General features: G+C 56.1%; 3 protein-coding genes across 11 annotated transcripts in view; 2 read left to right on the top strand and 1 right to left on the bottom strand.

Annotated features, from left to right (window-relative positions):
* Positions 1–33,959: 33,959 nt before the first annotated feature.
* On the bottom strand, positions 33,960–45,736 carry TPRA1 (transmembrane protein adipocyte associated 1). Of its 7 annotated transcripts, none has more exons than XM_081275929.1 (12): positions 45,603–45,736; positions 42,874–43,175; positions 39,664–39,787; positions 39,301–39,433; positions 37,650–37,721; positions 37,498–37,570; positions 37,301–37,380; positions 36,656–36,766; positions 36,507–36,567; positions 36,254–36,356; positions 35,281–35,361; positions 33,960–34,586 (listed from the first exon to the last, which is right to left on the bottom strand). In XM_081275929.1, the coding sequence occupies exons 3-12, from the start codon at positions 39,771–39,773 to the stop codon at positions 34,322–34,324; spliced, it is 1,089 nt and encodes a 362-aa protein (XP_081132055.1). In that variant the 5' UTR covers positions 39,774–39,787; positions 42,874–43,175; positions 45,603–45,736; the 3' UTR covers positions 33,960–34,321. The 7 variants fall into 7 exon arrangements, with proteins under 7 accessions (XP_081132055.1, XP_081132054.1, XP_081132056.1 ...); XM_081275928.1 differs by lacking the exon at positions 45,603–45,736 and adding an exon at positions 43,260–43,589; XM_081275930.1 differs by lacking the exon at positions 42,874–43,175 and having other exon boundaries at positions 45,603–45,731.
* An 87-nt stretch (positions 45,737–45,823) lies between these two features.
* MCM2 (minichromosome maintenance complex component 2) lies at positions 45,824–56,690 on the top strand. The gene is made up of 16 exons (XM_081276143.1): positions 45,824–45,926; positions 46,685–46,914; positions 47,313–47,488; positions 47,570–47,830; positions 48,201–48,420; positions 48,589–48,796; positions 50,017–50,151; positions 50,620–50,811; positions 51,970–52,063; positions 52,445–52,695; positions 52,937–53,063; positions 53,397–53,509; positions 54,503–54,754; positions 55,075–55,257; positions 55,579–55,734; positions 55,945–56,690. The coding sequence occupies exons 1-16, from the start codon at positions 45,921–45,923 to the stop codon at positions 56,053–56,055; spliced, it is 2,715 nt and encodes a 904-aa protein (XP_081132269.1). The 5' UTR covers positions 45,824–45,920; the 3' UTR covers positions 56,056–56,690.
* Positions 56,691–59,372: 2,682 nt separating this feature from the next.
* PODXL2 (podocalyxin like 2) overlaps positions 59,373–68,850 on the top strand; it is a 19,674-nt gene continuing 10,196 nt past the window's right edge. For all 3 annotated transcript variants that reach the window (XR_014019896.1, XR_014019897.1, XM_081276283.1), the window contains exons 1-2: positions 59,373–59,501; positions 67,340–67,615. Coding sequence is in view for 1 of the 3 variants with exons in the window: in XM_081276283.1 (XP_081132409.1) it covers positions 59,429–59,501; positions 67,340–67,615 (349 nt within the window). In the remaining 2 variants the exon portion in view is untranslated. The remainder of the gene's footprint in view (positions 59,502–67,339; positions 67,616–68,850) is intronic.

Genomic DNA, 68,850 nt, shown 5'->3' with positions numbered 1-68,850 from the left:
CTTTGGCTCCAACGACTGAACCCAGGGGTTCCTTAACCCCCGAGCCCCATCCTCAGCCCTTTTTATATTTTTATTTAGAGACAAGGCCTCACTAAGTGGCTGAGGCTGGCCTCCACCTTGCGATCCTCCTGCCTCAGCCTCCCGAGCCGCTGGGATGACAGGCGTGAGACCTCCCAGCAGGCCCCAGGTTGGGAGTCCGAACCCCTCACCCATGTTCCTTTATCTGGTCCTCAGATGAGGCCAAGGGGTTGGGACAGGGGTTCCCAGAGGTGGCTGGACCCACAGAACCACTCCTTAGAAGCTGTCCCCTCCCCTGGTCCCTGGGTTCTGAGCATCCTCCCTCATCTTTCCTGAGGACCTTCCTTGGCCAATTTTTCCTGTCTTGAGGGCTGAGGAGGGATCACAGAGCCACCTGCTCACTCCCTCCTTAGGGACTGCCACCCCGAGCCCCCTAGCCCACTCTGGCTTCCAGCCTGTCCCTGTCCCTGTCCCCTCCTGCTTCAGGCAGATGTAGGGGTCGCTTCCCTCCGGGGGACCCCTGCGGCTGCCACATCCAACCGGTGCTCATTAAGAAGCGCTGCGTGTGCCAGGGTGACATCTTCATTCCTCCGCCCCGAGACTTCAAAGCCTCCAGGAGGTTCTCCGCAGCGGATTAGACATGAAACATGTCGCACACAAGTCGGAAGCGTGGACAGACGGGCCCGCTCCCAGCTTTAATGAGGCAGGGGGTGGGGGACCCAGTCTGTGGGACCAAAAATCAGGGTGGCTCCGTCTCCACTCCTGGGTACCAGTCAGTGTCCAGGGGCCTCCCCAGTCCCAGGTTGCTGGAGGCTAGAAGCTGCCACCCTGCAGGCTTTGCAAGTGGGTGAGGCCAGGATGGATGGACCGGAGAATTTTTATTTATTTATTTGTATTTTGGGGTACCAGGGATGGAACCCAGGGGTGCGCTTAACCACGGAGCCCCGTCGTCCCCAGCCCTTATTTTTACATTTTACTTAAAGACAGGGACTCACGGATGCTTACGGCCTCGCTAAGTGGCTGAGGCTGGCCTCCAACTTGCGATCCTCCTGCCTCAGCCTCCCGAGACACTGGGATTCCAGGCAAGTACTACCATGCCCAGCTGGGCAGGAGAATTTGACATGGCAGAGGGACCCCGGCATCCCTGGTAGAGAGAGACAGACCCCAACTCCACTGCTTCTCACAAACACACATCAAGTCCCAAGTGTGTGGTTCCATGCAGTTCCTGCAGGGACGTGTCCAGGAAGGGAACCTGGGTGACACCCACGAGCTGGAGAGACAGGAGAACCAGAAACCAGCCCAGAGGACACATGGGTGGCTTTCAGTGGGGGCAGGATGGCCCCAATGAGGGTGTGAGTTTGTCTTGGGGGGTCCAGGTAGGAGCCAGGAGTGGCCGCAGGAGATATGGAGGGAAATCAAAGAGTGAGCCATCAGGAGGGGGACCCAGGACTGGTCCAGCTAGAAGATGGGGACTTGAAACAAAGGCACAGCCTGACCGGCTGTCATCCCAGTAGCTCAGGAGGCTGAGGCAGGAGGATCGAAAGTTGGAGGCCAGCCTCAGCCACTTAGCAAGACCCTAAGAAACTCAGTGAGACCCTGTCTCTAAATAAAATTTTTTTTAAAAAAGGAGGGGTTGGGGATGTGACTCAGTAGTTGAGCCTCCTGGTACCAAATAATAAAAAAGAAAAGAGAAAAAATGTCTGCGTAAAACGCTCATGCCCTTACCCCACCTACACACGGGCATGCGCACATTGAAAAGGGGCCTCCCCTTTTCTTCCTGGAGACCATGAAAAAGCATTTCCCTCTAATTCTGAAGACCCCAAGCTCTAGGTCGACCAGCTGTCTGAATCCCAGCCAATAAGAGCCTGGTACATTTTCCTCCACTGTGATTGGTTATCAGCGTGGTGACGTAACCTAAGCAGAGCCAATCAAAGACCAGGAGTATCAGCCCCGCGATGGGGGGGGGGCGCTTTTGAGAAAGAGGCAGGTCTTTCTTTTCTCTGGGGACAAGGAGGTAGCGGGACATGGACAAGGGACGCATCACTGTTGGCAGCAGATTGGGTTCCAGGGGCTTTGAGACAGGTTTTTAACAAGAAAAATGTTCATTAAAAGAACCTTGGGATCCACCACCCTGAAAGCCAAAAGAATGGAGGGAGTGGAGGGAGAAGGGACAGCCCCAGCTTCCCCATGAGGACTCTGGCGCTGGAGGTGCCCCAAAGTGTAATAGAGTGACCAAGCCTTTGAATCTCCCATCCACTGTCCCTGGGTCTGGGCCACCTGAAGTTTGCACCCTTAGGATTGTCTTCCCCCAGCCCCAGCAGCAGGGGCTGGGAACCGTCTGCGCACGGCCCTTCCAGCAGGGGGCGCAACACAGCCTTCATTTAATGGAGTCTGCGCACTGCATGCTCAGCTCGCCACAGCAGCTGTGTTGGTTGCCACTGCGGGGGAAGGTATGGGTGGGTGGGTGGATGGATGGATAGAGGGATAGCTGGATGGATGGATGGATGGATGGACGGATGGATGGATGGATGGACAGATAGATGGATGGATGGATGGATGGATGGATGGATGGGTGGATGGATGGATAGATGGATGGATGGGTGGATGGATGGATAGATGGATGGATGGGTAGATGGATGGATGGATGGATGGACAGATAGATGGATGGATAGATGGATGGATGAGTGGATGGATGGGTAGATGGATGGATGGATGGATGAATATGGATGAATGGATTGATAGATGGATGGACAGATAGATGGCTTGATGGATGGATAGATGGATGGATGGACAGATGGATGTTTGGATGGGTGAATGGACAGATGGATGGATGAGTGGATGGATAGATGGATGGATGCATGGATGGATGGACGAACTGATGGATGGATGGATGGATGGACGGATAGATGAATGGATGGATGGACAGATGGATGGATGGGTAGATGGATGGATGGATGGATGGACAGATAGATGGATGGGTAGATGGATGGATGAGTGGATGGATGGATAGATGGATGGATGGATTGATAGATGGATGGACAGATAGATGGCTTGATGGATGGATAGATGGATGGATGGACAGATGGATGTTTGGATGGGTGAATGGACAGATGGATGGATGAGTGGATGGATAGATGGATGGATGCATGGATGGATGGACGAACTGATGGATGGATGGATGGATGGATGGACGGATAGATGAATGGATGGATGGACAGATGGATGGATGGATGGATGGACGGATAGATGAATGGATGGATGGACAGATGGATGGATGGATGGATGGATGGACAGATGGATGGATGGATGGATGGGTGGATGGATAGATGGGTGGATGCATGGATACATGGATGAATGGACAGACAGTCTGATGGAGGGAGGGAGGGAGGGAGGAGGGATGGAGTGATGGATGGATGGACAGATAGATGCATGGGTGGATGGATGGAGGGATGGATAGTGAATGGAAGCCCCAGCAAAGCAGAACTGAGAACTGGAGCCCCGTGGAGACTCCTTGTTCGAGCCCTGCACCCTGTGGCGCTCACTCGTCCCTAATTTCTTTCTTCAGCCAGTGCCAGGTGAGCTTTAGTCGCCAGCCACCCAGAGGGCTGACGTGGAGCCCTCCCTAGGGAGGTCACTCAGTTCAAGTTCAGCCCCGTAAGCCATTGGGGGGCTCTTTAGGAAGGCGTTGTAATGACAGGGGCTGGGGAACAGGGGTCCTGGGGGCCAGAAAGGACAATAGAAGGGCCACACAGAACACCGCGGGGACATCCGAAGGGAGCCACCCTGGAGGCGTGAGGAGCAAGGCCGACTGAGGAGGTGCGCACCGTCCACAGAGCCAGAGCACCACGGCTCCACCCCCCAGCCTCCCAGGACCCAATGGAGAGGCTGAGTGTCTGAGTGACGCTGATATAAACCAATGAGAGCCCCGCATTCCTCAAGCCTCCGTGATTGGTTCAGGGGTGGGCACGTGACTCAAGTAGGACCAATCAGAGCCAAGGCACATCAGATTCAAAGGCTCTGTCAGCGTCTGAGGTCTCGGACCATGTCCCCTGTCCACCTTCCCCCAACACCATCACCCCATCGCTTCCCCTGCATGTCCCCCCTCAAACTCAATTGAAATCACAGCCCAGCTTTGTGCCCTCTGGGTCTGACCTTCCTAGCTAGGAAAATCTCCTTGAGGACAGATGACCATGTCCTCCAGGGTCTCAGTAGCATTCCCACCCATGTGACTTCCAGCCCAGAGATGGACAGGGAGGAAAAGTGACCAGTAGCTACCCTTTCTTGACTGGCCCCCTCCATGCACCAGGACCCAAACCAGGGATGGATGGATGAGTGGATGGATAGATGGATGCATGGATGGATGGACGAACTGATGGATGGATGGATGGTTGGATGGATGGATGGATGGACGGATGGATGACTGGATGGATGGACAGATGGATGGATGGATGGATGGACGAACTGATGGATGGATGGATGGATGGATGGATGGATGGATGGATGGATAGACGGATAGATGACTGGATGGATGGATGGATGGATGGACAAGCGTTATCTTGAATGGACACTCAGCAACCCTCATGGCTGGACAGATGAAGAGACTGACGTCCCAGGAGGACCCCGTGACAAGCAAATAACAGAGCTGTCTGACCTTGGATGCTTGGTGCTATTTCGACTCCCACTAAGAACGGCAAGGAAACAGCTCCAAGCACGACCCAGTCTTCAAATAAAATGACCTGCCCACCCCCAGCCTGGGTCGCCCAGTGTCCCCTCAGCTCGTCCTCTCCTTCCAGAGGCCTCCTCCCCTCCCCCCATCCCTGGCTCAGCTAGGGGACAGAAGGGTCCTCAAAGGTCCCTGCTGACTGAGCTAGGAGAGCCTTCCTTTGTTCAAACTCATCGTTTTTCGTAATTAGAAAATAAATTACTTTTTCCTTCAAGAAACCAGCCTGGTTCACGCGACGACGTGGAGAAGGATAAGACGCAGGGACTAGTCGGTGGTGTGACAGGTGGGACAAGCCAGTGTCCTATCAGGCCGTCCAGGCGGCTGAGGCCCCACAGACAAGAAAGAGCCCGGGGAATGGGAAGGGGGGATCCGGGGAGGGAGAAGCTGATGGGGAGGGGACAGACGGGCAGACGGGGACAGGAGCTTGGTAGAGGCTCCTTTGTGTCAGCCAGCAAGAAGACAATCCATGCATCTCTGAAAGACGGTCCCTCGGGGTGTCACTCCAAAGGGACAAGGAGTTTGAAGTCTGTCCTCTTTACTCCCCGACACACGGGGTATGTGTGTGTGTGTGTGTGTGTGTGTGTGTGTGTGTGTGTGTTGCCATCGGCCATTCTATGTGGCCACACGGAAGCAAGCTGCCCTCATCTTGGATCCTTGCAAATTCTTTTTCTTTCTTTCTTTTTTTGCTTTACTTTGGTCCCAGGGATTGAACTCAGAGGCACTTAAGCCACCAAACCCCACCCCCAGCCCCTTTTTTTCTATTTTATCTAGAGACAGGGTCTCGCTGAGTTGCTTAGGACCTTGCTAAGTGGCTGAGGCTGGCCTCCAACCAGCGATCCTCCTGCCTCAGCCTCCCAAGCCGCTGGGATTCCAACAGGCATGGGCCCTGCAAGTTCTATGCTCTTTTTTAATCACTCCCGGACCCAGAATCCGTGCTTTCTAGAGACATCCTCAACCCCAGACCCTCACTCCCTGAAGATATTGGCTCACTAAGTCCTTGGTGACCACGCCCCAATTTTTTATTTTAAAGGTGCATGTTGAGATATGGAAGACATTGGGAAGATGGCCCTTAGAAGCAAGAATCCTGGAATTGCGTCCCAGTCCCTACCTGGAAATTCTCTCCATGCCACCTGCAAAGAACCCCGAGTCCTGTGTGGTTTAAGGAAAGCAAACTGGACACCCCCTCCCCCCCAAGCTTCTCTCTAGATTGCAATTGGGATCTGCCTTGAATTTAGCTTGCTGATGAGCGCCCCCTGGTGGAGATGCCTAAGAGGTGGCACTCACAGCGCCCTGGGTCCCAAGGGTGGCGGTGGGGGGCAGCTGGAGGCTCCTCAGGGGGGATCTCAAGAGCCAGACAACTCAATGAGAGTCGTTCTCCCACCCTCCTGCGACCCCAATGGAGGGCCACATGGGGAGACAGAGCTGCACAGAGACGACACGCACCATGACCCCAACACACAGCCCTGGGAAAATCAGTCTAGGATTCCAGCAATTTCCGTCCAGCCAGACCTTTGCCCAAGGGTCACCTCCCATGGTGTGGCTAGAATTCAGCTTCACAGTTTCTCACTGGCAAAGGCTCTGGCTTACGCTACGAATTCAAGTTACCAGTGACATCTTTCTCAGAGACGATTAGTGATTCACACCCTAAGGGTCGCCCTGCCAAGGGTCGCCTCCTAAGTCTGTGATACTTAGAAAGGGCCTCAGGTGCCCCCTTGGCATCTGTTTTTTGGAATTGTATGAGGCTATAATGGCTGTGTGAGGCTGAAACAGCTTGCCTGAATCGGGAATGATAAGAAATGAGATATGAACGTCTAAGAACTGATTTCCTTAATATATAAAGAGTTCCTAGAAATCACTAAGAAACAATGGAAGCCTCAATAGGGGGAAAAATTGGACAAATAAGAGCAGGAAATAAGTTTTCTACTAGATTAGGTTTCGTTATTGCTTATAATTATCACATCGCAAATGCAACCAGATGCAACATCCATCTGCTTACAAATCCATGTCTGAGATGCTCCCTGGCAGGTGTATATACTCTGATCTGAACACTGAACCGAGTGGACGGGGAGGCGGGGCAGCTGAGGACAGAGAAATAGTCTCAATTTCCATTCAAAGGGATCGTCCACACAGGTGTCTTACAATGCAGGCTTTGGGGGATGGGCAGGGAGGTACCAGGGATTGAACTCAGGGGCCCTCAATCCCTGAGTCCCATCCTCAGCCCTATTTTCTGTTTTATTGAGAGACAGGGCCTTGCTGAGTTGCTCAGGGCCTCGCTTTGGCTGAGGCTGGCCTCCAACTTGCGATCCTCCTGCCTCAGCCTCCAGAGCTGCTGGGATGACAGGCGTGCACCACCGAGCCCAGCTTTTTGCTTTCCATGTTGGGGATGGAACCCAGTGTTTCAAACATAGTAGGCAAACACTCTTCCCTGGAGCCATACCCACAGCCCCCTTTATGCATTTGGAATAGAAGCAAGAAGAGGGCTGGGGATGGGGCTCAGTTGGTAGAGGGCTTGCCTCTCATGCACAAGGCCCTGGGTTCAAAAAGAGCTCTACAGGTTGAGATGGAATAACCTGGCAATAGACTAAGATGTAAAATCTAGGACCAGATGCATAGTGTGAAAGACTACTAGAAGGATGCTCATGAGCTGGGCACATGCCTATAATCCCAGTGGCTCTGGAGGCTGAGGCAGGAGGATTGCAAGGTGGAGGCCAGCCTCGAGCAACTGAGCAAGACCCTGTCTCTAAATAAAATTTTTAAAAGGATGGGGATTGGGCTCTGTGGTTAAGTGCTCCTGGATTCAATCCCTGGAGAGAGAGAGAGAGAGAGAGAGAGAGAGAGAGAGAGAGAGAGACTGTCCATATTGTGACTCTGAATTTCTAAGACCTTTTCCAGAAAGTTTCAAAGTGTAAAAGAGTGACAGATGTTTGCCTGAGATCCCGGGGGCCGGGGGATTACTGAAATGACATGCACCGCCAAGCAGGGAGAGTCCTGAGCCTAACCAGAGGGAGGAGGGGACAGCAGGGACCACAGAAAGGGGGGGACCCTCACCCCAGAACTGATACGGGTTAAGGTTGGCAGCATGGTGCCCACGTAGGCCCGGGTCCCCAAGGGAGGGAAGCAGATTCACGTGCTAAGGAGGGGACACAGCTCGCAGCAGCACCCACAGCAAGAAATGGAGCCCACCCACGTGCCAGCATCTCCTCCCACCAACCCCTCGCCCCCAGGAGAAACCACTCCCCTGATGTCCAGCAGCCTCTCTGGACTGTGTCCCCCCTCTCTCTGGATCAGAACCATCTTGGAGACACTCAGCTGTCATTGCGGGTGGCTGCTTGACTCTCTTTGCCGTCACTGCTGAAGATCCCACGCGTGGAGATGTCTCGTTTCTCTCTCTCCAGCCATGTCTGGTGGAGGCTGGGGTTATCAGAAGCACCGCTGTGGGCTTCTTGCACCCGACTTTTGGTCAGTAAATGCAGATATTTCTGCCTTGAGGCGTTGCTGGGTCAAAGGATAAAGGGTTTCTTTGGTTTTAGAAAACAGGGCTCATGCTGGGTGCGGTGATGCACGCCTGTCCTCCCAGGGGCTCGGGAGGCTGAGGCAGGAGGATCGCAAGGTGGAGGCCAGCCTCAGCCATTTAGCCAGGCCCTAATCTGACATCTTAGAATAGATTCTTTTCTTTTCCTGATCCCAAGGATTGAACCCAGGGATGCCTCACCCCGGAGCCCCATCCCCAGCCCTTTTTCTATTTTATTTAGAGACAAGGTCTTGCCGAGTGGCTGAGGCTGGCCTCCACCTTGCGATCCTCCTGCCTCAGCCTCCGGAGCCGCTGGGATGACAGATGTGAGCCACGGAGCCCCCCGCATAGCTAATAGGACTTTGTCAACGAAAGGAAGGGGGACGTGAGGGAAGGAGAGACTCAAGAGAAGAGGGAGAAGGGACAGGAGAGAAGGAGGGAGGGGAGAGGGGAGGGGGAGGGGAGGAGGTTGGGGCCAGCAGCCAGCCCCTGGTCACAGGCTCCCGGGGAGGGGAGGGGAGGGGACACGCAACCTCTGGTAAGAAGGGGAAGAGGGCTCCTGCAGCCAGGGTCGCCCCAGGTCCCCTCCCCGCCCAGATCAGAGGTGCAGAACAACTCAGGGACTTTGATCAGACTCCACTGAAGAAGGGGTTGGGAGGAGGTGGCCTCGGGACCCCCACCTGGGTCCCCGGGAGAAAGAGAAACGCCTCCGAGATGAAGAGGACGAGCCAGCACCTCTCAGAGAGAGCATCAAAGGGACCTGGGGACAGCGCTGGGGAGCTGCAGCCAAACGGGAGGGGAGGGGCCGGGCCGAGGAGTGCGCATGCGTGCGCCTGGGTGTCACTGCAACCCAAGCGAGAGAAAGTGTCAAAGCCAACCTCTGAAGGGTTGCCCCGCGGCTCACGGCGACAGATAATGATGACAATTTCAATATTCACAATATTCACTGAGCGCCTCTGCACGAGGTCCACTGAACCCCAGGGCTGCCTCCATCCGAAGTCACAAGCCCAAGGTCATGGGTAGGATTCCCCAGAGTGGGGATCAGAACCCTGAGGCCCAGAGAGATTCTGCAAATCGGACCCAGCCTGGTGGCCGCACGCCTGCCATCCCAGCGGCTGGCTCTGGAGGCTGAGGCAGGAGGATCGCAAGGTGGAGGCCAGCCTCAGCCACTGAGCAAGGCCCTGAGCCACTCAGCGAGACCCTGTCTCTCAATAAAATAGAAAAAGGGCTGGGGATGGGGCTCCCTGGCCAAGTACCCCTGGGCTCAATCCCTGGTCCCTCAAAAAACAAGCAAACAAAAACCCTGATGTTCCTTTTCTTCATGTGTCTCTGTGCTGAATCACATAACAACACACACATTTTTTTTTTTAAATGTCAGAGATAAAAGGGGATTTAGAGACGTGATTATGGAGGGGCCTTTTAATTCACTGATACTCTTTTGTGAAATATCAAGCAAACAGAAACTAAGCAAGGAGGAAATGAACTATAGAAACGAACAGACGGAATTAATATATTAGCAATTATCATTTTACCAAAGAAACGAGAATATGTAGCATTTGGGCCCGGGGTCCGGGAAACGTCTTTTTTCTTTCTTTCTTTTTCTTTTTCTTTTTTTTAATTTCCTTTTTTAGACTGGGGATTGAACTCAGGGGCCTGCGACCACTGAGCCACTGAGTTGCTTAGATCCTCACTTTTGCTGAGGCTGGCCTCCAACTCTCAATCCTCCTGCCTCAGCCTCCCAAGCCACGAGGATCCCAGGCGTGCACCAGGGCACACGGCTTTGAGAGCTGATCACATCATCAGTTGCCCTAAAGATGTCCAGATTTTAAAAAAAAAGAGTCCCAACAGTCTTAACCACAATTTAATAAAGCTGGAAATAAATACTTTCTAAAAAATAGAAAGAAAATTGGGGATTTAAAAATGACCCTTCAAAATAACATCTAGGTCAAGGAGTCTCGCTGAGTTGCTTAGGGCCTTGTTAAGGCCTCCACCTTGGGATCCTCCTGCCTCGGCCTCCCAAGCTGCTGAGATGACAGGCATGGGCCACACCGCATCTGGCTCAAAAAGGAACAATTTTACTGGAAGAAAAAAAGTTTTTTTTTTTTTTTTGGGGGGGTGGCTCATGGTTTCCAAGGTCTCCGTTCATAAATAGCTGGCTCTGTTCCTTGGGGTGTCAGGTGAGGCAGGAGATCATGCGGGAGCCCGTGAGGGTGGGGCACATCTGTAATCCCACCAGTTTGGGAGGCTGAGGCAGGAGGACTGCGAGGTTGAGGCCAGTTGAGGAGGATCTCAGGTTCCAGGGCCAGCCTCAGGAATTTATGGAGGACCTCAGCAACTTAGCAAGATCCTGTCTCAAACTTTAAAAAAATCAAAAGGGCTGAGGATGGGGCTCAGTGGTTAAGCGCCCCTGGGTGCCATCCTGGTACTTAAAAAAAAAAAAAAGAGTGGATAAAAAAGGGAAAAAAAATTCACTAAGACAAGGAACAGAAAGAAGAAAAGAGACCAAGAGAGAGGTGAATGAAGAGCCATTAGCCTGCTTTGGAGATGATAAACCCCACCCAGGAGCCGGAATTGAAGGAAAATGACCCCCAAGGAGTCCCATCTTGGGGGGCTGATAATTTGGCGTCCCACTTGGTCTCATCTCTCCACATGGAAATGGCCGGAAGCCTCATCTCCTAATTAGCTCAGCCACCAGGGAGGGTTTGGTTCCGCAGGAGTGGCAACCAGAGAGCTCTGGTGGGTTTTGCATGTGGAGTGACAGGATCGCAAGCCACATGGAGTGACTGTGTGTGTGTGTCTAAGTAACAAACGAGACGCTGGAGTCAGGGAAAGCTGATGTCAAGGAACCCATGGGCGGCTGCAGAGGAGATGGAGTCCCTGAGTTCCCTTAACCTCCCCTCCCCAAAGTTCTCATAGCCGGGCGCACCTTAGGGCTCAGGAGGCCGAGGCAGGAGGATCGCAAGGTGGAGGCCAGCCTCAGCAACAGTGAGGCCCTAAGCAACTCAGCGAGACCCTGTCTCTAAATAAAATCTAAAAAGGGCTGGGGATGGGGCTCAGGAGTGAAGCAGCCCTGGGTTCCATCCCTGGGGCAGAAGAAGAGGAAGAAGAAGAAAAAAATGTAATAAAAATTGGGCCTTTGGGGAATAAAACAGCAAACATTCAATTAAATGGCCTGATGGATGGATTTTCATCCTGTGAGTTATTGACCTGTGGTGGCCATAACTGCAGGCTTAGCTGTCCACGCCATGTTCAAGACAGACAGCAAGCGGGACTGGGGAGCAGATCACTGGAAGAACCCTGGCTACAGGTAAAGTCCTGAGTTCCAGGTTCAGCGTCACCAAAAAGAGAGGGGAGCGAGGGAGAGAGAGAGGGAGGTAGAGAAGCGGACCTTGGCGTGGAGGTGACTGTCACACAGGTGACTGGTTGGAAAGGAGGACTTCGGGAACTTCCTGACCAGCTATAAAGATGGAGGGATTTGGGGACCTTGAGACCCTGGAACCCTTTAGAGACCTCATTTTTATTGATTTTTTTTTTTTTTTGATCCCAGGGATTGAACCAAGAGGCACTTAACCCCTGAGCCCCGTCCCCAGACCTTTTTCTATTTTATTTAGAGACAGGGTCTCGCTGAGTTGCTCAGGGCCTCACTAAGTGGCTGAGGCTGGCCTCCACCTTGCGATCCTCCTGCCTCAGCCTCCCCAGCCGCTAGGATGACAGGCGTGGGCCACCGCGCCTGGCCAGTGACCTCATCTTTGAAAAACGAATTTCCTTCCTCTCCTCGGGGACCTCCAGGGCTTGATTCTAGGATTTAGAAGCCACCTTTATCGCCTTAGTCCTCTCCTTCTTGGTTTCTTGGGGACCCTGTTCTTTGTCAGTTCATGTGATATGTGGTCACTGGAGAGAGAGCACTGCAGGAGGTCCCAGAAGACCTGGGTTCCAATCCTGCCTCTGACACGTTCTCTCATCAGGTCCTTGGACAGGGACGTAGGGTTTGGCTATTGAAGTCCACCACCCCTCGGAGTCCTCCTTCCAGCCAGGCTGTGAGCTGGCAGCTGGGGTGAGACCCAGTCAGACTCTTCCAACAAGGGGACACAGAAAAAGATCAGGGGGCTGGGCACAGGGTCACATGCCTGTAATCCTAGAGGTTTGGGAGGCTGAGGTAGGAGGATCGCAAGATGGAGGCCAGCCTCAGAAATTTAGTGAGGCCCTAAGCCACTCAGGGAGACCCTGTCTCTAAATAAAATATTAAAAAGGACTGGGGACGGGGCTCAGGGGTGAAGCACCCCTGGGTTCCATCCCTGGCACCAAAAGAAAAAAAAAAAAAAACTCAAGGTCCTTGTCCAGACCTTGGGCAGGCAGGAGGTTAGAACTCGGGCCCCTTTTTTCTGGACCTCGCTTTGCCTCTTGGTGCAAGCTCAGGTCATGAGAGTCCATGGGAAGTGCACTTCTCTTAGCTTTGAGGACCCTCCACACCTGGGCTGGCTGGAAGCTAATCTGGAGGTGCCATACTGGGCTGCAGGGAATGCTGGGAAATGTAGTCTTCTGAGGTGAGAGTCCTGGGCCCTGCAGACTCTCTGGGGTTCGATCATTAAGCAAGAAGGTGAAAACAGATACTGGGGGACAAATTTGTGTCCACCATCAAAACAGCATTTAAGACGTCATAAGTCACGGGCACCGTGATGTCCTGGTGTTTGATCATATCTCCCAAGGAGACCCGAGTGGGGTTCAAGCCCCCCCATAGAGGCTGAGCAAAGATAGGGCTTCCACAGCTGATTGACACATGGAAGACAGTGTTCCTCCACCCTGGCTGTACACAAGGACCCCCCCCCCCCAACAAGCCTTTGAAGAAACCTGGGCTGGTTCTACATGCAGACCCATTAAGCCAGAATTTCTGAGCATGGCATCAAGACTTTGGTATTCTATGCCTGGGAAGGCGAGTAGATGTCCCCAAGCCACCAGGGTCAGCCACTGACACTTGTTGGACTTCCATTTAGCTTCCTCTCCATCACCTCAGGCCACACGTCTCTGTTTAACCCCTGGACCTTTCTATTCTGTGGTGGGGCATGCCTGTCATCCCAGCAGCTTGGGAGGCTGAGGCAGGAGGTTCGCAAGTGGGAGGCCAGCCTCAGTAACTCAGCAGGCCCTAAGCAACTCAGTAAGACCCTCACCCACCACACATTCCCCACCATGATGTATAGTTTCGCAACGGGCCCAAGTAATGGGGGCAAGTGAATCGGACCTGATATCTCTGACCATCATGAGCCAAACCAAACCTTTCTTCTTTTTAAGTTTGATTTCCTCGGGCATTTTGTCACAATGACCTCAGGAAACTAAATAACGCATGATGATATTGGGGCCAAAGAAATATTTCCTAAAAGTTTGAGGGAAGGAAGAACAAAGGTAACTACAGCCTAGGACAGAAAACCACCTCATATTGAGCATCCTCAGTTTTGCTACCATGAAATGGCTAATCCCAACCACAGGGGTATTTCTCACCCGACATGTCTCTTCTCCATCTGGGCCTTTCACCATGGGAGAATTGCTTCCACATCCTTTGATACGGGGGCCCTCTTCTATTATTCACACCGACACAGTAAAACAGCAACAAAAAAAAATCCTTTTATCCTGATATGAAAAGATTTTGTCTCCCCCGCCCAGCCCCACTGACTCCAACATCACCCCCCATTCGAGACCACCCAGGACGATCCCTGTTGTGACAAAAGAAATTTTAACTCCTCAAGTGATGTATGTTCCTAGAGAAAAGAGATGTTCTGTCTCCCCCACCCCCATCACCCCCTCAACCACCCCAGAAATCCTGCAGCGCTGCAGGTTGAAAGGCATCTCCCCAGATGGGCCCCTGGCGGTGAGGGGTGGGGGGCTGGACAAGATCAAACGGATTCTTCTGCAGGAGGACCAACCGGAAAACATGAGCAACCCGGTTTTTGTGTTCAAATATTCTTAAAGGCATAATAGAGACCTAACAAGCTAGTGAAGACTCACCAGGACAAAAGGCGCACAAAGGAGGAAACAGAGAGAAAAGAGACTCACTCGCTCGGGCTGCTGCTCCCTGGTGGCATTTGTGATTCCGTCAGAAGTGGGGAAGGGACGATACAGGGAGGTTCAGAGGTGAAACGTTCAATTGTTAGAGCTTTCATCCAGTTAGCAGATTAGATGTGGATTAATTAACTGATGTGGATTAATCCAGTAATGTGGATTAATCCAGTAATGTGGATTAATCCACTAATGTGAGTTGATCCACTAATGTGGATTAATCCACTAATGTGAGTTAATCCACTAAAGTGGATTAATCCATTAATGTGAATTAATCCACTAATGTGGGTTAATCCAATCCACTAATGTGGATTAACCCACATTAGTAGATTAACTGGATGGTAACCAGAGGCAGGTAGGGTGTGGCTGGAGGATGTAGGTCACCAGTTACATGACTCCCTGATGAGCAGACTCCCCTCCTGGGCCGCTTCCCTCCACCACACTCTCCCACCATGATGTTCTGCTTCACCTTAGACCCAGGGCTGTGGATTTGGCCGACTGTGGCCTGACCCTCTGAAATCATGAGCCAAAATAAGTTGTCCCTGTCTAGTCTTTTTGTCACCGTGATTTTTTTAAAAAGCCAGGGACTAAAGATGCCCCCCTCTCTGAGGCATGGAGTGTACTAGCCAGTGTCCACCAGGAGAGGTCTTCTCTATAGGAGGACAAAGCCATCCCAAGACCTCAAGTCGTTCCACGGGTATTTTTTTTTTGAATATACGATGTCCAAAATGTCACCGTTATCGTCATCTTCATCTTCATAACCAGGCACATAACAAGAGAGGATAATGGTGGCAGAAATCATTGGAAATAAAGACAGACCCACAGAGGAGCAGATATTGCAGTCATCAGTCACAGACTTTAAAATACTCTGGTCATTATTTTGCTCAAGGACAACGTGGAGAATTTTGGTCGGAAAATTATAATGATCTCTACATAAGAAATAGCAGAATCCGAAAAAAAAAACCCCACACAAATGTTTTACAACTAAACACACAATACTGAAAAAAAATAAGAACTTAATAGATGGATTTAACAAAAATGCAGATGTATAGTTTTCAAACTGTACATCAAGTTTCTCCAGGGCATCTCAGAAAGTGCATGAAGGATATTTTATTTTATTTATTTTTTGTACCAGGGATGGAAACTAGGGGTGCCTAACCGCTGAGCCACACCCTCAGCCCTTTCTATATGTTAGAGTCAGGGTCTCACGGAGTTGCTTTACAGTCTTGCCAAAAATTGCTGAGGCTGGCCTCCAACTTGCGATCCTCCTGCCTCAGCCTCCTGAGCTGCTGGGATTCCAGGCATGCACCACTGTATCTGGGTGAAGGATGTTTTATACTTTGAAAGAAAACACAGTGACCTCTCTCGGACACAGCGCACACTCTTAGCTGGCAGTAAGTTCATAGTTTCAACATTAAATGGCTGCCGTCCTTTGGATGATTTATCTTTTCCAAGCTCTGATTCATATCGAGAGATTAACAGCTCAATGACCCAACATCGTACTCAGTGGTGAAAGGGAAGTTGGAAACTATGAAGTTTGAATCTTTCTACTGGGTTCTTCTCAGACGAGTGACAAGACGGCCCTCTCTCGGTACTTCTCTTCAGCATTATACTGAAGACTGTAGCCAGTGTAATAAGACATGAAGAAGAAATAAGAAGTGTCCAAACTTCACTACACATGACCTAGTCTTACGTATTAAAAAAAAATCTTGAGGAATCCACTAAAAAGCCATTAAAACCAGTAAATGAGGGCTGGGGATGTGGCTCAAGCGGTAGCGCGCTCGCCTGGCATGCGTGCGGCCCGGGTTCGATCCTCAGCACCACATACCAACAAAGATGTTGTGTCCGCCGAGAACTAAAAAATAAATATTAAAAATTCTCTCTCTCTCTCTCTCTCTCTCTCTCTCTCTCTCTCTCTCTCCTCTCTCTTTAAAAAAAACAGTAAATGAATTAAGCAAAGTTGCAGGATACAAGACTAATATACAAAAAGTAATTGCATTTTTAAATACCTGTTAAGAACGACACAGAAATGAGATGAAGACGGCAATTCTGTTCCCAACAGCATCAAATAGAACAAAATGCTTGGAAGCGTACCCTGGTTTTCATTTCCAGGAAGGAATGCAAAAAATATTAACGATCTTAGAGCGTATAAGAAAGTCATGCAGAGACTGAAAGCCGATTTTTCAGTTTTGTTCACAAAAGAAACTCAGAGAGCTTCGCCAGCAAATTGGACTTGAAGTTTGAAACCAGAGCAAAGAAAAAGAGGGGGCTCCTTCCTAAGTGGCCTTCAGAGGCTGGGATAGGCTTAATATCAAAAACCCAATAGGGACATTCGGATAAAGGGAATTTTCCTCTGGATGCAGCTGGTGCACACTTCCAACGGGTGTGCAATCACACAGGTACGTAGGGTAATAATGGCCATCTCCTTCCACCATCCTTCCCACCCCTATGCCCTCTCCCCTCTCCTCCCTGCCCTCTGCCTGATCCAAAGGACCTCCATTCTTCCCACGCCTCCCCCCATTATGGATCAGCATCCACGCATCAGAGAGAACATTCTGCCTTTGGTTTTTGGGGGGACTGGCTTATTTCACTTAGCACGATTGCCTCTGGCTCCATCCATTTACCTGCAAGTGCCATCATCTCATTCTTCTTGATGGCCGAGTAATATTCCACAGTGTATAGGGACCACCACGTCTTCTTTATCCATTCATCTGTTGAAGGGCACCTGGGTTGGTTCCATAGTTTAGCTATTGGGAGTTGAGAGGCTATGAACAAAAAATAACCCATAAATACTCATGTTTTAGAAATGCATGCTTAGACTAGTCATAAATCTATAGAGAGGAGGTGATTGGCGGAATAAATATCAAGAATGTGTGGATTTTGACAAAGAAGATGGATTAGGAGGGATACAAGGGGTATTAGTGAGGGTTTGGGGGTCTTTTTGTTTGTTTATTTGTTTGTTTGGGGATTGAACCCAGGGGTGCTTCACCCCTGAGCCCAGTCCCCAGCCCTTTGTATTTTTTTGTTTAGAGACAGGGTCTCGCTGAGTTGCTTAGGGCCTCGCTGAGTGGCTGAGGCCGGCCTCCACCTTGTGATCCTCCTGCCTCAGCCTCCAGAGCCCATGGGCCAATGTCGACTCAAACCCTCTTTCTCTCTGGCAGCAGCCTCTACACTTTCTCAAAGTTTGGCACCAACATTAAACTACTATTTCTATTCCCCTTCTCAGCTAAGGAGAACTGAGTCCGGGAGCAAGATATATTCAGAGTGCCCAGGGCCTACTCAGTGGCAGACCAAGGGGAATCTCTCTTGGCATCTGATCTACTTGACACAATGGCCGCGTTGGGTTGAGGGCCGGCGGGGGGGAAAGAGGCACAAATTAGTGTTGCAAATTGATTTCCTCTCAAATGCACTGAGGATTCTGCCAGGGGAAGAAACCCCAGAGAAAACTCGCGTATTAATTGATTCAGCGAATGTTTATCAAGTGCCTATTTTGTTCACAGAACTGTGAACCCCTTGGAAACCTGAGGTTCTCGTTCACCAAGTGAATAAATGGCTCCCTGTAACTGGTGGTGAGGGTCTGGTTCTCCATTTTCAGAAATGGACACTTTGGGATGGACAGAAATCATTTTTTTTCTTCTTATTCCAAAGAGGGGGAGGGTAGCAGGAGGGGGAGGGGGAAGGCAGGGAGAGGGGAGGGGAGAGAAGAGAAAAGTTCCCTATATTCCCACCACCAAGAGATAACAAATATTAACAGGTTGGTCTACATCCTTCTAATAACTTCTTTCTGTGCCTGCTAACACTTTTTTTTTTTAAGCCAAATAGACTCAAACCACACATCCTGACATTTTTTTTCCTATTATTTTTATTTGATTTTAAAAATCCAATTGAGCCGGGTGTAGTGGCCCCCACTGGTAAGGCCAGCCATTCTGGAGGCTGAGGCAGGAGGATCACCAGTTGGAGGCCAGCCTCAACCACCTAGCAAGATCCTGAGCCACTTAGCATAAGTTCTGTATCCAAATGAAAAATGGAAAGGGCTGGGGATGTGGATTAGTGGTAGAGTGGCCCTGGGTTCAATTTCCAGGATCACAAAAAAACAAAAACAACAACAACAACAACAAATCCTATTTTTTTAGGAATCAATCCAGCAAAACAAAGAGAAATGTCCCTGATACAGGGGTCACCTCAACTTTTCATTGATCAAGAAACACACAAATTTCGATGTCAGCCCTGTGTGGAGGATGCACCACGTGGGGATGCTGGGGCACCCCTCTGTCACTTTCCTCGGGGGACAACCTTGGACGTGGCATTGCTCAAAGATCCAGATGGCCCTCCTGGTCACCACCGTGATCAGAGCCTGACACCAGGTCAATGCCAAGAAATTCAACACCTGCTTCCAGAGGGACTCAGAGTACACAAGCCCTGAACTGGGTGTCCAAGGGGCCACTTTTATACCCAACCCAAGTGTCCACCAACCGATAAGTGGATAAACAAAGTGTGTTCTATCTGCACCGTAAACTAGCGTTCAGCCTTAGACAGGAAAGAAATTCTAAACCCATTCTACCACCCGGGTATTATACTCACAGTCACCAAAAGAGAAATGCTGTCTGGTGACACCTATATGGGTTCCAGGGTTGTCAAATTCACACACAAAGGCCAAAAGGTGGGTGCCAAGATCTGGGGCAGGAGGCATGGAGATTTAGTGTTTTGTTTTGTTTGTTTGTTTGTTTGTTTGTTTGTTTTGGTACCAAGGATTGAACCCAGGGGCCCTCAACTACTGAGCCCTGTCCCCGGCCCTTTTTCTATTTTATTTAGAGACAGGGTCTCTCTGAGTTGCTCAGGGCCTCACTAAGTGGCTGAGGCTGGCCTCTAACTTGCGATCCTCCTGCCTCAGCCTCCTGAGCCTCTGGGAGGACAGGCCTACGCCACAGCGCTCAGCTTCAAGAATTAGTGTTTAATGGGGACAGAGTTTCAGTTTGGCAAGATGGAAGAGCTCTCAAGATGGCTGGGGGGTGACGGCTGCCCAGCTATGTGAACACAGTTAATGCTTCTGAGCCATACACTGAAGATCGTTAACAAATAGAAACTTTTGTTCTGTGTGTCTTACTACCACTTGAAAGTTTTTAAATTTTCTGTTAACTTTTTTTCCACGGTGGTGCACCTTTCATCCCAGCGGCTCAGGAGGCTGAGGCAGGAGGATCGCAAGTTGGAGGCCAGCCTCAGAAACTTAGCAAGGCTCTCAGCCACTCAGGGTGACCCTGTCTCTAAATAAAATACAAAATAGGGCTGGGGATGGGACTCTGTGGTCAAGTGCCCTGAGTTCAATCCCAAGTACCCCCCCCCCATAAAAAAAAAGACTGGGTTCCAGCACTCTGCACCCCACTGCACTTTGATATAAATGTATTTCATATCCCACCTCCCAGGATGCAATTCAGATGGGCTCTTGTGGGCACAGAAACTTCTAGAAACCCCCTTCCAGAAACCTATAGGTAATATTTTCCTTAAACTTGAACATCTCTCCTCTTTGGTGTATGTGTGCAGGGTGCAGAGAAGGCCCAGGACCGGAGTTGGACGAGGAGGATCCTCCAAAGCTCTCTTCCAACCCCTAAGGGCTGTCCAACCTATCTGCTTTGGCCTGTTTCCATGATGAATATTTTTCTAGGCTGTTTAATATTCTTCTCGAACCTTTCTTAAGGGTAGCCCAGGATTTTTGCATGAATGCAAAAGAGATGATCTCCAAATGTCCCCCTCAGTCCTGCAGGGAGGGTCCCGAGACCCCCTTTCTGCACACACACACACACACACACCCAACCTGGGATCTGAGGTCTCCTCTTGCTAATTGCACTGTGGATATATTTGTTTTTAAATAAATCAGAGAATTTATTTTTAAATAAAACAAATTGGGCATTTGCATTTCTGCGATCGCTGGTCGTGCGGAGGAGCATGGTCAAGTGGATTTCTTAGCCACTTGCCATCCTCAAAGCTTGGGTCCCCCCGGGGGGTCCTTGGTCCCTTATCCCAGGGAGAGGATCCCTGTTCTCCTTCTGGATTTTTATGAAACCGGCTCAGGGACCTGGTTTCCCTGAAGCGAGGCCCCAGCTGTGCCTTTGGCGGGTTGCTATGCAGATGTGCCCATGGCTGGGACCAGTCGCCATGGCCACACATGCCCGGGTCTCAGCGAGGAGAGAGGGGGGGGGAGCGGTTGCCATGGAGACGCTACCCAAGCGGGGCCCGGCTTCCCGCCCACTCAGCAGAGCCGCTGCTGCAGCCGAGGATGTCACCCAAGTCCCCCCCTCTGCATGCATGCAGCGCCCAGAAGCCCAGGGGCTGGGACGGGTTCCTCCCTCCACGTGCAGATGCATGAGAAAGATTTGCAAAATGGAAAAGAAGTTACATCCCCGGGGCCACACCTTGGCCCATCCGTAAGGGGCATGGGAAAGAATATTGCAACGATCTTCTCAGGAGCCCGGTCGTGATGCATTAGAGGGGTACAGTAGGTTGAGAGGAATAAGGTCTCAAGGAGCCCTCTTTAGAAAAAAAAAAAAAATAGAGGCTGAGTTGCTAAACCATCGAGGCCGCGACCTCCATTTTTGGAAATATGTCCTCCAAAATAAATAAGCAAACTGGAAATATCAGGACTTCTTGTACCTAGTAGCCTTGGAGAAAGCCTGTCCCCATGTCTTAGGGGCTGAATCATGTCCCGCCCCCTTCTGCAAAAAAAAAAAATCAAATGCCCAAATCCTAAGCCCCAATATTTCATAATATGACTATTTTGGAGACAGTGGTTTTTTTTTTTAGGGGTGGAATTCAGGGCACTCGACCCCTGAGCCCCATCCCCAGCCCTATTTTGTGTTTTATTTAGAGACAGGGTCTCACTGAGTGACTTAGGGCCTCACTTTTGCAGAGGCTGGCCTCCAACTTGTGATCCTCCTGCCTCAGCCTCCCAGTATGCTGGGATTACAGGCATACACCATGGAGCCCAGCCAGAGACAGTCTTTAAAAAGGTAATTGGGATAGAAGAAAGTTATCAGGGTGGATCCTAATCCAACAACTGGTGTCATTATAAGAAGAACAAATTCGGCCAGAAAAATAATTTGGTGCACACCTGTCATCCCAGCGGCCAGGATAGGTCTGGTCTTACAGTGACCACCAAGTGATAACCAGATGCTGGAGCAAGTTCCCTGCAACCTGGAGCAAAAAGGGTTTGTTGAACAAAGAGAAAGGCTGTGCAAAGGCCCTGGGGAAGCATAAGTTAGGTTCATTAGCATGGAGCCTGGCGCCCCCAGAATGGGGGGATCTGGAGGATGCAAGCTCCACCCAGTTACCTCCCCACATGGCCCCCAGAGACATAAGGAGGGAGATCTGGCCCCAGAAGCAGACAGGCTCAGAGGAAGACAGACAACCCAGACTCACTCCCCGGCCTCTGCAAAAACCCACCCACCCCAGCCCAGCCAGACCCAAGCAATCCCAGGGCGGCCAACCAACCCACACGTCCCAAAACAACAGGGGATCGAACCCAGGGCCTCCCACATGCTAGCCGAGCGCTCTACCACTGAGCCACCGCCCCAGCTCCAACCTTTGGGTTTTTTTTACAGAGACTTGGCGGCTTGGGAGGCTGAGGCAGGAGGATCCCAAGTTGGAGGCCAGCCTCATCAACTTAGCAAAGCCCTGAGCAACTTGGTCACAGAAGAAGTGGGGAGCCTCCCAAATATGGGCAAAGGCCCCTGAGAACAGGGCACGGGGGCCTGGTGCAGTGGGTGCACGCCTATCATCCCAGCAGGTTGGGAGGCTGAGGCAGGAGGATCACAAGTTGGAGGCCAGCCTCAGCCACTTAGCAAGGGTCTGAGCCACTCAGGGAGACCCTGTCTCTAAATAAAATATAAAAAAGGGGCTGGGGACGGGGCTCCGTGGTTAAGCATCCCTGGGTTCAATCTCTCTGACACCAAAAAAAATTTTTTTAATTAATAAAAGAAACTTCTAGAACATCTATGTATATACCGCAGAGCAGGAGAAGAAAACATTAAAACTTCTCTTTTGTACATGTTTCTCAAAAAAAAAAAAAAGGAAGATCAGCTTTATGAATCAATACTTGGAAAACCACACATGTCCCCTCCTGTGTCCCCTCCCATGGCCGGGTGTGAGGAGGACCATGTCCCCTCTCAGGGGACAGTGAGAACAAAAAGGATCGAGGGTCCTCCTCTAAGCTCTTTCTCTCTCAGCCCATAGTCCGGGTAAGTGGATTTGTGGATTAGAGTCTCTGGTTTTAATTAAACTAACCCCAGCAAAAATGAGCCAGTGGCTTAAGAAGTTCCCTGAAAAGAAATTGTGCAGGAAGATCACGGAATCCAGAGCTTAGAAGGAGAAGAGGTCACACAGCACCTTGGATGTTTGCTCCTCTGGACAGAACTGCTCAGGGGGCACCCAGGTAGGTAAAAGACAGTGTCTATTTAATGGGTTCTGTGGAGAAGCTGGTTGAGAAAAAGGACCAACTCTTTTAGCAGCTTGTTGGAAATGGGGTGAGTTTTTCAGCTTTCGATTCCGAAAGAATTTTAGATGTACCCCAGGAGCTGTCAAGATGGTAGAATTCCTGAACGTTCTCTCTCTGGCTTCCCCTAATGGGAACACACCCCCATCACCAGGGTGTGATGATCAAAACCAAGCCATCCGGAGGGCTAGGGTTGGGGCTCAGTGGTGGGGCGCTTGCCTCGCATGCGTGAGACACTGGGTTTCATCCTCAGCACCACATAAAAAAAATAAGTACAATAAAGATATTGTGTCCATCTACAACTAAAAAAAAGTTTTAAAAAATCAAGTAATCGATGTTGCTATACATACATGTGCATTGGTCAGCTTTCCGTTACTGTAACAAATACCTGAGACAAATCAACTTATAGAGAAAAAAGGTTTATTTCGGCTCACAGCTTTGGAGGTTTCAGTCCATGACCAGTTGGATCTGTTGCCTTGAGCCTGTGATGAGGCAGCACATCTTGGTGGGTGAGCAAAGTGGTTTACCTGGTGGCTGGAAGAGAAAGGGGCCAAGAGACCACAGTCCCCTTTGAGGACACACCCACAATGAACTAAAAATCTCCCATTAAGCCCCACCTCTTAAAGGTTCCACCACCTGCCAATGGCACCAAGTTGGGGACCAAGCCTTGAACACTCCAGATTCAAGCACCACCATTCACTAAAGTTCAAGTGTCCCCAGTTTTTTCCCCGGAGGTCCCTTTTCTGTTCCAAGAAATAATCCAGGATCCCGCGTTGCCTGTGGTGGGTCTAAATAAAAGATAAAAAGGGCTGGGGATGGGGCTCAGGGACTAAGCATCCCTGGGTTCAATCCCTGGTGCTGTCTAGCCCACGTCAGTCATTCCTGGAAGGGACCGCTTCTGCCCCCTGGGGTGAGAGCGCCTTGTCCCTAAAGGAGGTCTGAGCAGCCTCCACAGGTACTATTTTAATGAAGGCCTCCACGGTGGACAATCTATAGGGTCTTATTAGCTGTTTCCAAGTGGAGGTATTTTTTGATGGGGTTAATATTCAAATCAATGGACCTGGAGAAAAGCAGATGATCCTCCATCCCGCAGGTGAACCGGGTCCCGTGGTCTAAGTGGACCAAAGCCTGACCTCCCTGGAAGAGAGAAGAGAGGATTCTGCCAGCAGGTGGCCTTTGAACTTGAACTACATCTTCAGCTCTCGCAGGGGTCTCCAGCCCAATCGGATGAGTTTTGACTTGTAGGACTCCACAATCCCGAGAGCCAATTCCTCCAAATCAATCCATCCATCAGTCAATCATTCCTCCCTCTCTCCTCCTACGCACACACCCAAGCCTATTGATTGGGTTTCTCTACAGGACCAGCAGGACCCAGCCTTGTGGCTCCTTAAAAGGGTGACCCCGACTGACACTTTTTTTTTTGTACCCTGGATTGAACCCAGGGGCACCTCACTCCTGAGTCACATCTCCAACCTTTTACTTTTTATTATTATTATTTTTTTTTTGAGATACGTCCTCGCTAAATTGCTGAGGCCGGCCTCCAACTTTCAATCCTCCTGCCTCAGCCTCCCGAACCACTGGGATGATAGGCGTGCACCAGGGCACCCAGCTTGGGTCCACTGAAGGAATGAGAAGAGTCAAGGTGGGACTAAGGATGAGGTGAGACCCCTGCTCCAGGCTCCAGATGTTTCCAGCACAGAGCGACGGACAGACAGGCAGCCTGAACTTAAATTGAACCAGAGGCAGGGGAATGGCATTTTTGCATTCTCCGTATTCCTGCTCCTCTGGGCTGAGTAATATGTATAAAATGAATGTAGGGACTACCTCCATCCACTGCCTGTGGCCACTAGGTGCACAGGCGACGGCCTCAGGGTCAAGAACAGAGCAGACCCTTAGCCTGGGCAACAAGGATTCCAGCAAAGAGGGCGGGGCGGAAGACAGGGGAGGGTCCAGAGCCAGGGCAAGGGGCCAGAGCCAGGGGCAGGGTGAGAGCCAGGGGGCAGAGCGAGAGGCCAGGGGGCGGGGTCAGAGTCAGGGGCGGGGCGGGAGCCAGGGGGCAGGGTGAGATCCAGAGGGTGGGGCGAGAAACCAGGGGGTGAGGTGGGAGCCAGGGGCGTGGCGAGATGCCGGGGGCGTGGCAAGATCCAGGGGCGGGGCCAGAGCCAGGGGGTGGGGCCAGAGCCAGGGAGCAGCGTGGGAACCAAGGGGGGGGCCAGAGCCATGGGCGGGGCTGGAGCCAGGGGGCAGAGCCAAGAGCCAGGGGCGGGACCCAAGCTAGGGCAAGGGGCGAGAGCCAGGGGGCACGGCGAGAGGCCAAGGGGTGGGGTGGAAGCCAGGGGAGGGGAGGGAGCCATGGGGCAGGGTGAGAGCCTTGGGGTGGGGCCAGAGGCCAGGGGGAGGGGTGGGAGCCAGGGGCGCGGGCGGATGCCAGGGGGCAGGGCCAGAGCCAGGGGCGGGGCCGGAGCCAGAGGGCGTGGCGAGATCCAGGGGCGGGGCCAGAGTCAGGGGCGAGGTGGGAGCCAGGGGGTGGGGCGAGAGCCAGGGAGCTGGGTGGAAACCAGGGGAGGGGCCAGAGCCATGGGGTGGGGGGGCTGGAGCCAGGGGGCAGGGCCAAGAGCCAGGGGCGGGACCCGAGCCAGGGCAAGGGGCGAGAGCCAGGGAGGAGAGCCAGGGGCCAGGGTGAGAGGCCAAGGGGTGGGGTGGGAGCCAGGGGCTGGGCGGATGCCAGGGGGCGGGGCCAGAGTAAGGGGCGGGGCCAGAGCTGGGGCGGGGTCAGAGCCAGGGGCGGGGCCAGAGACCAGGGGTGGGGCGGGAGCAGGGGGCGGGGCCAGAGTCAGGGGCCGGGTGGGAGCCAGGGGGTGGGGCAAGAAACCAGGGGCAGGGTAGGAGCCAGGGAGGTGTGATGGGAGCCGGGGAAGGCAGGCCAGGGGGTGGGATGGGATGCAGGGGCGGGGCGAGAGCCAGGGGCGGGGCGAGAGCCAGGGGCGGGGCCAGAGCCAGGGGCGGGGCCAGAGCCAGGGGCGGGGCCAGAGCCAGGGGCGGGGCCAGAGCCAGGAGCCGCAGCTTGAGGATCTTATGCTAGCTGAGGAGATAAGGCACAAAGCAATTAGTGAGCAGAGTGTATAATTAAGTGCTAAATTGTGTGTTTCACACTGGCTGAGCAGTGGGAGTTCGAGGTGGGGACAGTCTCGCTAGGCTGGAGAGGCTGGGGAAGGCGCTTGGATGCTGGTGGAGGGAGGTGGGAGCCCCTCTGGGGAGGGACGGCCCCTGGCAGGGCAGGGCTCCAGGTGGGGAGCAAGGTAACAGCAGGGGGCGGGGCAAAAGCAGAAGGAGGAGAGATGGAAGGAGCATGCGCAGAAGAGACCCCCAGAGATGGTGAGAGGAGGTGCAGGGGTGAGCATCCCGAGAGGCACTGGACCCCAGGTACCGCATCTGAGAAATGGGGTCGCTGGCTGGGCGCGGTGGTGCACGACTGTGATCCCAGGGGCTGGGGAGGCTGAGGCAGGAGGATCACCAGTTGGAGGCCAGCCTCAGCCACTTAGCAAGGCCCTCAGCAACTCAGCGAGACCCTGTCTCTAAATAAAATGTAAAAAGGGCTGGGGACGGGGCTCAGGGGTTAAGCGCCCCTGGGTTCCATCCCTGGCACCCCAAAAAATTGAGGGGGTGCCTGGACTAGAAAGGAATCCACAGGAGGGCAGGGAGGGCTGGGCTCCCAGCCAGACCAGCCTGGGCCCTGGGGCAGGCGGGCCAATTGCTGCCAAAGGCGCATCTGACCCTAACGTGGCGAGGGAGCCCGGGAGAGCAGGAGATTCCCTCTTGGCAACTTCGTGTTTGCAGTGCGGCTTAGCCTGCCACCGCGTGTTGAACAAATATTGTGACAGGCCCACTCCGTGCACCCAGGGACAGCAGTGGCACTTGGCTGTCACCAAGGGCAGCCAGTAATGGGGGCACTCTGCTCCAGCCAAAGCCTCTTGCTGCATTCCAAAGCATGGTGCCTAGACAAACCCAGAGGAGAGGCAGGGGCGGGGCCTGGCCTCTGTTGCGACCCACCATGGCAGGAAGGAGGCGGCGGCGGGAGACCCCATCTGCTCCACCTGCCATTGATCGGTCCATTCAATCAGCATCATTTTTCCGGGCTCAGTGCGCATGCCTGTAATCCCAACAGCAGGGGAGGCTCAGGCAGGAGGATCACAAGTTGGAGGCCAGCCTCAGCAATTTAGCAAAGCCCTAAGCCACCCAGGGAGACCCTGTCTCTAAATAAAATACAAAATAGGGCTGGGGACGGGGCTCAGGGGTTAAGCACACCTGGGCTCAATCCCTGGTACCCCCCAAAAAAAGAAGAGATTCCCACGGCTCTTTTCACTAGACCCCCCCACCCCCACCCTGCCCTATCTCCCAAGCCTGTCCCTGATCCTAGACTCAGACCTGGTCCTAACCTTACTGTGTGACCTTGGGCAAGACCCCAGCCCTCTCTGGGCCTTCCTGGCGAGACTGGACCTCAGGCTGTGTCAGCGAGGGTCTGCCAGTCCTAAATGCACACATCGCTTTGGTTTCCCAGTCTGCAGCCCCGGGAGGGGTGTGTCTGTGGTCCCCGATTTCTGTATCTTTAAACAAAGCTCCAGATGGGCCTTCTGGGAGGGCTGGCTCTTGGGGACTTTCTACCAATTGGATCCCTGGGGAAGAACAGCCTCCCTCCCTGCCAACTGATCCCTCTACCCACCCATCCATCCATCGGTCCATTCATTCACAACGCGCCTGTCATGTTAACAAGGACACCAAGGGACACCCCGATGACTGAGAAGACAAAGCCGTTTACAAAGAGGTGACAATTAGCACGCCTGTCATCCCAGCGACTCCGGAGGCTAAGGCAGGAGGATCGTGAGTTGGAGGCCAGCCTCAGCAACTTGGCAAGATTCTGCCTCTAAAGAAAATACACAATAAGGCTGGGGAGGGGGCTCAGGGGTCGAGGGCTCCCGAGTTCAATCCCTGGGACCCCCCTAAATGAATTCTTCCTAGAAACGTGGAGGTCAGAGCCTTACTGCTACCTCCACTCAGCTGTCAGACTTGGACATCAGATGTCAGTGTCCCCATCTGTTCCTTTTACAAGATCACCGTGACACTCCGGGAGACCTCTCCATTCATATACCTTCTCAGGAGAGAAGCAGCCTGTCTCGGAATTCGCCATCAGCCTCTTCCACTTGTGCTGTGTGGCCTCGGACAGGTGGCTTCACCTCTCTGAGACTGGATGCTTTTTACCCATAAAATGGAGACCTAATACGTTAGGATGAGATTCTGTAATTCTGTCCCCAGAAGGTCTCAGAAATGACCGTCTCCCAACAGAGGACACTGGGGTGGGGGGTGCAGCCTTGGAGTCCCCTCTCTCACAGTCCCTGTCCCTGCGGATGGGCAGAACCCCAGCCTCTGGGACGGGAGTCCCCTGCGCTTCTACTTAGCAAAGCAAGATACCTCCCCTTTCCTTTGTCTCAAAACCGTGTCCTCGTTGTTGGGTTGGCTTTGGGGACAAGGACGCAGCTTTCAGCAACAATGCCATAAAATGATTCAAGAAAAGCACTTAGCATATACTAAGTGCTTACTAAACACCAGTGCAGGAAGTTGTGAGCTGACCCAGTTCCCTCTCTGGACGGGGGGTGGGGGGGTGTCTGGAGTCAAGGTCGTGGCCAAGGACTGTGGCACGGAGACCAGATTCACAGAAAGCCAGTCTCCAGCCACCTCCTCAGGTGCAGGGTCTAGAGAGAGGTCTCGCCCATTCTCTCTAGTCCAAGGGACACTCGGAGGGTGGAGGACACCGCCCTTGAAGTTCAAGGTGGGCTGGGTGGGGTGGGTAACAGCACCGTGGGGGACCTGGAGCTGGTTTGGAGCCGGGAGAGAGATCTTAGTGAGCAGGGGACATCAGGAAGGATGGAGAGGGTTGGCCAGGAGCCCCACTCCACCGGGAGAGGATTGCAAATGGAGGCTTAGAGGCTCATCCAACCTCCATCCTCTGCTGAGAGCCAGGAGGAGCGGTGGAAGGTGATGTCAGCCGGATCTGCCAAGCCACCAGGCGCTGGGGTTCTATTTTAAGGTGACCAGAGTCCCCCCGGGAGGGTTGGAAGCAGAGCGCTGCGGTGGACTTTCCATTTCACAAAGAGGCCCTGGGCAGGGTCAGCGGAACCCTCAAGCCCAGGGCTCCAGCAAGAAAATAAAGCAGGAGGGAGGCTCTGGGAACTCCGGGTGCGGGGATGGAGGCAAGTTGGGAACAGAGCGGCACCGGTTTTGGGGTTACCAGGGACGTCTGGGGGTGGGGCCGGGAGGGAGGGCGCATCCCAGCCTCCGGGGAGGCTGAGGCAGGAGGATCGCGAGTTGGAGGCCAGCCTCAGCAAAAACGAGGTGCTCAGCCACTCAGGGAGACCCTGTCTCTAAATCAAACACAAAATAGGGCTGAGGATGGGGCTCAGGGGTCGGGTCTGGGGGAGGGGACATCATGGGGACTGTGGGGGTGCGACATGAGCTGGGGCCCGGAGAAGCGATCGGGGCGTGCACAAGGAGGGGTGGGCACAGCTTGGAGCTCCGCCACGTCCATCCGAGGCTGAGCCGCAGGAGCGCGCACCCGACAAGGGACCCGGGGCGTCCCCTCCCCTGCGCTGGTGGCCAAGGAGTGCGCGGTCCTCGGTGCCGCAGCGCCCTCTAGTGGCCACACGGAGAATTGCACCGGGATCACCGCCGCGGAGTCACTGAGCTGGGTCCCCGGGCTGCACCCGGGTTGGGAGACAGCGACACCAGCAGCCGCCCTAGATCCCACGCGGTGGGGACACAGATCGTCAGGGACGCCCGGGAGGTAATGCCCCAGGACTTTGGGCGGCCCCTCCCTTCTCTGCACCGCCCTCCCAGGGGGAACGCGGTCAAGGTCACCCAGAACCCAAAGCCAGGCAGGTCCTGCAGCTGGGTCCTTGCAGAGCTAAGGTGTCGACCAGGATCGTCACAACCCCTGCTGGCCCAGGACCTGGCCTGCAAAGAAGAAGGAAGACCCTCCCCCTTGTCAAGTTCAGCTCTCTTAAAAGATGTCCAGCCCAAAGTAGTGCAGCAGGACTGTCCTTCCAGCAGCTCTGGAGGCTGAGGCCGGAGGATCGCTCATTGGAGGCCAGCCCTCACCAACTTAGCGAGGCCCTCAGCAACTCAGGGAGACCCTGTCTCTAAATAAAATGCAAAATAGGACTGGGGACGGGGCTCAGAGCAACTCCTTGAGTTGCTCGCGGGGCCTCACTTTGGCTGAGGCTGGCCTCCAACTTGCGATCCTCCTGTCTCAGCCTCCAGAGCCGCTGGGATGACAGGTGGTGCAACCACCACGCCCGGTCCCCCTCCTCCTGTCCTTTAGAAAAAAGCTCCTCTCGTCTCCCATCCACGTCACAGTGTGGAGGCGAAGGCCAGGAGACCACCGTCCCAGAGAAATCACGGGGCTCTCAATTCAATTTAAAAACAGTTTAATTATCTAATTGCTTCGCTCTGCGGTTCGGTTGGTTAACACAAGCCATTCCCCAGCCGCTCACAGCCAGCCTAGCAGAAAATTGGCATTTCAGCCAGCCAGGGGGAATTCAAGGCACAAAATGCCAGTGTCCCCAGCTCCCCCCGTCCCCCCCTCAATCCGTGTCCCCTGCACCCATTCCCAGCCCCATGTGAAGTCCAACCACCTGTGAGACTCAGAATGGGGTCCCTGAAAATCTGCACATGGGCAAGGAGCATGCTGGGTGGCTTGTGTGTGTGTGTGTGTGTGTCCCTAGCCCCTGGGGACGTCCCTGCTAACGTGCTTACCTAAGCATGCCTTTCTTTTCTTCATTTTTAATTCAGGCCTTCAAATAGGAGACATGCAAATAAAGCAAAAATATATATTTTGTGGGGAGGGTCTCAGGCATTGAACCCAGGGGTGCTTCACCCCTGAGCCCTGTCCCCAGCCCTTTTTATATCTTATTGAGAGACAGGGTCTCGCTGAGTGGCTCAGGACCTCGCTAAGTTTCTGAGGCTGGCCTCCAACTTGTGATCCTCCTGCCTCAGCCTCCCGAGCCGCTAGGAGGACAGGTGTGCGACCACACCCAACACACACACACACACACAAATGTTCATGAAAATATAAACAGGTTTGTGACTAACATGAGCCCGTCTTTCCCCACGCCTGACCCAAGATTGCCAGCTCCCTTCCCCCAAGGACAAACAGGGGTATTGGATTATTTATGCCGGGCGCCATGGGGCACACGCCTGTCATCCCAGCAGTTGGGGAGGGGAGGCTGAGGCAGGAGGATTGCTAGTTGGAGGCCAGCCTCAGCCACTTAGCGAGGCCCTAAGCTACTCAGCGAGACCCTGTCTCTAAATAAAATATATAAAGGGCTGGGGACGGGGCTCAGGGGTTCAGCACCTCTGGGTTCAATCCCCAGAGGTATCTTGGCCAGGCAAGGTTGCCTGCAATCTCAGTGGCTCAGGAGGCTGAGGCAGGAGGACTGCAAGGTGGAGGCCAGCCTCAGCCACTTAGCGAGGCCCTAAGCCACTCAGTGAGACCCTGTCTCTAAATAAAATAGAAAATAAGGCTGGGGATGGGGCTCTGTGGGTAGAGCACTTGCCTCATATGCACAAGGGCCTGGGTTCAATCCCCAGCACTACCAAATAATAATAATAATAATAATAATAATAATAATAATAATCATTATTATTATTATTATTTCGATAAGTTGCTGAGGTCAGCCTTGAACTTGAGATCGTCCCACAGGGGTCACAGAATGGTCCACATAGACCAAGAGGACCTGTCAGGACTGGCTTTGGGGAGCCCCCCGTCTGAGGCTTGTGCATGGGTGGTGGTTGTGATTTTATTGTTGTTTGAGGTTTTTGTTTGTTTTTAGGAGCAGAAAATCGGGTCGTGTGTGACATCTCCTCCCATTGACACTGTGACAGCTAATTCTCCAAATATCACGCAAGTCCCCCGGGGCATCTCAATGTGGGGCGATGATAAAGGTTAGTATTTAGAACCGGAGCAAGAGGGAAAGACCTAGAACCTTCTAGAAGGTTCTTCTCGCAGAGGGGTTCCCAGAGCCAGACGAGATGGGAAACAGCTCACGTCCCCCAAATCTGGGAGGACAGTGTCCTCGGGGGTGGCCCCCAGGACATCACTACGGTCTGGCCAGGCAGAACCCAGTGGGTGTCCCAGGGCCTTGGAGCCCCCTAAGGGGATCTTGGCTGGACCGGCTTTCCAGAAGCTTCTCAGGGGGTGGTTGGATCAGGATCTGCCGGATGCCTTCAGCTGAAAACGTAGGGTGCTTGGGTGGCCAGCAGGGGCCCCCTGGTCACCAGGACCAATTGCACGGCCAGCAGCCCAGACCCCATGCAGCCCTGGGGTCTCCCCCCCCCCCCAGAGTGCACCTCTCAGGGGCCAGGCCCTGGGTTCGATCCCCAGCACCAGCTTAAAAAAGATCAAATAAACAAAATAAAGGTATTGGGTCCATCTACAACCAAAAGTATTTAAAAAAAAAAAAAAAGAATACAAGCAGCAATCCATGTGGGCGAGGATGTGGGGACAAGGTCCATTCAGCCATGGCTGGTGGGACTACAAATTGGTGCGGCCACTCTGGAGAGCAGGGTGGAGATTCCTCAGAAAACTGGGAATGGAACCACCATGGCACCCAGCTATGCCACTCCTCGGTTTACACCCAAAGGACTTAAAATCAGCACACGACAGGGACACAGCCACATCAATGTGCACAGCAGCTCAACTCACAATAGCTCAACTGGGGAACCAACCTAGGTGCCCTTCAACAGGGGATGGATAAAGAAACTGTGGTCCATATACACCGTGGAATATTACTCAGCCATCAAGAAGGAAGAAATGATGGCATTTGCTGGTCAATGGATGCAGCTGGAGACGATCACGCTGAGTGAAATAAGCCAGTCCCCAAAACCAAAGGCTGAGTGTCCTCTCTGATATGGGGACACTGACTCACAATAGGGGGGCAGAGAATAGCAGTTCACTGGATGAGACGCAGGGGAGTGGAGGGAAGGGAGGGGAGGGACTGGGAGAGACAGGGGAATGAATGGACGTCCCTTTCCCATGTTCACATAGGAACCCACGACCAGGGACACCCCACAGCAGGTCCAGCCACGGGAGTGGGACGTCACACCCTGTGTGGGTGGGACATGGCAGGTTGCTCGCTGCTGTCACAGGGAGCTAAGGAGAGGAAATAAAAAATATATTTTTTTTAAAGTGGAGGGTAAAGGAGCCCAAGGGACCATAGGAGCTGTTCCTGATCCCGCTGTCCCCACTCGCCCCAGAACCATCAGACCCGACCTGCCTGGGGAGGTGGCTCAGGGGGTAAGCGTCCCCTGGGTACAATCTCCAGTACGACACCACCTCCCCGCCAAAAAAAATCGGTCTTCGTCTGTCTTCAGAATCTAACAGCTAGTTTCACACCCCACGCTCATCTCAAGGGAGTAATTAATTATGCTAATTATGAATAATAACTATTATTAATGACATTAATGATTATTAATAATGACAGTCCTGATAATTACACATCAGAGGAGCTTAACCACGGAGCCACATCCCCATCCCTTTTTCTATTTAGAGACAGGATCTCACTCAGGGCCTCGCTAAGGGGCTGAGGCTGGCCTCCACCTTGCGATCCTCCTGCCTCAGCCTCCCCAGTGGCTGGAATGACAGGCGGGCACCACTACACCAGGCACAGGGCAGGTCTTTGGAGAAACTGCAACCTTGAGAGATCCAGAAGGATCTTGTGTTTGCCCCCTGCCCTGGGGGTGGGGGTCTGAATCCCAATGTAGAACATTCTGGAATGCAGTCTTCGGACAGATTTTGGGTGCAGTTCTGGCCTCCAGGGGAGGGTGGATCTTGTCTGGAAGGCCAGGCTGACTCTGAGCCCTGAGAAGAGCCAGAGTCACTCCCCTCCTGGTGGCTCACACCAAGGCTGAACTTTGGCCCTGCCCCCTCCCTGCTCCTCCAAGGGGGCCTCTTCCACTGCCACCAGGGGACAAATGTGCCAGCTCCACCCCCCCACCCCCGCCTCTACAGAGGCACTTCCAGGGCGGTTGACATCTTTGAATGACCCTTGGTTGAGCCAAGAGGAGCCCCCTCACTCTGCCCGGAGGAACCCGCCGGCTCCACCTTCTAGAAACTTCCACATCAACACTTTCTACTCTTTTCCTTTTTATTAAAAAATAAATCAAGAAAATATACACGCCACCGCTGGTCCCCCACGCTGTGCGCTTGGAGGAGACCAGTGGCTGCGGAGTGGGGCAGTGAGGGGAGGTGGGCAGCAGCCATCCTGTGCAATGAGGTTCTGTCCCTGGGAGACCAGTCTGGCCTGCTGAGCGGGGCGAGGGGATGGAAAAAGGACGAGGGGTTCCCGGCTGGAGCACTGGCCACCAAGGGAACTGGGGGCTGGGGGGCAGGAGGTGCAGGCCTTGCCCCCCACCCTTCATCTGCTCCACCTAGGAGTCCGGCCTTGGCCCCTGTGTCCCGTCTGTCCCCGCAGGTCCAGGGAGGCCGCTCTCAGACGTTGATGGCCTTCCACCGATCGCTGTCGGTGCTGTTGATGCTGCCCGTGTGGCAGGGCATGGACGCCACATCGTCCAGGTAGGCTACGCCCGCGGAATCGAACTGTGTGCTGGAATAGGAGGCAGTCGAGGCCCCAGCAGCCCCCGCGGCCTCCAAGCCTTCCCGCCGGGCCACGGCGTAGGGCTGGGGCAGGTGCACGTCCGGCTCCTCCGTCTCGTCCACTTGGCATTTATAGGAGAACAGGATCTTGGGCTCCGAGCTGGTGGGTAGGAGAGAGAGGATTGGGGGCCTCACCCTGGGAGTCCAGAGAGGCCCAGGTATGGAAGCCCACCCTAAGAAGGTCACCGCCCAGACTGGGGTCCTAGAGGTGGAACTGGGGCGCTTCACCACGGAGCCCCATCCCCAGCCCTTTTTAAAAAATTTTTAATTTTGTGACAAGAATCTTGCTAAGTTGCTTAGGGCCTCCCTAAATTGCTGAGGCTGGCCTCCAACTTGCGATCCTCCTGCCTCGGCCTCCTCAGTTCCTGATATGACAGGCACAAGCCTTGTTTTCAATCCTGCCCTGTGGTGTCGACTGGCTACATCAATGCCAGCACATAGTAGGTGCTCAGCGAAAGCTTGCTTCATGAATGAGTGCAAGACAGCAACGCGGGGCGGCAGGCCCAGCCACTCTCTCCTGGGGAAAGTGCCCTAGTCCGCGTTCACGGACGGCCTGGTCCATCTGTTTGCAGACGTGTACGTGCACGTAGGCGCGAGACTGCGCGGGTGCACGTCTAGGCGCATGCGCGTACATACACTATGCAAGCCTTGCCTTCTATCCGAGTGCGGCTACCACCCCGCGCATGCGCAGGAAGCAAATGGCGCAGTCTCACTGTCCACCACGTGAGGGCACCCGTGGCCCTGGAACCTTGGTGTGCTGGACAGAGAGCAGGTCGGGGACCGGCCAGACTCACCCAAAGAAGCCCCTGAGGAAGGCCACGTAGATGAGCGGCGCGAAGAAGCTGAAGTAGAGGAAAGTGGTGGCGTCCACACAGCTGGAGATGGGGACGGCTTATCATCAGTGCCACTGGCCCTGAGGCTCCGGGGCCACCCTGTCCTCCAGGTCCACAGACTGCTCGGCCATGCCCAGACCCCGCCCCCGTGCTGGGTCAGACTCCTCCCTCACTCTATCAGACTCCGCCCTCACCCTGAGTCAGGCCACGCCCCCACCTAGGCAAGGCCACACCCTCTTCCCTAGGCCAGGTCCCACCTTTATCCCCAACCCTGCCAGGCCCCGCCCTCACCCTGGGTCAGGCCCCGCCCTCACCCTGGGTCAGACTCCGCCCTCACCCTGGGCCAGGCCCCGCCCTCACCCTGGATCAGTCCCCGCCCCTACCTGGGCCAGGCCCCGCCCTCACCCTGGGCCAGGCCCTGCCTTCATCCTGGGTCAGTCCCCGCCCCTACCCTGGGTCAGACTCCGCCCTCACCCTGGGTCAGTCCCCACCTCTACCCTGGGCCAGGCCCCGCCTCTACCCTGGGCCAGGCCCCGCCCTCACCCTGGGCCAGGCCCCGCCCCTACCCTGGGTCAGACTCCGCCCTCACCCTGGGTCAGTCCCCGCCTCTACCCTGGGCCAGGCCCCGCCCTCACCCTGGGCCAGGCCCCGCCTCTACCCTGGGTCAGTCCCCGCCTCTACCCTGGGCCAGGCCCCGCCTCTACCCTGGGCCAGGCCCCGCCCTCACCCTGGGTCAGTCCCCGCCCCTACCCTGGGCCAGGCCCCGCCCTCACCCTGGGTCAGTCCCCGCCCCTACCCTGGGCCAGGCCCCGCCCTCACCCTGGGTCAGTCCCCGCCCCTACCCTGGGCCAGGCCCCGCCCTCACCCTGGGTCAGACTCCGCCCTCACTCCCCCCCACCCCCAGAACCTTGTCCCCTCCGGAGCCCCCGCCTACCAGAGGCCCTCGATGACGTCGGCGCACAGCAGCGCGCTCCCCAGCCCCTGCAGCAGGTTGAGCAGCGCCAGGATGCCCGCGTACACGTAGAAGCTCCTCCGCGCTGGGGACCAGAGGGTCCTGAGGGGCTGTCCCTGGCCTCCCCCACCCTTCGCGCCCCGGGGGTGGGGTCCTCCCGCCCAGGATCCCTCAGCTCTAGGCCAGCTATACCCCCCATCCCTGTCCCTGCTGTGTCCCCGTCCCAGCTGCTCACAGGGCAGGGAGATGCGCTCCTTCAGCGGCGTCTTGGGGAGGATCACGATCAGGGAGTAGGCCTGCGGAGAGGAGACGGAGAGGGTGGGCCTCCTGGTCCAGGCTGCCCCCAACCGGGCACCCAGCCCCCTGCCCGCCAGCCCAGCTCACCAGGAAGAAGAAGCAGGAGCTGACCAGCCAGAACTGGCGGCCCCCGTGCCCGTAGATGTTGAAGTCCTCCGCGGAGAGGTGGGAGTCCGGGTACAGGATCTCCAGGGTCCCCTGCAGGCAGGCAGGCAGGCAGGGGGAGCCTCCAGAGGCTGCCACCACCCGCTAAAGGCCTCCCCCAGCCTCCCCTGGCTCTCAGTCACAGGCCCAGCCTGGGGACCTGTCCTGGGGGGAGTGCTCCTCTGGTTCTATTTATTAAGATGGTAGGTTCTCGCTGGGCACACGCCTGTCTTCCCAGGGACGCGGGAGGCTGAGGCAGGAGGATCGCAAGGTGGAGGCCAGCCTCAGCCAATTAGCAAGGCCCTCAGCCCCTTAGCGAGGCCCTGAGCCACTCAGCGAGACCCTGTCTCTAAATAAAATGCAAAACAGGGCTGGGGACGGGGCTCAGGGGGGGGATGAGGGCCCCTGGGTTCCATCCCTGGTCCCCCCCCAAAAATAAAGATGGTGGGTTCTGAGCCTTCCTGCTCCCCACTGGGTCAGAACATAGGAGCCCCCAGCACTTTCCTGGCTAATAGGCAATCGATCTGTCACACTCCACCGATTGACATCGGCCCAGCCCTCCTGTGCCCCGTGCACCCCGCCTCTTACCTGGGTGACAGAATAGGCCAGGGAGAGCACGGTGGTAATGGCTAACACCCGCTTGATACTTGACTTGCTCTCCAGGTGACCTGGAAGAGACAGGCTGGTCAGTCCGTGGAATCCAGCCCCGGGTAACCGGGTCGGGGTTGGTCCCAGCCAGGCAGGGGACAAGGGAAGAGCCCCAGAGCCCCCGGCGTCACACGCACCAAACGCAAGACCCAGGATGACCACGCTCAGCTCTATGGCCAGCAAGAAGAAGCGGGTGATCTCCCACAGGATCTGCACACAGAGCGGGCAGGGCGTCAGGCCAGGACTGGGTCCCCCCCAAGCCAACCCCCTGCAGCGGGCCCTGTCACACCTTGTCGGCAACAGTGCTGACGGTCATCGACACCACAGCCCGGGCGATGCCCACCAGGGCCACCACGAACACCTGGTGGGGGAGGGCGGGGATGGGGAGGGGGCGTCAGGCCACAGCTGGGACAGTAAGCCACCCCACTGCTACAAGACTCTCTTGAGACCTCAAGGATGGAAGGATTCCAAACTAGACCACAGGGAGGCAGGGAGGCTGGGAGCGGCCTCCAGGAGGCAAGGCTCAGAGACATGGATAGCCTCCGCGGCTGCTGACCTCAGGCCTGCCCCTTCCATTTGGGCCCCGATTTCCTGCCTTGCACCCGAGGGCTTAGCAGGGGTGAGCCAAGGAGGCTCTGATCCCAGCTCCGCTGCCATCCCGCTCCGCGACCTCAGGCAAGTGACTGTACCTCGGTGCCTCTTTGTTTTCTTTTTGTGATACTGGGGATTGAACCCAGGGGTGCTGAGCCACTGAGCCCCGTCCCCAGCCCGTTTTTATATTTTATTGAGAGACAGGTTTTCACTGAGTTGCTTAGGGGCTCCTTAAGTGGTTGAGGCTGGCCTCCAACTTGCGATCCTCCTGCCTCAGCCTCCCAAGCTGCTGGGATGACAGGTGTGCACCACGGTGACCAGCCGTGCCTGTTTTTCCATCTATAAGACAGGAGTAAAAGTCACACCTGCTGTCCTTGGCTGGTGGTGGCATCAGATGGGTTAATATCATGTGGCAGAAGCCATGCCTGGCATCCGGGAAGGGCTAAGTGCCTTCGGAATTATTCTGTCTGTGGTTTCTAATTTGGAGACGCAGAGGAATTGGGGAAAAGGAGCCCACAGAGGACTCGGGCTCAGCAGGTTTTGCAGAAATGCCTGGGCATGGCACCTGTCACCTCCGTCTACCTGGGGTCTGTGCCCTTCCTCTAGAAAAGAGCCTTCTTCCAGCCGGGTGCTGTGACACACGCCTGTCATCCCAGCAGCTCGGGAGGCTGAGGCAGGAGGATCTCGAGTTGGAGGCCAGCCTCAGCCACTTAGCAAGGCCCTGAGCAACTCAGCGAGACCCTATCTCTAAATAAAATATAAAAAGGGGCTGGGGATGGGGCTCAGGGGTTAAGCACCCCTGGGTTTAGTCCCTGGTACCAATAAATAAATCAATGTGCTCCAAAGAAGTCTCCAGAAATGGACAGATGGACAGAGATTACTGTGGACCTTTTCCTACCCGGCTTCCCCTGCGCTCTACTGCCAGTTCTGCAATTTTCTTTTAGGGACCATCCACCTCCTTCAGTCAACGTGATCTGGTGGCGCGCCCAAGAGCCCCTTTCCGTGCCATCACGGTGTCTGGCTCAGGGTGCACCATTCAGAGGACATGCCAGGCCTACCTACCCTGGTACCCCTATAACAGAGGCACCCTCTGATGGAACGACATTAGCGCAAGCTGCTCTTGACCGTCTTTGACACCACATGGCGGGGAGGGGGAACATATCTGAGCTAAGGCCAGCAGAGAGCAGAGTCAAGAAGCCCTGCTGACATCCTTTCACCTCCTGGATCCAGCCATACCTGAAGCTTGCTTTTTATTCCAGAGAGAGAGTGAATTCCCCCCCTCCCCTTCTTTAATTTTGGCTCCAGCCCGTGGGAGTTGGGTTTTCTGTCACCAATGGGAGTGAACTCACCAGGATGTAGAAGGTGATAAAAATGGGGCTGGAGGTGACGCGGATCTTGGCCCGAGCAAATGGAAGTTTCCAGAGCAGGAAGATGAAGAAGAGCACGTTGGGAATGAGCAGCAGGAGGTCCCAGTACCGGACCCTGACAGAGGGGTGCAGAGCAGGTGGCTGATGCGCTGGGGCATCCCTCCTCCTACCCAGACCCCTCCCCACACACCCCCGGGGATGGCGCAGGCGCACTTGGAGGTGCTCAAGTCTTCCCACCCTAGCCCCTCCCTGCACAACCCCCGGACAGCGCAGGCGCAAATGGAGGTGCCAAGGTCCTCCCACTCCAGCCCCTCCCTGCACGCCCCCTGGACAGCGCAGGCGCACCTGGGGGTGCCGATGTCCTTATAGAGCAGCAGCAGGCAGCGGTGGGGCACGGTGATGTTGGGCGCCAGGGGTGGCTCCGAGCTCCCGTTGGCGCCTCCCGGGGCGGACATCCTGCCGCAGCGCCCTGAGGAGCCAAGACCCTAGGCTTAGGGGGGCCTCTGGGTCTCAGGCCCCCAGGGAAACACAGACCCCAGAGGGGCTCCCACACAGAGAACAGCCTTCAGGGTAGAGGCCCAGCCTCTAGTCTCAGCCTCTACCTTAGGACCCCCCAAGCAATAACAAAGCCACCCCCTTTTCTCTTAGAGGCTTCCTTTGCAGCTGGGAGTGGCCCCCTGGCTGATTTTTTTCCCCCCTCAGGGAGGCATGAATGGAATGAGGTTTACCCTTTGCATTGGCTAGAATATGGGTGTGATGGTGGGAGCAAGGGCAGCCATTTTAGGCCATGAGAAAGAAGCCATGTGTTTCGATTACAAGCTCAAAATCATGTATTGGAGGATAACGAAGCTGTAAGAATGTGTGCCCCTCCATGCATGTCCTGGCCTGTTTCCATAGAGTGTCATGCAACAAATAATCATCTTGTTATTTTGACTTTTGTTTCCATAGCTAAGCCCAAATTCCAAAGAATATAAAGCAGTATTGCTTTGGATTGGGTGGCCAGACGAGGTGACATCTGAACAGAGATCTAAATAAGGGAGGAGGCAGCCTTGGGGGGGGGGGACAAAATCTGGATAAACAACATTGTAGGGAAAGAAAAGTAGGTGCAAAGGCCCTGAGGTAGATAGAGACACACTTGGCAAAAGGGCGGGTGGGGGGAGAGTAGGCCAGGGTAGTTGGAGAGGTAATGTTAGCAGGGCCAGATCGTATGGGGCAATCTGCCCGTATGCAGGGTGATTTCATGCTAACTGCGACCAGAAAGGTATCCGAAAGGGAGGTGACAAGGTCCCAACTTGTGCCTACCGTGGCTGCCAGGGAGAATGGTCTCACATATTAGAGTGGAGAGAGGGAGACCCTGAGGAGCTACTCTAATCCCACAAGGGGTCTCACCATTACCCTGCTTCAAACCCCCCACCATGCGATTTAACATGCCTGACTCCACCCCTTCCCAACTCCACGGAATGTGCACGTGACCTCAGCCTGGCCAATCAGGAAGCTCCATCTCCCTGACCAATGAGAATCTGCCCTGAGACTTTTGCAGTCAGTACCCGGAAGTGGAGACTCCACCAACCCAAACGCCTGAAAAACTCCAGCTACCATTGTGTGATTGACAGGGCTTGGACTTCTGGCTCTGCCACATGCTTGCTGTGTGACCTTAGGTGAGTCACTTCCCCTCTCTGGGTGTCACAGGGATAATAACACCCACCTGGCCAGGTTGTTTGTTTTAAGGATCAAACAAAACCAGACCCACAAAATGTCCACCAAAGCCACACACAGACAAAGAAATTGCTGCTTCCCTGCCTGAAGCAGGGCTTATCAGATGCTCTTTCTACCAGTCCCCTGCTAACAAGTAGGGACAAGAGTGTGGCCATTGGACCTGTGTCTCTTCCAGTGACCACACTGGAGTTATGTGCTGTGGGCCATTCCAGAATTGTCATTATGTCTCAAAGCTGCTAAAATAACTGAAAAAGTGATTTTTATTTTATTTTATTTTTTTAAATACAGCTGGGCGCAGTGGCGCACGCCTGTCATCCCAGAGGCTTGGGAGGCTGAGGCAGGAGGATCGCAAGGTGGAGGCCAGCCTCAGCCACTTAGTGAGGCCCTGAGCAACTCAGCAAGACCCTGTCTCTAAGTAAAACACAAAATAGGGCTGAGGATGGGGTTCAGGGGTCAAGTGCCCCTGAGTTCAATCCCCAGTGCCAAAAAATTTTTTTAAATTAAAAAAAAAAAATAAAAAGGTACATGTCTCTTTCTTTCTTTTTTTAATCTAATCTTCTTTTTCTAAACCTCTCCTCCCTGATCTTCTCCTCCCTGATCTCCCCTCCCTGATCTCCCCGCCCTAGTCTCATTTTCTCTGAGTCCCCTCTCTAACGGCCCCAGTCCCTGCTGATGGGCAGAATCATAGCCTCTGGGACAGGAGGCTCTGATTGCTGTGTGACCTTAGGTGAATCACTTCCCCTCTCTGGGTGTCACAGGGATAATCTCTCGTTAGCTAGCAAAGCAAGAAGCCTTCTTTTTACCTTTTTCTCAAAACCTCCTTAATGGATTGGCATCTGGACCCAGGAGCGAGCTGCCGGTGACATTCCCACCTAGGGGCCCAGGTGCTTGCTTGTTCTCTAGCCAGCACACAGGTCCAGGTCTGGTCATCTGAGTCTCAGCCCTGTCATTACCTCCTTTGAGGAAGCCACCTTAACTATGTCTCCGGGCCAGCTCACCTGGGTTTTGTTTACAGGGCCTGACCTCCTTTCCCAGCCGTCCTCAGTAGGGCAGAGTGCTTGGGGAGGCTGAGGCAGGAGGATCGCCAGTTGGAGGCCAGCCTCAGCAACTCAGTGAGACCCTATCACTCAATAAAAAGTTAAAAAAAAGGGGCTGGGGACGGGGCTCAGAGGTCAAGCACCCCTGGGTTCAATCCCCAGGACCAAAGTGGAGGTGGGGGGAATACCACAGCGGCCCTGGTTGTGTGTCCACATGGCCCAGTCCCCCAGCGCAGAGCTGGTACAAAGTAGGTTCTCAATAAAACGTGAGGACAGGCGCGATTGACAGCTGGGGCTGCGGGGAGACGGGGGTCCCCCCACAGTGCCCAGCTTGCTGAGAGGTGAGGGGACACTCAGTCTGCCATTGCCGGCCACTCGCCTGTGACCTCGGTCCCCTGGGGGTAGAGTCCTTGGCCTTCAAGGTGTCCCTGGGCCTTTACCCAGAGTTGACTTATAAACAGTGCCGGCCTCCTCTGGGGGCAGGTGCTGCCACCGTGTTTATGCACAGGGACGCTGTGACCCTTCAGGCCGCAGGGGGCCCAGGTCCCTGCCCGACCCCTCCCCTGTCGCTGTCCCCAAGGGTCCCCAAGTCCCCTCTGCCCTCTTCCTGTAAATCACCCCTCCCCCCCAGGCCTCTCTCAAACTTCCCCAAAGCTGCCTGGTGAGGCTGAGCCCTGAGTGGGACGGGGACCTTCGTGGGGGACCTTCTTGGGGACAGGCGGGCCACTGTCCCTACAGGAGGAGGGAGGACTTCGTGCCGGCCTGGAGGTGGCAGGAGGTGGGGAGAGGGTCGCCTTCTCACCTGAGAGCCCCGGGGCAGCGCTCAGGCCTGGCCGCCCGGGCCGCCCATCCACTGTCGCCGCCGGGTGCCCAGGACCCAGCTCAGCTCCGGGGACTCCGGCCTTCAGCGGCCAGGGTCGGCGGCAGGGGACGGGGAGCGTCGCGCAAGAGTCTCGGAAGCCAGTTCCACGCGAATGGGGGGCGGTGGGCGAGGTGGGAGAGACGTCACCAGCGCGCAGGGCCCGCCAGCCCCGAGGTCACCGAGCAGCCCTTCCCAGCAGCGGCGACCCAGAAAGCCGGAGCGTGTTTTTCGCCCATCCGAAACTGCGAAAACATCCACAGTCCCTACTTGAAACACTCAGGCCCGCCCCCCCGGCCCTCGACAGCCAATCGGGATAGACCTCTTACCGAAACGAGCGGAGGCGACCAATCAGATCTCTAAGAGGCGGGGCGCCCCGCGAATCTCTTAAAGAGACCGTACCGGGCCGCTGGGGCGGGGGGATGGCGAAGCTGCTGGCCGGGGCTCACCCGGAAAGCGGTGCGGAACCGCGGGCTGGAGGACAGAAGGCCACCCGCTTCCTCGCCGCGCCTGCAGCTGTCAGCAGCTGTCAACCGACCCGATCGCCGCCAGCCGGCCACTTCCCCCAGCCAGGGTGGCCGCCTTTGGACGGTCCAGGGCGGAGCCTCCAGGGACCGCCCTGTCGCGTGCCACCGCCCCAGGCGCCCAGCACTGGTGACCTCTGGTCACCTGCCCGAGGAAGGAAGGGCAGGAACGTCCCTCCCTCTGCACCACGCAGTTCCCCCAGCGCGGCCCGCCACCTCAGCGTCCCAGCCACTCCTCCTAACAACCCCGCGGCGGGAAAACGGAGGCCACTCCACTAGGAAGCCACCAAGCTGGGACGCCAATTTTTTTTATATCATTTTACTTGGGGGGACACCAGGGATGGAACCCAGGGACGCGTAACCCCTGAGCCCCATCCCCAGCCCTGTTTTGCATTTTATTTAGAGACAGGGTCTCGCTGAGTTGCTCAGGGTCTCGCTCAGTGGCTGAGGCTGGCCTCCAACTTGCGATCCTCCTGCCTCAGCCTCCCCAGCTGCTGGGACTGCACCATACCTGGCTTCTTTTCTGTTTGTCTCAAGACTACAGGCCTCCTCTGGAGCACAGGGGGTGGGGGGTTCTATAATTACCAAAATACACAATTCTGCATTTTTATGCTCTTGAATTTTGGACCCCACATGTAGGTTTCTGTGAATTCTATTGTATTTGTGGAATAGTTGAGGGCACCAATAAAAGCCATTGGTCGTGTATAGCCATCAGAGACCAAGGGGATGCACTTGACCCTCAAGGTTGAAGACGTCACTAAAAAAACTGATGCGCTCAGTAGTTGGCAGCAGGCCCATCAGGGTTCCTTGGTCGAAATGATAAAAATCAAGAGAAAGTCCTCAAACACCAACCTCACCCACGACGGACCAAGACAACCCACACCAGAGAAAAAATGGCAGAGATCAACGCTACCTTTTTTTTAAAATTTATTTTGGGTACCCAGGATGGAACCCAGGGGTGCTTAACCCCTAAGCTCTGTCCCCAGCCCCTTTTTCTATTTTATTTAGAGACAGGGTCTCGCTGAGTGGCTTAGGGCCTCACTAAGTGGCTGAGGCTGGCCTCCACCTTGCAATCCTCCTGCCTCAGCCTCCTGAGCCGCTGGGAGACAGGCATGGGCCCGCGTAGCACCCCTCTTGACCACCTCCATCATGTTTGGGGGTTGGTCCCCACCACAAGAAGATGAATAATCCCTCTCCTCATATACTCGGGGTCACTTTTCTTACCCTGTCTACTTTTCTGTGCCTTATGGGTGAGCGGGCCTGGCTCAATTCATCTGCCTAGTGTGGACTGATCCTCTGGGAGGCCACAGATACTTGGGGTGTGGCCTTCCATCTGGCCACACCCCTCTTCTATCCCTATCAGGAATCCTTCGCATTTACAGGAACCCATCAAGGTGGCAAGGGCGGTCTTGCCCGAGGCCCTGGGGGGACTGGACCACCCTTTGCTAGTCTGAGAGGAGCTAAACCACTGTGTGACATTCTTCTGAGCCTTGTTCTGGTTGACCCTGTGGATGTCATTGAGCTCATCAGGCTGGATGACCAAGTGACTAGTGAATGGGGGACTTTGAGAGAGGTGCTCCAGAAGGTAGAAGATCAACCGTAGGAAGAATGAGGGACTTGTCCCAGCGGCTCAGGAGGCCTGAGGCAGGAGGATCGCAAGGTGGAGGCCAGCCTCAGCCATTTAGCAAGGCCCTGAGCCACTCAGCGAGACCCTGTGTCTCAATAAAATAGAAAAAGGGGCTGGGGACGGGGCTCAGGGGTGAAGCGCCCCTGGGTTCAATCCCTGGTACCCTCAGCTCAGACTCCCTAGGAAGACCTCCAGATCTTTTGTGATGCGATCTTTGGGGATGTCCCTCCCTGGGGTTAACAACCTGTTAACCAGATCCAAGGAATGGCTTCCACGCCCACTCCGCGAGCAGACGGACAGCTTCGCACATGCCATTCCTTTTAGCTGGACAACGTCCTGGCCTCTTGGCTCCTCTGGATGAGGATGACTCGGATCAGACTATCAGATGAACTTCCCACCCAACCAGCGTGCGGAGCCTTGGAGCATTTGCAGAAGTGCACCGGTCCGCTCCTCAAACAGGAAGCCGTGCTCCTCCACCAAGGCTCTGGGACTCCGTGGCCTCGTCTAGAAAATGGCCCTACCTTGATCAAGGTCACGCCGCTCCGTCGGCGGGGTCGGTCCCCCAAGTCCCCCGCGGCGGCAGGCAGCTCTCCCCCGGCTGCTGGTCTGTCCAGCGCAGCGAGCGCCGAGCTCCAGGAGGCGGCGTGGGCGTGGCCTCAGCCGCGTGGGCGTGGCCTCGGGCAGTACCGCCCACTGGCCCGCCCCCTGACGCAATCGGACGCTGCGTCATGACGTAATGTTATCCTGGGCGCTTTCCCGGGCTCGGGCGGGTCACGTGGGCTGCTTTTGGCGCGAAAGCTGGTGGCGGCCGGAGCTGCGGAGCGGAGCGCGGCGCGGCGATGGCGGTGAGCGCGCGGCGGCGGGGCTCGCGGGGACACCGGCCGGGCCGCGGGGGTGGCGTGCGAGCGCCGAGACGGCGGGGTGGAGGCCGCGTGTCGCCTCTGTGCGGCCGGCCCGGGGTGGGGACGCCGGGAGGGGGGTCGGTCCCCTCTGTCCCCCTGACTTGCAAGACCCGCGTGGTGATGGGGACCCGCGCTGCTCGATTCCGCCTGGGGACACCCGCGTCCCCGTGGTCCTCCCTAAGCCCGACCTTCCCGGCCCCTTTCATTTTCCACTCCGCGCACCTTTTGGGCGCCATCTGTATACCTGGCGTGGCGTGCACAAGTTAGGCGCGGGGCCACCACCTCTTTCTGCACTTTTTTTTTTTTTTCTGATTCTGGGGACCGAACCCAGGGGGCACGTAACCACCAAGCCCTGTCCCCAGCCCTTTTTTTAAAAAAGAAAAATTTGAGACAGGATCTCCCTAAGTCACCTAGTGCCTTCCCCGATGGCTGAGGCTGGCCTCCAGTGTGCAATCCTCCTGTCTCAGCCTCCCGAGCCGCTGGAATGATTGGCGCTGCACTTCTTCACGGGAATGTTTTTCATGAAGAAAATGGAGGGTCACGGGAGTGATCCCCCGTGTTGGGGGGGGTTGTGACAGTTGTTTCCCAACTGTCACTTGAGATATTTGCTCAGTGGAGAGCAGGCAGGCAGCGTGGCATGGCAAGTGCAAAGGTCCTGAGGTTGCAACTCGGGTGTTGGATGGCGGCATCTTCTTTTGCAGGAATCATCCGAGTCTCTTTCCCTGGCGTCCAGTCCTGCCCGGCGACGGAGAGGCAATGACCCCCTGACCTCCAGCCCTGGGCGGAGCTCCCGGAGGACCGATGCCCTGACCTCCAGCCCTGGCCGCGACCTGCCTCCCTTTGAGGATGAGTCTGAGGGGCTGCTGGGCACCGAGGGGCCCATGGAGGAAGAGGAGGATGGGGAGGAGCTTATTGGAGATGGCATGGAGAGGTACCTTCATGGCGGGCTCTGGGCTTGGTGGCAGGGAGCCTGTTTGTCCTGGTGACCTCGCTGAGGGTGCTGGAAAGTTCTGGGTCAGGTGTCTTCTCGCCTTTCAGAACAGCTGGGTCCAGGGTGTGGGGGTGGGGGACAAGTTCAAGAGTCACAGGGCCCCTCCGAGACAGGGTCTCGCTGAGTTGCTCAGGGCCTCGCTGAGTGGTTGAGGCTGGCCTCCAACTTGTGATCCTCCTGCCTCAGCCTCCCAAGCCGCTGGGATGACAGGCGGGCGGTTTTCCGACCTGGAGGTGGTGGGCTGGGGTTTCTGAGCCTCATGGGGCAGCTCCAGACCTTGGGTGCGGTTTCGGGGTGGGGGGTGGTCACCGACTGGTTCCATTTGGGGGCTCTCTCAGGGACTACCGGGCCATCCCAGAGCTGGATGCCTACGAGACCGAGGGACTGGCCCTGGATGACGAGGACGTGGAGGAGCTGACCGCCAGCCAGAGGGAGGCCGCTGAGCGGGTCATGCGGCAGCGAGACCGGGAGGCCGGCCGGGGCCTGGGGCGCATGCGCAGGGGGCTGCTGTACGGTAGGTCAGGTTGTGCACTGTGGGAGGGGCGGGGCCACGCAGGGGACCGGCCTCATCGGCCGTTGTCTGGGGCCTTGGCAGACAGCGACGAGGAGGACGATGAGCGCCCTGCGCGCAAGAGGCGCCAGGTGGAGCGCGCCACGGAGGAGGGCGAGGAGGATGAGGAGATGATCGAGAGCATCGAGAACCTGGAGGACCTCAAGGGCCACTCGGTGCGCGAGTGGGTGAGCATGGCCGGCCCGCGGCTGGAGATCCACCACCGCTTCAAGAACTTCCTGCGCACGCACGTGGACGGCCACGGGCACAACGTGTTCAAGGAGCGCATCAGCGACATGTGCAAAGGTACGGGGGCAGGTCGGGCGCAGAGCTGGGCTTTTCTTTTGGGTGCCAGGGATTGAACCCAGGGTCCCTCGAGCCCTGAGCCCCCGTCCCCAGCCCTTTCTATATTTTACCGAGAGACAGGGTCCCCCTGAGCTGCTTAGGGTCTTAAGTGGCTGAAGCTGGCCTCCACTTTGCGATCCTCCTGCCTCAGCCTCCCGAGCTACTAGTTTCCTTTCCAGCCTTGGTCCCACTGGGGAGCTGGGAATGGGGGAGGTGTCACTTATCGGGGTCCCACAGCCACCTTCAGGGGAGGCTTTCTGGCTGGATGGCGACACTGGGGGCGGGTGAGCTTCCTGGGCCGTGAGCCGAGCGTCCCCCTTGTCACCTGCAGAGAACAAGGAGAGCCTGGTGGTCAACTACGAGGACCTGGCGGCCCGCGAGCACGTCCTGGCCTACTTCCTGCCAGAGGCGCCCGCCGAGTTGCTGCAGATCTTCGACGAGGCGGCCCTGGAGGTGGTGCTGGCCATGTACCCCAAGTACGACCGCATCGCCAGCCACATCCACGTCCGCATTTCCCACCTGCCCCTGGTGGAGGAGCTGCGCTCCCTGAGGTGACTTGGGGAGGGGACCCTGGGATCCAGGGCGGTCATGACCGCAGGGTGCTCAGGTGGGGTGGGTGTGGCGCACCAGGTGCCACGCGCCTCAGCCTCCCATCCTGCCCTCTAACGCGACTCTGGCCTCCCCTCCCGGCCTCTCATGCGCCTCGGCCTCTCCCCCAGGCAGCTGCACCTCAACCAGCTCATCCGCACCAGCGGCGTGGTGACCAGCTGCACGGGCGTCCTGCCCCAGCTCAGCATGGTCAAGTACAATTGCAACAAGTGCAACTTCGTCCTCGGTCCCTTCTGCCAGTCCCAGAACCAGGAGGTTAAGCCGGGCTCCTGTCCCGAGTGCCAGTCCGCCGGGCCCTTCGAGGTCAACATGGAACAGGTGAGAGGCCCCGGGCCTGCCCGCGTGGGCAGGGTGTAGCCTCAGGGTGACCACACCGCATTTATTTTATTTAGAGACAGCATCTCGCTAAGTTGCTCAGGGCCTTGCTAAGTGGCTGAGGCTAGCCTCCACCTTGAGATCCTCCTGCCTCAGCCTCTAGAGCCGCTAGGATTTCTGTTTCCTACCGAGGGTGCCCAGCTCCCCTTCCCTGCCTGTCCACTGTCGGGCTTGGCTACTCCTTTCTCGCGGTTCTGCAGTTCCTACAAGTTGTCCAAGCTGGACTCACCTGGCCAGGAAGTGCCCGGAAGGTTCTAGAACTTATGCCTCTGACTGCCCACAGCCAAAGACCCGCTGTGGGAAGGCCCAAGCCGGTCTTGCCCAGGGGCCTCCCCAGGTCTGCCGGCCTTCCCTGGGGTCCTCACGGGTCCCTCCCTTCCCCTGAGTCTCTTGCCCATGGGTAGGTTCAGACCCCACTTCCTGGGAACCCAGAATGTGCATCTTCTGAAGCCCCGTGAAGCAGGTGGCTCCACTCTCCTGAGGGAGAAATAGGTGTTCAGAGAAGTGACCGGCTGAGGAGACCACCCAGCCAAGTGGCCTGGAGGATCCGAGCTCAAGCAAAAATGCTGATCCGAGTTTTATGCTTTCAACTTTCTTAATTCGTTGCCAGCTGTTACTGTAACAAAATACCTGAGATAACCGAGTTATAATGCGGAAAGGTTTATTTTAGCTGAAAGTCGAGAACTTTGTGTGCATGGCTGGCTGGTCCTGTCACTTGGGGGCTTTATTGACACTTGCTGACCTTGGCATGGCTCCAGGGGCTCCGTATCCATGCCTTGATTTAATCCATGTTTTGAGTTTTGGGTTTCAATATGATCATCCCTATTCTGCTGTGAAGGCACAGAGAGAGGGATTCACTTGCCCAAGATGACACAGCTTAGGTCCCAGCACCAGAATATGAACCCAAGTCGCCAATAGAGGGCGTTCTCGGGGGATGGTGGCCCTGCAGGTCCATGCTGCAGCCTACTGGGCCCCAGTGGGCTCATTCCTTGGCGACTTTGGGGTTCTGTTTCCTTCTCTGGAGGTAGAAACAGTCAGGCTGCCTGTTCTCAGTCCTGTGGGTTCAGTCAGGTTCAGGCGACGGGAAAAGGGACGCTTTAGGGACAGGAAAGTCTTGTCCGTGGGGAGAACGAACCCCAGGATTTCCTCTGTGTCCCTCGCAGACCATCTATCAGAACTACCAGCGCATCCGCATCCAGGAGAGTCCGGGCAAAGTGGCCGCAGGCCGGCTGCCCCGCTCCAAGGACGCCATTCTCCTCGCCGATCTGGTGGACAGCTGCAAGCCGGGGGACGAGATCGTAAGTGGCCAGGCGCCGAGGTCCAGAGGGAACTAGTGTGAGCCACCACACCTGTTGGGGGGCGGTCAGCGGCCTGAGATGAGGTCCTGAGTCCTGGGGGCAAAGAGGTTTTCCTGCTTGCGATGGATTGTGTATTTGTCAGCTTTCGTTGCTGTGACAAAACAACCGAGATAATCAACGTATAAGGAAAAAAAGGTTCATGGTGATTTCTGAGGTCTCGGCGTCAGGGTTGCTTGACCCTGTCCCCTTTGGGGCCTGTATTGAAGCAGAACACAGGAAGCCCCCCCGGAAAGCAGAGAGGGGAGGAATTTGGGTCAGGGTTCCTGGGGTCAGAGGTCAAGGTCACGCCCCCTGTGACTGAACTTCACTTCTGGCAGGCCAAGCCCAGAGAGTGGAGGCAGGGAGACCAGAGGGAGGTCACAGCTCCATCCTGGGGCCCCCTGACCACTTGCCTCTATTCGTCCCCAGGAGCTGACCGGCATCTACCACAACAACTACGACGGGTCCCTCAACACCGCCCACGGCTTCCCCGTCTTTGCCACCGTCATCCTGGCCAACCACGTGGCCAAGAAGGACAACAAGGTGGCTGTCGGGGAGCTGACGGACGAGGACGTGAAGATGATCACCAGCCTCTCCAAGGACCAGCAGATCGGGGAGAAGGCAGGTGGCAGCGGGGACACCGGGCTTGGTGTGGCCAAACTTGAGCAGCTTTGATATTGAGCACTGGCAGTGGGATCAGCAGTAGGACTTCCCTGTGCCCTGGATCAGGGTTCCTGGGGTCAGAGGTCAAGGTCACCTTCTGTGACACCCGGGTCAGCAGGCACCTCTGCAGAAACGGAGACGCTTGCCTTTCACATCTTACTTAGAGACAGGATCTCGCTGAGTTGCTCAACGCTTTGTGGAGGCTGGCCTCCCAACTTGTGGTCCTCCTGCTTCGGCCTCCCGAGTCACTGGGGTCTCAGGGGCGCCTGGCAGTATCCCTCCTTTGTAGACCAGAATGAAACCAGAGTCTTGTTAGGATTAAATGAGATGATCCTCGGGAAGTGCAGGCCCAAGATGGGACTGGGCCCCAGGACCTGTTACCTCTTGGAGGATCTTGGTCAGGGCGTAGGGTAGACGTCCGGCTGCACTGGTCGCTTGGTTGAAGAGAAGCTGAGCCTGGGCGTCCGTCCTGCGTGGCAAGCAGAGAGCTGGCGAGACATTACCTCATCCCGGGAGGCGAGAGGGGCTGGGTGGGACCGTGTCGGGGACCGGCCACCTCTGCAGCCCAGTGACACCCGGGCAGTCCCCAGGCAGAGGAATTATCGAAGGAGAATCGCCGACTGTCCACGGGCCTCGTTTCCCCCAAAACAGCCCCCAAACTCCTGGGCTGAGGGTCTCCTCCGTGCCCATGTCCTTCATGAACAAGCTGAGACACAGGAGTGGAATACGTCACCCTGGGTGACAGTGTGAGGGACAAGGCAGTGTCTCCAGGTGCAGAGCCTGGCAGGGCGGGGGGGCTGTGGAGGTTGAGAACAAATCCATGTACATATAGCTGGGCATGGTGTCCCACACCTGTCACCCCAGCGGCTTGGGAGGCTGAGGCAGGAGGATCGCAAGGTGGAGGCCAGTCTCAGCCACTTAGTGAGGCCCTGAGCCACTCAGCGAGACCCTGTCTCTCAATAAAATAGAAAAAGGGCTGGGGACGGGGCTCAGGGGTTAAGTGCCCCTGGGTTCAACCTCTGGTTACCCCCACCCCCAAAAAAGGGTAGTGACTCTTTTCCTTCTGAGGGGTCCGTGCTGGGCTCTGTTCACCTGCGTGTCCCCTACTCTCCTCAGGTCTTTGCCAGTATCGCCCCCTCCATCTACGGGCACGAGGACATCAAGAGGGGCCTGGCCCTGGCGCTGTTTGGTGGGGAGCCCAAGAACCCAGGTAAGCACCCTGGGGTCCCACGTGCCTCCCCTGGTGGCTCTCTGTAGTGGCTCGTTTTCTTTTTCTTTTTTTTCCCATAAAAGAACTAAAATCAGCCAGGTGCAGTGTCATCCCAGGGGCTCGGGAGGCTGAGGCAGGAGGATCGCAAGGTGGAGGCCAGCCTCAGCCACTCAGGGAGACCCTGTCTCTCAATAAAATACAAAATAGGGCTGGGGACGGGTCTCAGGGGTGGAGCACTTGCTTGGCTCAGGGTTCAGTCCCCAGGTCACCCAAAGAAAGTATCTGGGAAGATCTAATGCGTAGGTTTGGGGAGGGTTGGGGGACGATCCAGCCCTGTCCTGTGGTCCTCGCCCACCTGTCCACCCCTGTCTCTCTCTCTAGGCGGGAAACACAAAGTGCGGGGTGACATCAACGTACTCCTGTGTGGGGACCCTGGGACGGCAAAGTCTCAGTTCCTGAAATACATCGAGAAGGTGTCCAGCCGCGCCATCTTCACCACGGGGCAGGGGGCCTCGGCTGTGGGCCTCACGGCCTACGTCCAGCGGCATCCGGTCAGCAGAGAGTGGACTTTGGAAGCTGGGGCCCTGGTTCTGGCGGACCGAGGAGTGTGTCTCATCGATGAGTTTGACAAGGTGGGTCCCAGGATATGGGGACAGCAGGGTCCAAGAACTGGATATATATATATTTTTTTCCTGGTTCCAGGGATTGAACCCAGGGTCCCTTGACCCCTGAGCCCCATCCCCAGCCCTATTTTGCATTTTATTTAGAGACAGGGTCTCACTGAGTGGCTCAGGGCCTTGCTAATTGGCTGAGGTCGGCCTCCACCTTGTGATCCTCCTGCCTCAGCCTCCCGGGCCTCTGTGTCTCCCACAGATGAATGACCAGGACAGGACCAGTATCCACGAGGCTATGGAGCAACAGAGCATCTCCATCTCCAAGGCCGGGATTGTCACCTCCCTGCAGGCCCGCTGTACCGTCATCGCCGCCGCCAACCCCATTGGTAAGCTGAGAGACATCGTCTCGCCGAGTGGCTGAGGCTGGCCTCCAACTTGCGATCCTCCTGCCTCAGCCTCCGAGCCCTTGTGGTGATAACAGACGTGTGCCACCGTGCCCGGTCCTTCCCTCGCGTCTTGCTCTGACGTGTCCTTCCTGGGGAACGGCTTTCTGCCGCACCGTGGGCTCTTTGGGGCTCGGCTCTAAGAATCCCTTTACTGTCTCCTGATGCAGAGCAGATGGCAGGCACCAGGCAGCCATTTGGGGGCTGGGAGCAGCTTTCCCAGGTGGGGAGCGGGGTGGGGTCCTGCATGCCGACCAGGGCTCCTCTGGGTTTCAGGTGGCCGCTACGACCCCTCACTGACCTTCTCGGAGAACGTGGACCTCACGGAGCCCATCATTTCCCGCTTCGACGTCCTGTGTGTGGTGAGGGACACGGTGGACCCTGTCCAGGTACAGCCTGAGGCCCAGCCTCGTCCCCTTGTCCCCAAGTTGTCCTGATGTCTCCTTGCTTCACATCTACTCCCCCGTCCCCAGTGCCCTTCACAGTCCTCCGCCTGTTCCTGTGTCCCCTGCTCCTCTCTGCTCCCGTCCCTCGCGTCCAGGGACTGCTGTCCCTGGGGTTGGTCATCTGGCTTTCCATCTTCTGCCCACTGAGGCCAGAACCATGGGTCTGATCACACCTGTCCCCAGCCCACCGCAGCCCCTGCACTCGCCTCAGAGAGGACTCCACGGTCCTCCCGGCCCCTGCCAGGCCCTGGTCCCTCCCTGACCATCTGCCTCCCCAGCCACCTCAATACCAGGGGCCCTCGATCCCTGAGCCCCGTCCCCAGCTCCTTTTTCTATTTTATTGAGAGTCAGGGCCTCCCTAAGTTGCTCAGGGCCTCGCTAAGTGGCTGAGGCTGGCCTCCACCTTGTGATCCTCCTGCCTCAGCCTCCCAAATTGCTAGATTACAGGCTGGTGCCGTAATTTGTTCTGAAATGGGGGCTTGCTGGGCTGGCCGGGCTGGTCCCACACTCCTGGGCCAGAGCACTTCTGTGAAGCTGTCCCTGTCGGGGTGTGGCATTGTGTCCCACCTAGAGAGTGTTGATAGCTTCTCTCTCAGCAGGCAGTGGGCTCTGGGAGGACTTTGTCAGGTTTGGCATCGTGTTCTGGGCTCTGAAAACTGTCTGGAGACAATATAAGAGCATATGGCCCACACGTGACATCCCAGTGGCTCAGGAGGCTGGGGCAGGAGGATCGCAAGTTGGAGGCCAGCCTCAGCCACTGAGCAAGGCCCTGAGCCACTCAGCGAGACCCTGTCTCTAAATAAAATACAAAAAGGGCTGGGGACGGGGATCACGGGGTAGGCGCCCCTGGGTTCCATCCCTGGGACCAAAAAATTAAACATCGTGGGCAGGACGTGTGTGACCCACCGTGCTCAGGGCCTGTCCCCACTACCGTAGGATGAGATGCTGGCCCGCTTCGTGGTGGGCAGCCATGTGCGTCACCACCCCAGCAACAAGGAGGATGGGAGGCTGGTCAATGGCAGCGCCCCGGAGCCCGCCATGCCCAACACGTACGGCGTGGAGCCACTGCCCCAGGAGGTACTCAAGAAGTACATCATCTACGCCAAGGAGAAGGTGCACCCCAAGCTCAACCAGATGGACCAGGACAAGGTGGCCAAGATGTACAGCGACCTGAGGAAGGAGTCCATGGTGAGCACTCGGGCTGCCGCTGTGTGCAGGCCGGTCCTCCCAGCGGCTCGGGAGGCTGAGGCAGGAGGATGGCAAGGTGGAGGCCAGCCTCAGCCACTCAGCAAGACCCTGTCTCCAAATAAAAAAAATAAAAGGGCTGGGGACAGGGCTCCGGGGTGGCAGCACCCTGGGGTCCGGCCCCCCCGGGGGCCCAACGTTAGCACCAAGCGGGAGGCACAGAGGCCCCTGGAGTGGACCAGTTTGCGGTTGGAAGAGGCCCTGAGGTCACTCAGCAGCTCCTTCCGCCCTGGCTGAGCCTGCCCTGTCCTCCCCCCCCACAGGCCACGGGCAGCATCCCCATCACCGTGCGTCACATTGAGTCCATGATCCGCATGGCGGAGGCCCACGCGCGCATCCACCTGCGGAACTACGTGATCGAGGACGACGTCAACATGGCCATCCGCGTAATGCTGGAGAGCTTCATCGACACGCAGAAGTTCAGCGTCATGCGCAGCATGAGGAAGGTGGGCACCGTCCCAGCCCGTGCACCCCCGTGCAGCGTGGCCGGAAGCAGGCCCGGGGGCTCTGGTCTGCCTCCCACACGGTCAGGAGGCTGAGGCAGGAGGATCCCAAGGTGGAGGCCGGCCTCTACAATTTAGCGAGACCCTAAGCAACTGAGCAAGACTGTCTCAAGAGAGCAGAGCCGGGGAATGGCCGGGCGGGTGTCCCACCTGGGCGTGGCCCTGAGCCTCACCTGGCTGTTGGGAGCTTTGGAGGGGGCGGGGCAGGGAGCCACCAGAAATGGTCCCCCCTGGGTGGTGTCTGACCTGTCCTTCCTCCTGCAGACCTTTGCCCGGTATCTTTCCTTCCGTCGCGACAACAACGAGCTGCTGCTCTTCATATTGAAGCAGTTGGTGGCAGAGCAGGTGACGTATCAGCGTAACCGCTTTGGAGCCCAGCAGGACACCATCGAAGTGCCCGAGAAGGACTTGGTGGACAAGGTACGGGCTCCCGTGGGAGGTTGGGGCCGGGGCTTGGGCTCCCTGGGGAGCCATCTGTCATCCTCGGGGGCTTGGCGGAGGCTGGCCTCCAACTCACGATCCTCCTGCCTCGGCCTCCCGAGCTGCGAGGATTCTGGACATCGCCTCTTCCGGGGGGCCCCTTAAGTCCACTGACTCGCACACTTGGCCTTTATCCCCCACCCCCGTTAGGCTCGGCAGATCAACATCCACAACCTCTCTGCCTTCTACAACAGTGACCTTTTCAGTATAAACAAGTTCAGCCTCGACGTGAAGCGGAAATTGATCTTGCAACAGTTCTGAGGTCCCCCCTCCCGGGGGCCACCTGGAGAGGGACTCCCGGATGACACTGTATTCGGGGAAACCGAGCGCTCAGTCACTTTGTGCTTTGTGGACGTGAAACCCAAACTCCTGGGAGACTCAGTGGGTTGGGGTTAGGGATGGCGGAGGGATGTCTAACGTCACCGGTGGTATTTATTTTTCTGGCCTCACTTTTTTGCTTCAGGAACACTTTAGGGGGTGGGGGGGGTACCAGGGATTGAACTCGGGGGAACCCTCGACCACTGAGTGACATCCCCAGCCCAATCGGGTATTTTATTTAGAGGTGGTCACAGTCGCTTCGTGTCTTTTGCTGAGGCTGGCCTCCACCTTGAGATCCTCCTGCCTCAAGCCTCCCGAGTCGCTGAGATACTGGGCATGCACCACGGCGCCCGTCAGATCTTTTAAGTGGAAACTTTTGACTGCTTAGATACCTACCCGTGGTACCTCCTGTCTGCACATTTTTTCTGGAATTCTGTCCTGTTGTAGAAGGACTCACAGCTCCGTGCCTGTGATTCCTGTGATAGTGTGGCTTCTGTCCCTCGACTGGGGGACATGAGGAATCTGCCACGGGACACATGGATTGTTCACTTTTACTCCTATATTAATTAATAGGATTCTTCTCCGCAATGCTTTGTACGTAATTTTTTTTGTAGTTCAGATTTTTAATAAAGTTGAGTGAAATTGAAGCCTTGGTATCTATTTGCCTCAATTCTTTTATTTTTTCTTCTTTTTTTGGTCCCAGGGATGGAACCCGGGGGGAGCTTAACCCCTGAGCCCCGTCCCCAGCCCTTTTTATATTTTATCTAGAGACAGGGTCTCGCTGAGTGGCTTAGGGCCTCACTTTGGCTGAGGCTGGCCTCCACCTTGCGATCCTCCTGCCTCAGCCTCCCAAGCCACTGGGATGACAGCCGTGCACCTGGCCATATTTCATGGTTCCTTATGAGCAGTGTTCTCCTTTATGAATTTCTCAATACACTTAAATTTAAATTATGATATGCTCTTTAACCCTGGAGTTATTTAGACACATGCATTTCGGATCATGATTTCCTCCATCAATTCGATCTCTTGCTTTTTATTTTTCAAGCATTTACCACTTCAGATCCACAGGCTAATCCGGCTGTACTGTTTTGGTGGGGAGTGTGTACCTGTCATTCCCAGGAACTGGAGAGCAGGGTGGAGATTCCTCAGAAAACTGGGAATGGAACCACCATGGGACCCAGCCGTTCCACTCCTCAGTTTATACCTAAAGGACTTAAAATCAGCACACGACAGGGACACAGCCACATCAGTGTTTATAGCAGCTCAGTTCCCAATAGCTAAACTGTGGAGCCAACCTAGGTGCCCTTCAACAGGGGATGGATAAAGAAACTGGTCCATATACACAGTGGAATATTACTCAGCCTTAAAGAGTGAAATACTGGCATTTGCTGGTCAATGGATGGAGCTGGAGACGATCACGCTGAGTGAAATAAGCCAGTCCCCAAAACCAAAGGCTGAGTGTCCTCTCTGATATGGGGACACTGACTCACAATAGGGGGGCAGAGAATAGCAGTTCACTGGATGAGACGCAGGGGAGTGGAGGGAAGGGAGGGGAGGGACTGGGAGAGACAGGGGAATGAATGGACGTCACTTTCCCATGTTCACATAGGAACCCACGACCAGGGACACCCCGCAGCAGGTCCAGCCACAGGAATGGGGAGTCACCCTTTTTTTTTTTTTTTTTTTTTTGGTCCCAGGGATTGAACCCAGGGGTGCTTAACCACCGAGCCTCATCCCCAGCCCTTCTCCTTTTGAATTTTGAGACAGGGTCTTGCAAAGTTGCTTAGGGCTCTGCTAAGTTGCTGAGGCTGGCCTCCACCTTGTGGATCCTCCCGCCTCAGCCTCCTGAGATACTGGGATGACAGGCGTGGGCCACCATGCCCGGCTGAAAAACATGAATTGCTTCTGGGTCACGTCATGCTGACATTGGAGATCCTGTCCTATCCGATCTTCACCTACCTGCCTAGGATCCACCAAATCACCTGGGCCACAGAGTTTGAAGTCGACCCCAGGGTAAATGAAGCCATAGAGTTCTATGAATTAAATTAAAGAATGTCTTCACTGCGTAAATTCTCATTTTACGGTCTCTGTTTTCATCTTGCCATCCATAGCCACTTTTTCCTAGGTCAACTGTGGAACCAACCTAGGTGCCCTTCAATAGGTGGATGGATCAAGAAAATGTGGTCTACATACACAGTGGAATATTACTCAGCCATCAAGAAGAATGAAATGATGGCATTTGCTGATAAATGAATGGAGCTGGAGAAGGGTCTACTTACTTGGTCCAGAATAACCAAGAATGTCGTTTCTCTTTCCCTTCTGTTCCTTTAGCCTCCTGATACTCACAACACAGGTGCCATCTACTGCCCTGTGATGCCACCTCATGCTCACGTCCCTTCCTTTGACTGAAACCCACTCTCCTCTATACCTCTGCTCCTGCCAATCCTATTTCTCCTAAGGATTTATCCTGCAAGAACGTGTGAGATCATCTCCCATGATACACACCGGGGGTGAGGGCCGAGGACACATTTCGCAAGCACATTTGACATAATCATTGGTTCTTTTAAAGAACTGTTCTCCTGCCGGCTGCGATGGCGCACGCCTGTCATCCCAGCGACTCAGGAGGCCGAGACAGGAGGATCACAAGTTGGAGGCCAGCCTCAGCCACTCAGGGAAGCCCTGAGCAACTCAGCGAGACCCTGTCTCTCAATAAAATCTAAAAAGGGGCTGGGGACGGGGCTCAGAGGGTGAGCACCCCTGGGTTCCATTCGTGGTACCCACCCACCCCCCAAAAAACAGAAGCAAACTGGACCTCTGGGCTCTAAGTCTGGTCCTTGGCTGTGGCCTGGGCCCAGAGTCCTCCCAATCCAAGAGCCCGGGATGGGTGGTCACCTGCACATTGTCATCAGTGCCAGCTTCTCTTTAGTGCTGATCGGACCCCCCCAGGTCCCCCTGCGCAGAGCAGCCAGCGCATCAGCAGCAGCAGCAGCAGCAGCAGCAGCAGCAGCGCACGCTCAGCTGCCAGGCGAGGTGCGAGGCCCGTGGTCCTGGCGGCTCGGCCCCGCCCCCCGAAGCCTCCTCGGGCGCTGATTGGCCGCTCCGACGCGGGGGCGCTGCGGAGGGGGGGGCGGCCGCCCGCGCGCCCACCTCGTCTCGGCGGGGGCGCGCCCGCGGCACGCGGCTGGGCGGGGCCAGGCGTGACTGACAGCGTCGCGGGCCAATGAGGAGAGCGCGCGCCGCCGCCGCCGCCAGCGCGGTCCCTGACGCGGGCCCGGGGCGCCGCGCCGCTGCGGCTGCGGGCGGCGACGGCTGCACCATGGGCCGGCTGCTGCGGGCCGCCCGGCTGCCGCCGCTGCTGCTGCCGCCGCTGCTGCTGCTGCTGGCCGCGGGTGAGCGCGGGCGCCGGCGGGCGGGCGGCCGGGCGGGCGGCGGGGCGGGACGGCGACGCGGGCGGCCAACAAAGGCGCCGGGCGGGCGGCGGGGCCGAGGCCGCGCGTGTCCCCCCGGGCCGCCCGCCCCGCGCCGGGGACAGGGCGTGGGCGGCCACGGCGACCCCCTCCGGGGCGCGGCGGCGGCGGTGGCCGGCGCGGGCGGGCGTGCGGTGACACGCGCCGGTGTCCCCGGGCCCCGCCCCTCCGGCGACAGTCGCGCGGGCCGGCGGGCGGTGGCCGGGCCTCGGGAACCTGGGTCCCTGCACCCCCCTCCGTGGCGCTCCGAGCGCCGCCCGCCCGGGAGGTGACAGGTGCGCGTGTCGCGGCCGAGGGGCGTGTGTGCGCGTGCACGGGCGGCGGGGGCGCGCGGCGACACTCGCGAGGGTCCCCGGGGCGGGCTGGAGGGGGGGCTGCAGGCCCCGCGAGCGCCGTCCTCCGTGGGCTGCCTGCCCACGGGCAGGGGTGACAGTGACGTGGCCACGGCGGGGTCCCCATCCACAGCCTCCCGGGGCGCGCCGGGGTGGGCGGGTGACAGCGCGGCGGGACACGGCTGCGCGGTGTGAGGAAGGGACGCCGGGCGCTGGCAGCTGGCGGGGCCAGCGGTCCAGCAAGGGACAGGAGCCCGTCCATCCGCAGAGCTGGGTCACATCAGGACGGGGCTGAAAGGCCACGTGGTCAGTCCCCGAGGGGGGCACCTTCCTTGCTCTGCGGCCAGGCGAAGGTATTGGCAGGGGGTGTGCACGGTGGCAGGGCCCCTCCGATGGCCCCACGAGCCTTCCGTCCAGGGGGCACTGCCGCCTGTGACCCCAGCGGCTCTGGAGGCTGAGGCAGGAGGATCGCCAGGTGGAGGCCAGCCTCAGCCAAAGTGAGGCCCTGAGCCACTCAGCGAGACCCTGTCTCTAAATAAAGGGCTGGGGACGGGACTCAGGGGTCAGGTGCCTCTGGGGTCAGTCCTTGGGACCAAAAGAAAAAAAAAGCCTGTCCCCTCCTCCCCTGTCGCATGCTCCCTGTCGCATGCTCCGTGTCCTCGGGCTTGACAGGCACCGTGGTGGGTCCTGCAGGCGCGCGGCCGTGGAGGTGTGCGAGCGAGGCTGGGTGATAGTACCCGAGCGTCTCTGTTGTGGCTGACGCCAGGCTGTGGGGGCTGCGTGACAGATGCCGCCGGGCACCTCCCAGGCTGGCGCGAGCCCAGGCCTTGGGAGGAGCTGGATTTCAAAGCTGCCAATCACGGGGAGGTGGGCGTGTCCCTGACGGTGGAAGTCCCGCAGGACCCGGCTGCAAGGTTGCAGGCACCGATGTGGACAGGGGAGACCCCACTGTGCAGTCTGGGCCCTGGTGTGTCTGTGTCTTTGTATTTTCAGCCTCTAATTCATCAGCCTCTCTTATGGGCCTTTTTTTTTCTGAGTTTGGATCAATACCCCCATTCTCCACCCCTGTCTTCTTTCTTCTCTCACCTTCTGTCCTGGGAATGATGAAGTGACACATCGTAGGTGCTAGAGGAAAAAAACGAACCAGTCACGCAAAGAGTGTGATTCTGCAATTTTAAGTCAGGTGCAATCTCAACTAAAGCAGATATTATTATGACTGTTGTTGTTATTATTATTATTTTGGTACCAGAGATTGAACCCAGGGCGTGCTTAACCCCTGAGCCCCTGTCCCCAGCCCTTTTTATGTTTTATTTAGAGACAGGGTGTCACTGAGCTGCTTAGGGTCTTGCTGAGTAGCTGAGGCTAGCCTCCAATTTGCAATCCTCCTGCCTCAGCCTCCCGACTAAGTTGCAAGGATTACAGGTGTGTGCCCTTGTACCCAACAAGGCAGATTAATTCTTGGGCACAAAATGAACAGCAGAATGGTGTTCTCTGCCGCTATTTTGGTGTCATCTCATGGTAGGCGAGTTTGAAAAGGAGGATCCTCTAGTAATTACCTAAATAATTACGGATTGCCAACACTTTTAAGGAAAAAATAAGTTCAAGAAAATGAAACTGGGCTGGGGTTGTGGCTCAGCAGTAGAGCGCTCACCTAGCATGTGCAAGGCCCTGGGTTTGATCCTCAGCATCACACAAAAATAAATATAGAAAATAAAGGTATTGTGTCCAACTACAACTAAAATATAATAATAAAAAAAAGAAAATGGAACTGTTTACTGAAAAAGGGATGAAAGACCAGGAGAATACCAGGTTCCTTTTTGCAACAGGATTTCACAGTGCCACCTGGGTGTGGTGTCACATATCTGCAATCCCAGTGACTCGGGAGGCTGAGGCAGGAGGATCGCAAATTGGAGGCCAGCCTCAGCCACTTAGCAAGACCCTGTCTCAAAATAAAAAAATGCACTTGGGTGCATTGCCAATACTGCAAAAAAAAATAAATAATAATAATTCCTATCAGACCATCAGGAGAGGAAGTTGGGGCTTGACTGGCGGAAAGAGAGTCAGAGAATGGAGGCTCTCACCTGAGTGGTGGTAAACAGGGTTCCTCTGCTCAGGACAGGAGGGGTTTGGGGGAGTTGTAGGTGCTTCTGCGCAGCCGGACCACAGCCTAAATGGGATCAACACCACACTTCATTGAGATGTGACAGAGACAACTTGGAGATTTCAGGAGGCCACTCATAGCCCAACCTTCCGTGGTTTTTTAATATTTTAAATTAAAATTTGGGGGGTACTGGGGATTGAACTGGGGGATCCTCGACCCCTGAGCCCCATCCCCAGCCCTATTTTGCATTTTATTTAGAGACAGGGTCTCACTGAATTGCTCAGGGCCTCGTTAAGTGGCTGAGGCTGGTCTCCAATTGTGATCCTCCTGCCTCGGCCTCCCTAGTTGCTGGGGATGACAGGTGTGGGCCACTGAACCTGAACTCAGAGGTTGTTTTAGCAGGTGAATTCCAGGATGCTTGAGAAGAATAAGTTGGGGTTGGGACTGGGGCTCGGGGTAGAGCGCTCGCCTAGCATGTGGGAGGCCCTGGGTTTGATCCTCAGCACCACATGAAGATAAATAAAGATATTGTGTCCATCCACAAGTAAACAATATTTGGGAAAAAAACAACATTTAAAAAAGAAGAAGTTACCTTTTATTTAAACAAGGCTGAAGTGAGCTTTTCCGTCATGCGTGCTAAAGCTGGAGCGCGTAGGTAAAGATGAACCGCAGCCTGTCCACCTTTGGTCGCTCAGGTCCATCGGGGACATGCAAAATGTGCATTGTTTAATCATCACCAACATTTCTCATTAAATGACTTTTTTTTTTCCCCAAATGCACTAATGAGATTTTCCTGATCTGTCTCTTGTAGTTTCGTTCCTTGCCATCCATGTTACTCAACCCTGGAGATGTATCCCCTGCAAAAGAGGGTTATTATCACAGCTGGTGGCTTGTGACCCACTGTGTCATCCCAGCTGCTCTGGAGGCTGAGGCAGGAGGATCGTGAGTTGGAGGCCAGTCTCAGCAAAAGCGAGGCTCAACCCACTCAGGGAGACCCTGTCTCTAAATAAAATCCAAAATAGGGCTGGGGACAGGGCTCAGGGGTCGAGGGCCCCCGGATTCAATCCCCGATACCAAAAACAAAAAATGTGGTAATTTAACTGAGGACATAGATCGTCGTCATCTTTTGTCTCCTGAGAGGGCGTCGCACACTGCTTGGCCCAGAATCATAGAAGCTCAGAATGACAGGTGGCTCTGTGTGGCTGACCGTCTAATACAAATTGGCTGGCCTCCAACTTGCGATCCTCCAGCCTCAGCCTCCTGAGCCTCTAGGATTACAGGCGAGTACCACCAGGCCCAGCTCCTGTAAGACATTTTTGTGGGTAAAACGTGCTAATAACGGGTCTCCTGTTCACTCGCCATTTGACCAGGAGGCCTCAGTGGTTTCGACTGTGAACCCAGAAGGTTGGGTCTGGTCCTTATCTCTGGACCCAGCCCTGTCCTGTGCCAGGAACTGTGGCAGGCCCTGGAATTCCAAGTGCCGAGGGACACCTGGAGGACAGGACCTTGTTCAGGGTGGTGTGTGGACAGAGGCATGCCACCCACCCAGGGGAGCCTCCAGCGAAGGCTGCTCAGGCGCTGAGGCTGCAGGCAGGAGGCCGGATTCGACAGGAGAAAGGTGGCGGGCAGCGTGTCCCAAGACCCAGGAGGCTTCCAGACTGTGGGGTCCGGGAAATTGCTGGAAGCTCGGCTCATCTGCAGCTCAGAGGGGGGCTGCCGAGAGCGGAGGGAGGGAGGGAGACCCAGTGTGAGGAGTCCCTGCCACTTTAAAGCATCTGGCCCTGTCGTGGTGACAGGGTCGTGGAGCCTCATTTGCATTGTAGATTTCTCTGAGCTTTGTTACTCAAAGTGGGGTCTGGGGACAGGCAAGGTCAAGGTGTGACTCATACACACTTACAGGCAAGGTGTGACTCATACACACCACCAAAGCCAAGGGTGGTTGGAGGAGACGCGAGTTTTTATGGGAGGTGCTAAAAGAACTCCTGTAGAGGCCAGGAGGCCTGAAATGTGTCCAAAGCCCCTCCTCCTCCTCCTCTTCCTTCTTCCTCTTTTCCTACCAGGGGCCCTTGACCGCGGAGCCCCGTCCTCAGCCCTGTTTTCTATTTTATTTAGACAGAGGGTCTCACTGAGTGGCTCAGGGCCTCGGTTTGGTTGAGGCTGGCCTCCAACTTGCAATCCTCCTGCCTCAGCCTTCCAAGCTGCTGGGATGACAGCGTGCGCCACTGCGCCCTGCTGCCGTGTGCCTCTTGACGGCTTGGCTTTTGCATTCAGGTGGGGCAAACCCGGAGGATGCCCCTCTGAGCTCAAGAGACCATCATCAGACATCCACTAGTTGCCTTTGAACTTGCTCCATCCCTAGTGTCCAGGGCACGTCAGCACCTGCCGCGACCCTGTTGCTGTGAGGTCTCTGTCAATGGACGGGTGGGTGCGTGGATGGGTGGGGGACAGATAAAGGAAATCACCACTCAGGCCCCACTCGTATCTGCAAGGAGAACTGCATTAGGATTCTCTGGCTGTATCCGTCAGCTAGTTCTGCGTAACAAATCACCCCCAAATTTAGCGGCTCAGCGCGGCTGTTCCCTAGGTGTGACCCCTGGGCCATGGGCATCAGTGGGGAATTTGCTAGAGACTGAAGGCTCCTGGGCTTCCTTGCAGAGCCCCTGGACTCCGGCTCCGGGGTGGGGTCTCGTCCTCCTGTTTAACAAGCCCCCCAGCTGCCCCTGTGCCCTGGGGTTCTGAAGGTGTGGGACAACACCCGTGTCCACCCTCGCGTCTGCAGGAGGCCAGTGCAGGTGGCCCTCAGCCAGGGGTTCTTGGGCTTTGGGGACTCCTTCCAGTTTCAGTTGGGACCACTGGCCGTGTTTTCTGTGGGCGGTCACTCTGCAGCGCCAGCCCCGCTAGCCCAGCCCAAAGCCCTGGGACTGTGGAGTGTCACAGAGCCCTCTGAGTGTGCCCATGGAGACGCCACCTGCCTCCCCTCCACCAGGGGCTCAGAGAGGCCGCGGGTCAAGTTCAGGGGTGGGGAGTGGGGCTTCAGGTCGGGCTGCGGAGCTGTGTCCCCAGAGGTCATCGGGGCCAGGACTGGGCACTGTGTCTACCACAGGAACGGGGGACTCTGATAAGGCGGGTTTTGTGGCGGCAGGGGGCACCCTGTCCCTTTCCCGTCTGCCTGTTGTGGTCTTTCCAGGGCTGGGGAGCCCCAGGACAGCAGCCGGGGCACCCCGAGATGGCGGAGGGGGTCGGAGGGGAAGGTCCTGCGAGGCCTGGGTAGAAAGGATCCGAGGGCCAAAGTCCACGTGCGTCAGGCTGCTCCGTCTTCAGTCACCAAAAGGCCTGGCCAGACCCACTGCAGGGAGGAGAGCTTACTTGGAGTCTGGTTTTAGAGGTTCAGTTTGTGGTCGGCGGACTCCACAGCTCTGGGCCTCAGGTGACGCAGGACATCATGGCAGAAGGGGGTGGAGGAGGACAGCAGCTCAGGACATGGCCACCAGGAGGTGAAGAGAGCCCTGCTCCCCAGGGACAAAACACAGACCTCAGAGGCGCGTTCCTGGTGGCCTCCTTCCCCAGCCTCGCCCCCGCCTGGCCTCCTTCCCCAGCCTCCCCCCAGCATGCAGCTGTTCCTGGCTCATCTCCAGATGAACCCACTGTCTCGGCCCCACCTCTGGTCATGGAACCCAGTCACCTCTCAGCCTTCCTGCACCATCTCACACATGGGCCACTGGGGGCACCCATTCCTGGGGACAGAGCACTCTCCAAGGAAGGTGGACCCACATCGGTGGCCGTAGCTCTGGGGCTCTGAGGACCTCGGCTCTAGGAACCACCCCACCCAGGCGCCTGGCTCTGCATCTGAGTCCCTGGTGTGGACGCGGGGTCCGGGCTTGGAGCCAAGTCCACCTGGAAGTGCCACCTTAGACCTTGACCGTGCTGTCCCCAAGCACAGGAGTCTCCTGAGGGGTGATTCCTGGCTCCCCTGTGGGCAGGTCTCCCGGCCAGGGCTCCTCAGGGAACTGGCCACAGAGCAGGCACTAGGGGAGCAAGGTCACTGCCTCCCCAGCTCTCAGCCTCGCCCCAGGGCCTCCCTGTAGCTGTGACTCCACGTCTTGGAGTTCAAGGCCCGTGGATGATGATGACGATGATGATAATTTGGTCCCAGGGATGGAACCCAGGGGCCCTTAACCCCTGAGCCCCGTCCCCAGCCCTTTTTATTATTTACTTAGAGACAGGGTCTCGCTGAGTTGCTTAGGGCCTCACTAAATTGCTGAGGCTGGCCTCCACCTTGGGATCCTCCTGCCTCAGCCTCCAGAGCCACCAGGATGACAGGCGTGCACCACTGCATGTGGCCTCTGACCCACGTTTCTACCTGTCACCCCGGTGCTTGCTCTGAAGCCACGGGGACTCTCAGTGACCTTCTTGGCTCAGTCAACCCGTCATTTTCTGTCTTGGAAACACTGCTCCTGACTCCTGGCGCCTCCTCCCACCGCGGGGCCAGGCGCTGCCCTGGGGGGGGGGGGTCCTTCTTGGTGCTGCGACAGGTATGCAGGGTGCAGAGACCCCTCAAACCCTGGGGCTCCCTAGTTTCTGGTAGAACAGTCTGAATGGGCCTGTTTCTTTCAGGATCTACCACCCCATAAGGTGGCTGTGGAGGTCAAAATTCAGACACTGTTTGCAAAGCATTTAGCACATGACCCCAATAGTATTAGATTTTTTTTTCTTGTACTGAGGATTGAACCCAGAGGCACTTTACCACTGAGCCACATCCCCGACCTTTATTATTATTATTATTATTATTATTATTATTATTATTATTTGGAGGCAGGGTCTTGCTGAGTGGCTAAGGCTGGCCTCCAACTTGCGATCCTCCTGCCTCAGCCTCCGGATCAGCTGGGTATACAGGCGTGTGCCACCGTGCCCAGCTCAGAGGGTGCCAAGTCAATTGAGTCCTCTGTCCCCTACCATCTCCCTCTATCTCCCCTTAGCCACTGTCACATGGAGGTCTGAGCAATTGTTCCTTTTTTGAAATGAAGATGGCATCTTAGAATCCCCTGGCCGCCCTTGGGTATTAGAGATGTCATTGAAATCCCCGGCCTCTGGCATCTTCTTTGTGACAGGTGATGGTTAGAGACAAAATCGAATCCCAGTGGCCCGGGAGGCTGAGGCAGGAGGATCACGAGTGGAGGCCAGCCTCAGCACCTTAGCAAGGCCCTGAGCAACTCAGTGAGATCCTGTTTCTAAATAAAAAATAAAAAGGGCTGCGCAGTGGCTGAGGGGTCAAGCGCCCCAGGGCCGCCCTTGGCCTCTCCTAACGTCTGGCCTTTATGTCCGAACAGGAGTGTCCCTGGGTTCCCGTGCAGCCGGGACCGATGAGCCTGGCCCCGAGGGCCTCACGTCCACCTCTCTGCTGGACCTGCTGCTGCCCACCGGCCTGGAGCCGCTGGACGGGGAGGAGCCCAGTGAGTCCATGGGCCTGGGAGCCGGCCTGGGGGCCCCTGGCTCGGGCTTCCCCAGCGACGAGAGCGAGGAGTCCCGGATCCTGCAGCCGCCTCAGTACTTCTGGGAGGAGGAGGAGCTCAACGCCTCCAGCCTCGACCTGGGGCCCACCGCAGGTAGCGCTTCCCGCCCTGCGCATGCGCGAGCGTGGGGCGGCCGCAAGGGCGGGGGCGGGCCCCTGCCAGCATCCCCTGTGACCCGCACCGAGGTTCACCGCACTGGGGTCCGCGGGACACCAAAGCCAAGTCCCCGGGAGTCTGTGCTTCTTTAATACTAACCACTCTTTATTTAGTGAGGCCCTATTCTGTGTTCCCCACTTTTTTTTCTGGTACCAGGGATTGAACCCAGGGGTGCTTAACCCCTGACCCCCATCCCCAGCCCTATTTTGGATTTTATTTAGAGATAGGGTCTCTCTAAGTTGCTGAGGGCCTGGCTAAGTGGCTGAGGGTGGCCTCCACCTTGCGATCCTCCTGCCTCAGCCTCCCGGGCTGCTGGGATGACAGGCCTGGACCACTGCGCCCGGCCAGCTACTTTCATTTGCCTTATGGTAATATTTGACACACTCATCTTTTAAGCTTGACAGTGTCTTTCTTTCTAGATGTTTCTAAACATTTTTGCCTGTTTTTCTTGGCTTTATGACTAGACTTTGCGTCACTGAAATACGCACTCCTCCCTTCCTTCCTTCTCTAATCTACCGTAATTTATTATGGCGCATGGTGTAAGGTGGGGTCTCACTGCCCTCTCCCACTGAGACCTGTCGCCACGTGGACCCCGTGTGGAAGGGTCATGAAGCAGTTTCCCTCCCGGGTCTGGGAGGCCGGGTCGGAGAGGCCGCTGCGCCTCGTCCTTCCTCCTGAGGCCACAGGGGGGCGCTCGGAAGCCCGGCTGCCTCCTGGGTCTGCTGATCTCCGTGGGCTGCCCCAGGTCTCCTGAGGAGAACCACTGTCACTCCTTGAACCTGAGCCTTGTCGCCATCTGGAGGCCTCCCCGTGGCTGGTCTGTTCCTCATCTCAGGTCTGCACACTCCTCCACGCCAGCCCGATGCGACCCCGCAGAAAAACTGACAGAGCCCCCCCTTTTTTAAATCATTTTTTTGGTCCCAGGGATGGAACCCAGGGGTGCTGAACCCCTGAGCCCCGTCCCCAGCCCTTTTTATATTTTATTTAGAGACAGGGTCTCGCTGAGTTGCTTAAAGCCTCACTGAGTGGCTGAGGCTGGCCTCCACCTAGTGATCCTCCTGCCTCGGCCTCCTGAGCTGCTGGGATGACAGGCATATGCCCCTGTGCCCTGCTTGGCACATCATTTGGAAGTGAATTTTTCTTTTTTTAAATGTCAGAGCAGATCTACAAAA

This window comes from Spermophilus citellus (genome assembly GCF_964194105.1).
Source record: "Spermophilus citellus genome assembly, chromosome: 19".
Lineage (NCBI taxonomy): Eukaryota > Metazoa > Chordata > Mammalia > Rodentia > Sciuridae > Spermophilus > Spermophilus citellus.
Note: the sequence above shows the minus strand (reverse complement) of the source record. Positions and strands in the feature narration are given on the sequence as shown.

What these genes read in the sequence shown, in the direction of transcription:
- TPRA1 (XM_081275929.1), bottom strand. Translation starts at nt 39,773, where the DNA reads ATGTCCGCCCCGGGAGGCGCCAACGGGAGCTCGGAGCCACCCCTGGCG. An exon ending in AAGGACATCGGCACCCCCAG is followed by an intron (nt 39,434 to 39,663) that starts GTGCGCCTGCGC and finishes CCCCTCTGTCAG; the next exon opens with GGTCCGGTACTGGGACCTCC. An exon ending in TTCCTCAGGGGCTTCTTTGG is followed by an intron (nt 34,587 to 35,280) that starts GTGAGTCTGGCC and finishes CCTACCCACCAG; the next exon opens with CTCGGAGCCCAAGATCCTGT.
- MCM2 (XM_081276143.1), top strand. An exon ending in ATTGGAGATGGCATGGAGAG is followed by an intron (nt 46,915 to 47,312) that starts GTACCTTCATGG and finishes GGGCTCTCTCAG; the next exon opens with GGACTACCGGGCCATCCCAG. An exon ending in ACACGGTGGACCCTGTCCAG is followed by an intron (nt 53,510 to 54,502) that starts GTACAGCCTGAG and finishes CCACTACCGTAG; the next exon opens with GATGAGATGCTGGCCCGCTT.